Source organism: Lolium perenne, chromosome 3 (assembly GCF_019359855.2).
Source record: "Lolium perenne isolate Kyuss_39 chromosome 3, Kyuss_2.0, whole genome shotgun sequence".
NCBI classification, from domain to species: Eukaryota; Viridiplantae; Streptophyta; class Magnoliopsida; order Poales; family Poaceae; genus Lolium; species Lolium perenne.
In genome coordinates, this window is record NC_067246.2 from 81,315,701 (window position 1) to 81,387,789 (window position 72,089).

At 41.6% G+C, this 72,089-nt stretch overlaps 1 protein-coding gene across 1 annotated transcript; it reads right to left on the reverse strand.

Annotated features, from left to right (window-relative positions):
* Positions 1-17,203: 17,203 nt before the first annotated feature.
* LOC139838441 (metallothionein-like protein 3A) lies at positions 17,204-18,124 on the reverse strand. Its single transcript, XM_071828005.1, has 3 exons — positions 17,969-18,124; positions 17,748-17,795; positions 17,204-17,342 (listed from the first exon to the last, which is right to left on the reverse strand). Exons 1-3 carry the CDS (start codon positions 18,016-18,018, stop codon positions 17,252-17,254), a joined length of 189 nt encoding a protein of 62 aa, XP_071684106.1. The 5' UTR covers positions 18,019-18,124; the 3' UTR covers positions 17,204-17,251.
* Between the last annotated feature and the right edge of the window lie 53,965 nt (positions 18,125-72,089).

The window sequence follows — 72,089 nt, forward strand, 5'->3', positions numbered from 1 at the left end:
TTGATCATCCCCTCGATGCTACCGTCTTCTAGATTGCATCTTGGCTTGGATTGCGTTCTCGCGGTAGGAAAATTTTTGTTTTCTATGCAACGAATCCCTACAGTCCTGTCTCTTGAAGTAGTTGTTGACTCCTCGGTCTTCGAGTTGCACTGTAGATCCTCATTCGATGCCTCCATATCTAAGCAGGGGATTTAAGAGTGGGATGAGTACGAGCGTACTCAACAAGTTCATTATAGGAAAGAAGTGTTTAATGCACTAGCTACGGCATTAGACCAGAAAGTCTAATACCAATGCAGGTTTTCATAACCATTTCTTCAAAAGGTTGCTTTTATTCAGAAGAACTATGTCCGTCAGCCTTCACCGGTTTACTAGAACTTCATGGAGCTCCTTTCCGGCCGCGTTCGCAGTTCCATATCCCGGAACAGGGAGTGCCAGGTCACGGTTTATTACACTCTGCAGAGGTGTGTTGCTTTACCCATAAGAGATCTTAACCTTGGTGCCAACCGAGCCGCGTGCTCGTCCACACTTCCTTTGGTGTGAGGCCCGGTATAAGGTCATAGCCAACCATATTCCTCCGCTACCTCGCACACCCACCCTTTGCTGCATCCCCGACCCTGGGTCCTCGCCGGTCCCATTATTCCCGTATTTCAGGGTGGACCCCGACCACGACGACAGTCTGGGATCGAACCAAACTCCTTCGCCGGCAGATGCAACCCCTCATAGACCGCAATACCGTGGGGACTTCAATGGCTTCCCCAACCTACCGCTTGCACTTCGGCGACAAGTATGCTACGGACAAAGTCGTGGGGACTTCAATTGGCTTCCCCAGCCTACCGCTTGCCCCGACAGATGACAAGTGTCTACGGTAAAGCGCGTCCGTTGATGTACAAGAGGTGGAAATACGATTGACTATTCCGTCCCACTCCAGATCTTATGGTTAACACGGGTATTACGGCACAAGAATCACTGGACGACATTTGTTGTTTAATCCTAGATGGATATAAACCTTTGCAATGGAACCTCCACCATATCAACACAATCCATGGTTCCATTGCCCACCAAATAGTCATATTCATAGTTATGAAAATAGTGGTTTTGGTTTTTATGCAATAGTGATAAACATAGTACTTTGCAAGTAATTTGGTAAAAATACTCAAATGACATGACCAAGCGATGAACTTGCCTTTCTTGACTGCAAGATTATGCAGGCAAGGTCTTCGATACGCAATAACTCCAAATTCTGAAATAGCATCATCGTCCGGTAAGGACGATGTTTAAAAGATTGGCAAGGATGCAATAATGCATAAGTATGAGATGCAATCGTTCTAAGCGTGACCTAACCCCGAGGATTTAAGATCAGTGAGTGGTAATGATTAGTTCAGGGTGTGTTGCACTTTTAGAGTGATTCACAAACAAGGTTCTTATTCAGGGTTGTGTTGTTTTAGAATCACAAGCATATGGTAAAATGCATAGAAAAATCATATACACCCAGGAATAGTAGTTGTATAATAAGTAAAGAGCAGTTGTCAATTTTATGTCTTGTAGTGCATGGTTGATGATTACTTATTATAAAATTCTAAAGAATAACTTTTGAAGAACATGTTATTTAATAAAGAACAAGTATGATTATTAGATTTGTGGGGTTCTATGGTTTTCTATGGTTCTGATTGGTTTCTGGAGTAAGAATGGGATGGATCCCAACAATGTTGGATTCATCAGTTACTAGAGATTGTATGGTTGAATTAAGCCTAAACATCCTAAGCAATTATTCATACAAGGTTGCTATCAAGATTGGTTCATCTTGTTGGTGATAGCTAGCTAGGGTTTATAGGTCCTTATAAGCAGGGTTGATGATGATTCTTTATTTACTTCAAAAGAATAACTTTTGAAGAACATACTTCTTTAATAATAAGAAGTATATCAATTAGGGTTGAGGTGGTCTAGGTTTTACTGTTGGTTCTTATTATATGAGGAATAATTGGCTCCTAAATAGGATGGTTGATAAGTATCCAACACTAGTAGGGTTTAGCGGAATATGGTTAGGTAATGCTCAAGATTTGGTATAGTTGCTCCTGAGGTTCATCACATTTGTGTGATGCTAAGCATGGATAACTAAGTTTGGTGTCTCGGAAGATAGGAACTAGGGTTGGTCCTATTTGATCAGCTAGGTTTGATTAAGATGAACACATGGAATGCTAAACTGTTAGTGATAGGGTTCTACATTTGATGTGGTCATGGCAAATATTTAGTTGCTACTATGGTTATATGACTATTATTGAAGTAATATGATCACATGTTTTAACCTAGGGTTTAGGTTTGGAAACCATTTAGGGTTCATATGAAGTAATGGAGCTAGGTTCTAAATGGCATTAGGGTTTTAGGATTCCACATGAAATTATGAACTACTATTTTATGTATAATGGAGTTAGGGTTTCCTAATCTACCATATAGTTATTAGGTAATAACTTCATTATAAGGTTGAAGTTATTAATCACTTTGAATTAAACATAAAATTGAATTTGGCATTTTTTAATGAATTAATAATTAAGTTAATTATTAATCAGGGTTTAAATTCCAATATTAAGGATTAAATAAGTTACAAATAAAGAAAATTAGTGTTAATGTTTTCTTTATTTATTTACTGGTTTTTATTTAATTTGGAAAGTTTTCCTAATTATTGAATTTTAATTGAATTTAGAATTAATAAATAAGGCTTAAATAACAAGTATTAAATAACTGAATTTCTATTAAAAATAAAATTTTGATTTTATATTTTTATTGGATAGATTTTTCTTTTCTAAGAATTTTGTTATCGTATTTTTCTGAGTTATAATGAATTTCCTAAATATTTGCAAAGTTTCAGCAATTATTGAATTTGAAATAAAACTGAAACTGACTAAACGTACCCGGACAGATACCACCCACAGTCTATGACTGGTGGGGCCGTGTCCACCCCATCAGCCACGGGGCTTTGACCAAGTCAAAATTGCCACCGTGGCGTCGGGGCTGTTGACCGGCGGCAATTGGCGGGGGTCGCCGGCGCTCGGGTGCTCCCGCGGGGGCGTGCAGGGGCGCGTTGGAAAGAGCTCACGGAGGCGGACCATCTGGTGGTGGCGCCGCTCCGGTTTGGTCACCGGAGCGAGCTCACCGGCGGGGCCGAGTGGCGGCGCTCGCAGTCGGATGATGCTACGGCGATGCAGGGGGTGAGGGAGAGGGATAGGAGGCGCTGGGGACTCAGTAGCTCACCACGATCCTGATGGAAGCGACGGCAGGGTTGGAGGAGCTCTAGGTCGCCGGAATCGACTGCTCCGGCCGTCGGAGAGGACGAGCCCGACGTCGACTCTCCGGGGCTTCTCAGTACGATTCCCTCCGTAGGCTGGGCATGTCGAGGGTGGCGGTGATGATGGCATCAACGGCGGTTCCCGGGGATGCTCCGAACGGCGGCAATGATCGACGGCCGGGCTACTAGGTTTTTGGTTTGGGGCGGAATTGAAGCAGAGGGGGAAGAAATTGAGCTAGGGTTCGTCCTGGGGTTTAGGCGCTCGGACGATCCTCGTCACGTCGTCGTTCAAGGAGGAGGTGCCAGCGAGAGGGGAAAATGGAGCACGTTGTCGTGCTATCCTCCATGCCGAAGGAGAGGATGAGGACGATCCCCCTCTCGTTGATATTTCAACGAAGGGGTATGGGCTGTTGTTGGGCTGGTGCTTGGGCCGTGGTGCTGGGCTGCTCTGCAGGCTGCTGCTGGGCTGGGGTGGTCCGAGAGGTAAGCCTCCCCTTTTTCTTAATTTTCTTTTCTATTTTCTTTTTTTCTGTTTTGTAATTGCTTATTTAATTTCATTTTTGAATTCAATCTCCTTTGTAGGATTTGCTTGTTTGAATTACTGCTGAAATACATTCAAAACATTTAAAAGATTGTTGTGGTGTATTAACAAATTTTAATATGATTCCTAGAACATTTGTTAATTAAATACTATTTGGCTTTGACTTAAGTTCCCACATGACATGAATGTGAATATCATCTTGGAAGGATTCAAAGTAGTTTCCAAATGATATAGTTCTTATTTGATGAGATGTAGAGTTTTATTGGTTATTACTTTGCAAGAAACAATTTCATGGTAATATTTATTATTGAATTGCAAATAAGAAGGTGGCTTTAATGGCATGATTTCATGTACTAAAATGTGTCTAAGGATTTGACCTCTTATTTGGGAATGTTGTCACTTGCACATAATTTTATGTGAGCACTTTCTTGTTAAGGTTTTGTAGATTTGATTATAACCATATTGCAAAGGTGGTACTGGATTAGATTTAATAACACCTTTTGAATGGCCTGTAGTAGACATTCCTCTCATCATGGTTGGGTCTGGTTGATAATGATAAGTGGTTGGTCACCACCTATGGTTTTAATTATAAAGTTTGGCACTAGATTAATCTTAAGTTCCATATTTAAGCACAAGCTTTAACTAGTGAATAATTCTAGGATTCTCATCATATTTACCTAATGGCAATTAGTTTGAATCTCAATTGTGGCCTGGTTTTATATTATGATCATCATAGTGATACATAAACTAGGGTTGAGATATAACTCTGGTTTATGGAATTGGAATGACCTCATATTGCATTTGTTAGGGCTTAATCTCCCCTAACCATGGTAATATGGTTACTTGCTTCATAATTCATGTGCTCCTTTAGCTACTAAGGATATGAGAATTGGTGTTATCTTATACCAATAGACTTTTATTATTATCCTTAATCTATTGTTGAAGTAACTAAAGTAGTTATAGTTCTTTTTATAGTTAACTTTGGTCATATGGATGGATGGTTTCTCACCATATTGAGTATGGAGTTTTACTCTAAGGTTTTCTTAGGTTCTTTAATTTATGTAATATAGATATGGTAGGATTTTACTTATGATCACCAAGTGGTTCACAAGTAAAGGTTGAAATCTAAGCCTAGGGTTGCTTATTATTGATCTCCTTATAATTTCATGTGGCTAATGATATCTGCTTATCCTATTAGGGTTTAACTTATCCTCACATACTTCAAGAGCTTGATCATGGTTAAACATGATCCACTTGTTCTTGATATCTTTACCTCAAGTTCTTAGGGTTTATGATCATCACTCAATTTATAATGATCAAGGTTTGGCTTCCTAAATTATTTCTAATGGAATGGGTTCTCACTTCCATGATCAAGCATTGTCTTGATCAACTAGGATATGTCACTTCTATTTTACTTCCTAGGATGGTCATGGTCATGGTTGTCTCAATAGTTTTATATCCCAGGAAAATGCCTGAGATATTTACTTAAAGTTCTCTCAAGAACTGATGATTTAACCATTTGGATATTTGAATAGATAGAACTAGGATTAGTATGGATGGTCTCTCTCATTTGGGAAGGACTTCAATGCTAACCTAATATTAGGCTCCATAGAGGTTGATGTGATCATCAAGATCTATGTTTAACATCAATGGTTATCTCTCTCTAGGGTTGTCTTGAAGATGATGATTTGAATACTTGGATGTATATCCAAGGTTTAACTCAAGGTTTGTTATTGCTTCTTTAATAATTATGATAGAACTCTCACCTCTCTAGGTTTGATGTAAAACTATTTGGAATAGGAAAGAATATATATTTCTTAAGTTGAATCTCCTTGTCTTGTTTCCAAGGTTAAAGTAGAATGGATATCATAGGGTTTATGATAACTGCATGGATTAGTTTAAGACATGGAGAAGATAAGTGAAGAATGGTTACTCCAATTATTGTTACTTGATTTCCAATTAAATGGATGTTCATATGTTGTGGCAAGTATTACCATAGTATAATCTTTTATAAGATCAAGCAATTGATCATTGAGTAAAGTGTTGTTGTGTTGATTATTAGTTCCATTTGATCTAACCCCTTAGATCAAATCATCTCTACCCAAAACAATGTTTTAACCAAAGTCACATTGAGGTTTATAGCGCTTGACTTGATGAGCTACATCAATTCCACCAAGGTCAAGTGAAACTTCAGTTACTGTGACTGTTTTACTTTAAAGCGCGAAAATTCCCCAGATTTTCTATGCATGAATGCAATGCACACATCTATTTCCTCTATTTTTGTAACCCCAATACCTGGGATATTACACGTGGCGTCGCCATTAACCTGGTTGGCGGAGGTGGGCAGCCGCTCGGCAGGCGAGGCATCGTCGCCATTAGTGGCGCAGTGTGCCGAAGCGATGCAGCGACGCAGCTTTACAGTCGCTGGCGCGTTTGAGAAGACGCATCGACGCAGGGTCGCTGCCAGGCGGGCCAGCCGAAACGTCCGCCAGACACGAGCGGACGTTTCCGGACGTCCGCAGAGACGCATTGCTGGCGCATATTTGGGCCAGGTTTGCGTCTCCACGGACGGCCCGGTCACTTTGCGTCGCCCCGCTGGAACAGGCCCCAGACGCATTTCCGGTCACGGCGGACGAAAACGGTCGCTGAGCGTCCGTTTGCGTCGCGCCGCTGGAGATGCCCTGAGTGCAGATGTTCTATAGGCCTGCTTTTCCAAGATGTATTTTGAACGGTAAAATATACTTTTTGATCAGCAACCACTCCGTTAATATCATGGTGTTAATTTATACGACCGCAAGAAAAAAATTACTCATATAACACAAATGCTAGGAGAAAAGAACTTAATTATCTGTCCAAATATTAACCTGTCAAAATACATATACAAGAATAAAGGGGGTAATGGTACATTTCTTTTATGCCCAAGTTGGCCTTATCAACGTTGGTCTGGCCACTTTTTTTTTTTTTTTTTTTTTTTTTTTTTGGCACGGCCTCGTTTTTCCAATGCATCGTCCAAAAAATGCACCGCCGCCATGCACATTGGGTTGGGTTAGCCAATCATCGATTTTATGGCACCTAACCAAATAGCAATGGTGGTCGGCTGTCATGTCAACTTTTGGTATGGGTAACTACGCCTCCAAACCAAATGAGCCCTAAGGTTTAAGGCCAAAATAATTAGATTGTGTTTGGTAACAATAGATTAGGTAATTATAGCAAACAATGGAAAACAAGAGAAACATAGATGTTATGCAAACCTTACTAACTATGGCTACGGATATCAATCATCTACACTCTCTAGACACTAATAGCTCTAATCCAGCTTCATATCCTCTTGTGTGGGGCAGTTGTTATATTTTAAAAAAAATACCACGGCATAAATAAAATTTTAAAAATACTTGTTGCTTTGGTGCTTGTTACTAGTTTTGGGACGGTTACCTCTATGTGAAGACTAGGTGGATAGGATACAATTTTAGTCCCGCCTCAACTAGGTAAATAGGATACAATTGTAAATGAGAAAAGCAATTGAGAAGAAAAAAAATACTAACACACTTGAGATAGAAAAAAGACACTATTGAGAAGGATATAGGTGGTTGAAGTTGAGAAGAAAATGGGTTGAGAAGAAAATTTCCAATTGGAAAGACGCAACCGAAAAAATCCACATTTGAAAGGACACATTTGAGAAGAAAAAAATATAATTGATTAAACTGTTTACTAGATTTGCATGACTCAAACATATATTAGTTGGCAATCCGCAAAATAATGCAACCGCTTTTTTCCTTTATTGTGGATGCGCTCACCTAGTTATAAGGTGGAGGGAGTGATTATGGTTAGCCTAAGCCTACTTGGACGAGCAACTGGTAGTATATTCTATTACCCCCGGTCTGAATTATAATTTTTTTTTAGAATGCTAGTTTATTTTTTTATGGCTGCTTGTACTCCCTCCGTCTCATTAAACTTGTCTAAAAAATATCTAAATTTAGATGTATCTACATACTAGATATTGTATAGATACATCCAAATTTTAATAAATTTTAAAAAAAATCGTGAGACGGAGAGAGCATTTTGAAACAGAGATAATACTTTATAAAGTGTGGATTCTCCAGATTTTCTGCCTAGTAATAAGAGCTTTAGGTGTTTTAATTAGTAAGACCTGCTCTCTTCATCAAAACCATTCGTGAAAGCTCAACTTGCATACTAACTATTATCCTCCTTCGTGGACTACTTCAAACATTGACCAAGTCAGCGCACCCAATGATGATCAAGCCTGAGAGAGAAGAACAAGAAGAGAAGCATGATCAAATCATGCGTGGAGAGGACAAGTCATAGAAAACAAGACAACAGCCAACTTTGTCAAGGATGGGGGCAAATCATGTGTTGATGCATGCCCAATTAGTGTTAGGACTGTGCACACATAGCAACGGACATACTAGTACAAAACAGTTCGTGGGTTGGACAATCTCTTCATGCAATATACTACTAGTACTCATAGATTAAACTAGTAACTCCAACGACAAAGCGACAAGACGAAGTCTATAGTTTAAAATTTTGTGCTGACTTGTATAGGAGCTGTAATTAACATTTCCATGTTACAACCACGAAATGATGATTTACACCGAATTATCTCTATAACAAGCACATCAACAGCTCAACCATATACACTGTAGCGCGACATTTCCATGGACTGATCTGACCGGTACAAATAGTACGCACATGAATCGTAATCTACCATTTTAATTTGGTGCTAGCACTAACCGTTGCATGCTGGAATCAACACCATCATAAGCACACCAAATTAAGCTTAAACATATGTTACACACTTACACTGTCTCCACCAACGCCCCCAAAACTATTCGGCAACAACATTGAAATGGACGTTTTCGGAGCGGCAGCACACGTTGTGGCTCTATTGGGACCGGCTGCCCGGCATCGCTCCCAATATGATCTACCAAAAAAAAGGAAAAATTCCAAACAAACCGACGATAGTTCTTTTTTTTTTGCGAGTAAAAGAGTCTGATATTAATCCAACAAAGGTACAGGAAGGAACACAGAAGAAAAGAAATTACAACAAGGCCCTCCTGCACCTCGACCACGCCGGCGACGCGGAGCTATCGGTGGCGCGCCGCCGCATCTGCTTCCCTGGGAGCCTTGGATCAGAAGCAGTCCCCTAGCAGACGGGAAGTCGCCGAGCACCGGACACAGGGGACCTACCCCGGAGGTCGCCAACGTCGTCGCCCCGAATCGCATCATCCTCTTCCACGAGATCTTCGGAAACCGGATCCGCCGTCCCACGGAAGCCGGCAAGGGGAAATCGCCCACGGCCGCTCCGTAGAGCTGTGAGCGCGATGGAGATGGTAGATCGACTGCAGAACTCCGCGGAGCGCCGCCGACGAAGAGGAAGACCACCACCTGCAAAGGCAACACCGGCCGCGCCACCTCCTCCCCGACGCCACCGGCTGGATACCTAAGACATCCTACAATATGTACACGTCGCAAATCGGGGTTCCCCCGTCCTCCCGCCGCCGGAACGGCCAACGGAGGGCGAGGCTGATGAGGACATCCCTACCTCACTACTACCTCTGTCATTACCAACTGAAGATGAACCTGATGTGAAGCTCAAGTCCAATGAAGTTCGGATTGGACCTATTACAAGGGCTCGTGCGAAGCTACTTAAACAACAGGTGAACTTGTTCCTAAACGATACTTTGATTGATGAGAACTTTATACTACCTGAGTCTTGTTATTTATGTATCATCAGGTATGAAGAGAAGACAAGCATCGCACGAGGAGGAGAGGAGCAGCTGGACGTGAAGAAGGACGTCAAGATGGACGTGGAGCTGGACATGGAGCTGGACATGAAGATATCCCATGGACGCGCGAGGGAGGAGCGGGAGACATGCGCGAGAAGGGGAGACGCAGTCCAGGCCGGCCCAGTACCCGGTCAGACCGGCAGCCACGCCGGCGCGCCCGGTCCCTGGCCCGGTCCGACCGGGCGGCACGCCGGCCGCACCCCGGCGCCAACCGGACAATCTGCTGACGTAGACCAGACGGGGTACTGAGCCGAAATCAGCCCGTCCGGTCGGCACCCGGTCCCTGGCCCGGTTTCGACCGGCCAGCCCGGTCCCTGACCCAGTCAACCGGGCCCCAGATCGGTCGTGTCCGAGTCTGTCTCGAACAGATCTATTCTAGGTCGGTTATTTACGTACTTTTTCAACCTGAGGTCGCCCCGGACGCCTATATAAGTGCCCAGGACGCCCCCTAGTTGCTTTAGACCACGTTTAAGATAAACCCTAGTTCTTAGTTGTTTGCTCTGCAAAACTATTCACTACTCGGAAAAGCCTTATTGCCGGCGCACCAAAAATGGCTATTGCCGGCGCACCAGAGCCCGCCGGTGGGAACAGGCCGGTGGTAATGAGTTACCGCCGGCGCACCAGCAGGTGCGCCAGCAGTAACATGAATTATCCCTGGCGAACCAGGCCAGGTGCGCCGGCGGTATGATTTTTCATTTTTTTTAAAAGGACGATCTAGATCTAGATCTCGATCTAGATCTACCTCGGGTTCTTCCTCGAAAACCATGAAAGTGGGCATGTCGTTGTTGCGTCGAGGTAGGAGTAGGAGGAGGTGTAGGAGGCCGGAGGTGGAGGTGGAGGAGGTGACCGGAGGTGGAGGAGGATACCGGAGGTGGAGGAAGAGGTGACCGAAGGTGGAGGAGGAGGAGGATTTCACCGTAGGGTGGATGTCACCGGAGTAGGAGGAGGGGGTGGAGGAGGAGGAGGCCCGAGGTGTAGTATGAGGAGGAGGAGGAGTATGTCACCGGAGGGAGGATGTCATCGGAGTAGGAGGAGGATGTCACCGGCGGTGGAGGCTCGAGGTTGAAGTAGCCGGAGGAGGCCCGAGGTTGAGGCCGCCGGAGGAGGTCGTCGTCGTCATCATCGTCGGAGGAGAAGGAGTAGGAGGAGCCCGTCAGGGAGGAGAAGAGAAGGAGGAGGAGGAGAGGAGGAGGAGAAGTGGAAGAGGAGGAGGAGGAGGCTAGTCTGCGCCTATATAGTAGAGGTTACTGCCCGCGCACCTAGTATGGTGGTGCGCCGGGGGTAATTTTTAATTTTTTTCATCCAAATCTAAAACCTCAAAAAACTCTATTTTCCTTTTCGAATTTTGGGAATCAAAAAAATCGGTAAACGGCCATAGGCCGTTGAATTCGAATAGGAAATTTCGCGTAGATCGATTTTGATATAAAAATGTTTTTCATCGGAAGTCGTATGCAACCAGAAAACCGTTTTACCCACGCCATTTTGCATAATATATCGAAATTTATTTTTTCAAAATTTGATGAAAGATAGATTACATAATACCTAGGCAGTTCAAAGTATTATATTTTTTCAATTTTCTATCATTTTCTTTTATTTTTTCGAAAACTGAAAAGGCGATTCCCGGGGGGGAGGGGGGTGGAGAGAAAAATCTGGGCACCTTACCCCCGGCGCACCTCTATGGTGGTGCGCTGGTGGTAAATTGTCTACCACCGGCGCACCACCATAGAGGTGCGCCGGGGGTAAGGTGCCCAGATTTTTTGCTTCCGCCCAGACCTCTTCGAATTTTATTCCCGGCGCACTAAATTTTTTTGTGCGCCGGTAGTATAGGTTCTTCACCGGCGCGGCCTAATATGGCTCGCCGACGGTATTTGCCACCGGCGCGCGTCAATGATGGTGCGCCGGCACTATTCCGTGCAGCTATAGCCTTTTTCCTAGTAGTGATTGAATCCCTACACTATATTGCTTGATATTGTGTAGATCTGAAAGTCTTGTGTGATCTGCTGTTCCATTGGGAATTAGACGATTGCAACTTACCGCTTCGTGGTCGGCGGCTACGTGCGCAAGTGTGTGGAGTTGCGAATATCTTGCAGGGTTGAGAGCTGTTGCATTGGCAACACGGACCAATCGAGAGATCTCGTTGCGTCATATAAGTTATCATCCACTACTTCATTGTGTTTCTCCGCTGCTATCACCCCGTGATCATCATCACCACCGTTGCTTACTGAGAAGATCGGGCCACCCCTTATCAGAGGCAACCGCCTATTCAGCGACGGCGAGGTGGAAATCCTTTGGTCGCTCACAAATCGCCCTTCAGGTACTGTAGACGGGGAAGGGTTACAGTCCAAGGTCCGTTCTCTCTATTTTTGGCGATAGTTCATTCAAACAATTGGGACTTTACATAAGTTTGAACGATTTTTTTGAAAGTAGCTTAACCCTAGATCTAGTAGCGACCGAACACGCACTAGTCTATGCTTCCATCATCCGAACCATCGTCGTTATCGCTGCCATCACAAAAGGACGATGAGAGGTCGTTGCTGCTATATGTGCCGTCATGGCGCCATTGTCGCATGCCGTTGTTGCTGTCGTAGTCGGCGAGGTCGATGAGCGCACGGCACCATTGTCATGCGCCGAGCCGCTGACCACCATTTGTCGAACTCCTTAATTAGTCGCCAACGGAGAGCTTGGCTGGTCCTAGACGTGCTGGCAGGACAATCCGACGTGCCCCCAACCCCAAATTAGATCGATTAATAATCGATTAATCCAGAGTGAAGGCGTGTTTGGGCACATATGGGTACGTGTGTGTATGTGCACGTCGATTTCTTCTTTGGGTGCGCGCAGGGGACGTACGTACGGACAAGGTCGTAGGGTATGCATGTCCGGCGCCTTGCTTATCTAGCCCTAGCAGAGCACATGCGGCCGAGGGATCGGGATCTGGAACCCAACAAACCAACCACCGGGAGTACCTGGCCTCATGGCCTGGCCCCTCTCAGCTAAGGCCAGGTGATCAATGTCATGTGCTAAATTTATTGGAAGAAAAAGAAGAAGTGATCATATCGATGCCATTTCTCTACCACCTGCACTTGGTAATTTCTGAATGTTGGAGGCAGAAATTGCAGCGGGAGCCCCTGTGAGCTTGTGACCGGTAATGCGCCGGCCTGTGCATGATTGTAAGTTTGTTTCAAGGGAGCCTGCAAACTGTCCGCTTGCAGAGCGCGACTGTATCCTTCGGAGATCGATATGCAGCATGCTCACTTTGACTGAAGCACAATACAAATGCAACTGCCGCTGGTACGGACAAATCAAGCAGTGTGTGTCATGCAGCTTGATTAGAAAAGACGCTGTGCTAGCTAACTAGCTAGCTGCCCCTCGTGTATGCAGTGCTACCGTTGGATCTCACATGCATCCAGATTCTGCTGCAGTTCTTCCAAGTATTCTGAAGGAGGAAGAAGGGAAGTCAGAGAGAGAGAGAGAGAGAGAGAGAGAGAGAGAGAGAGAGAGAGGTGGTGGTGGTGAGATACTGAAACGAGAGAGATGCAGCACAGTGACTGGCAATGGCGATGGCTTGTTCTGACCTTTGTCTCGAAGCTGAGAAAAAGATGATACTGCTGCATAGCCTGCGTGCGTGCAGCCGAAACTGCCAAACACAGGCAGCGCTGCCTCTCGCAGCGTCACATGCCGCACAACAGTTGCTATAGTGCGCCGTCCCCTTCCATGAGACTGTGCTGTCCGAACAAAACAACCCACCTGTCCGATCCGGACGTTTGGAACATGGGGACGCGCGAGGATGACATCGAGACCAATGATTCACTCTTTGAGATCTGAATTTAATATAGCGCTCACTTAATACGAAAGAGTTACAAATTCTATACGTGCAAAATACAAACGGCAATTAATAGGAGATGTTTAATGCACTGACACCTTTGCCTGTGTTGCTGAACAACCTGATTGCTACATTAATTGGGGGCAGTGAGATTACATGTTAATGATGCATTAATTTCTCGTTGCATGCATCCACTTTCCCCCTGCTGCGGTTACATGAATCAGTATAAAACTCAAGGAATTTCAGATTTTTTTTCTTCGAGGAATTCTTAAGAAATAATATGCTAATTACTCTGCTGGGAACAAATTCGATTTGTACATTAAATTATATTTTCTGAAAATGAGCCATTTTTACACGTTCTTAAAAACTTATCGAGTTAATTTTATAATTAGAAAATGAGCCATTTTTTGGCATCGAACATAGGCGTACATAACTTTTACATGCCTAAACAAAAGTGGTTAGGGAAATTAAAGTGAGTGACTAGTAGTAGTACTCATTAGAGAGTACTCCCCCTCATGAAATTTAATGGCTGGGACAGATGACCAGAGGGTCAGGTGGCTAGTAGCACTGGAGTAGCTCGCTAGCCCCAGCAACCTGGGTTCGAGTCTCGAGCCCGCGGTTGTTTCTCGCAGCTCCCTCCTTCTATAAAAATATGCCTTGGGTGCTAGAGCCCATAGGTCTCGTTTTTTTTCGAAATTTAATGGCTGGGCATTAAATGGTGATATTTAGACCGGGTGTGATAGCTAGTACTACTACTCATGACTAGTGGGTTCCACCTGACACATCTTTATTGTTTGGAAAAACACTAAACACTGGTTCTAATCGATGTTAATTGAAGCTTGAAAATTGTATTGTTCTAATCATATGGTCTAAAAAAATAAACATCCTTAACAAGAAAATATTCTTACCATTCATGATCATCTTATTGTTTGATAAGTTTAAACTACAAGCATCAATAAGATGAAGCACATGCATAAAAAATGCATTATTATGTTCATACTTAAGAAAAAATATTTGCTTACCAAAAAATAGTCCTTACTGTTCATGACCAAATTATTTTCGATAAGATCTGAATTAGAGGCATCAATTTAATTAAGCATCAACTTTTGCTGGGCAGGTTGTCCTCTGAAGTTAATGGGGCATGTCGGGTGTCAGCTTGTCTGCCAGCATTAATTTCTGAACTTATGGAATACAGCAATACAAGGTTAGCTAATGTCTGATACTTAATTAAAATACATGTGATGTTAGACACGTGGTGGTCTTTAATTGGATGTGTTTTCATCCTCGGGAGGACCCGGGTTCCGTTTGGTGTTTCCGCCCACCTGTCCTACTACCCTTGCCATCTTCCTTTCATGTTCACATTTCCTGTTTTTACATGGTCGTACTACGTGATTTCTACTGTACACTACACACGGGCAAAAAATACTACTCCGTATACAGGTTTTTTTAGTTAGAGCTAAAAATAGTGTACAGGGGAGAGGTGACGAAGTGAAGTTGCCTGCACTCGTAATTCTGCACGCTTCTCCGTATACAGTTATATTTGGGCCATATCTGTGTTAAAACCGGGCTAAGAAGCCATGTAGTAAAGAGGCCCACTTCACGATTCTTCCGGCCTCAAAAGCCAGACCATTTTGTTAAATGGACTGATTTGAGTCCTACGGGAGGCTCGGACCAGCGCAAGCAAATGTACAGAACTATTGGGTCCGTAAAGGATTTAAAGGTTCAGCTCGAGTTTTTGCCAAGCTCCTCAACTTGACTGGTTTAATCTGAAAATATCGGTTTACTCCGGTTGATTGAAAGAATTAACTACTTCCTCTAGTCATTGAACAGAGGTAAGACCGTTTACATAATCCAGCGTGGACTAGATATGGATCCAAATGAGTGGAGAAAACACTACTTTAAAAGTTTTTTTTAAATGTTCATTGATTTGTTTATCAGACATCTTATTTCAGAGCAGTGGCGGAGCTAGGGGGACCAGCAGGGGCCTTGGCCTCCCTAATCCATGTTACAACAAGGTATTTTGTATACAAAATCCTGATTAAGAACCACATTTCAGGGGAAAACTACCATGATTGCCCCCGTAATGAAGGATTACCATGTTTGACCCCCCTTGAGCGTAATTACTGCCCCGCCACTGTTTCACATAGTGCGCTAGCTCGGTAAAATATGAAACTCCTAACAGTACTAATGCAAAAATATAAAGTAAAACATGATGCAATAGGGGTTCCGCTACCATGAGGGTATTTACTATCACGGCGATGTGAGCTGAGTGGGTCTTGGGCTTTCCCAGGCCGTCATGGATCCATGATGCTATCAGCAAACCGCCAGTCATGCCATCTATAACGCGAAATACACCACGAAATCCAAATATGTGAGAGACATGCATCTATGACATTTTTGTTTGGATTCACTATCGGTCTCGAACAGTCATTTTGGAAGACTTGTAGTGTAAAATGGAGTAAATCCACATCTGATGCTTACTCATTACAAATAACTTTCATTACTATTGATGGCCATCCCCCGACAGTCCCAAGTAACAATTGGTCGCTTATGTTGTCTCCTCAACGGGTCAAGCCCTCGCTCAGAACTAAATCATCTTGCGGCACTCACTGCATAAGCTCATAGGGCAAGATGAAGAGAAGGGTTTTCAACAAAATTGGTAACCTTGATCTCTATGCTATAGAATGGGAGATTGAAATAGGAAATCTTAAAATAGTTTCATTTAATTCTAGTTAAAATCAACCACTCTAGGCTATTTATACTGAATTATTTTACTTTATCCAAAATCAAAGTTGACCCACGTAAGTTATTTTATTAATACATATTTTCCTCGATAAACCATATTTCATGTATAGTATTGTTAGGTATAACTAATAAATTTAACAAAGTTATTATGCCCATGTGTAGTACGGTGCATATTTGTAATACCGTTTTATTGTTTATCATTACAGCTTTTAATGTGTCATTTGAAAATGCATTTCTTTTGAACGGGATCAATAACATTTTTGTTACAACTTGTTTCACTCCAAATCCGAGCAAACCAACAGTATGGTATCACTTATAAATGTATTTATGTCCATGAACATTTTGCATTTTTGTGTGTATATCTACTACACGACTTGGTAGAATGTTTTCGAGTGTATGAACCATAAATATCTGATAGTCGTTTCTGGAGTTTAAATCTTAGGTGTAACTAAACTAGTACAAATTTTAAGTTGATTGCAGTGTTGTTAATAATTCGGATTTTCATGGAATTGTGCTTGTTATCGTTACTAGTGTACATAAAGGAGGCCCATTCTTGACCAGACTTAAGAAAACATTTAGTTCAATGGGCTTCCCTGCTTGGTTCCGGTCCAGTTTTTGCGAAGCCCAAACTAATTGTCCCTCGACTGGTTTGATCTCGATATTTTGATATGCTTTACTTGCTTGAAGCAGTACTTATGATTTTGAATGGGGGCACACGAGCTAGTAAACACACACGATAAATTTCATTCCATGCAACAGGTACAGCTACACGAAATGAAATCACACGACACGACACGTAAGGACTCACAGACGACCCGAGGATCAGCCACTAGTTACAGGGGAAACAATGAGATCGAGACCGATGCAACGACCGATCTGTTCCAACTGTTTCCCCGTACACACACCGGCTTAACCATCAGGTTTTCATCAACCACATAGTAGCATACAGACACACACTGGTAAAAACTTTTATTGACAAACTACGCACCACTGGAGTGCGTAAGTTGGGTACTAGTACATGTAGACGGCTGTGGCGCGAGAGGCCCATCAGCAGGGCTTCTTCAGTGGCCGCAGGTGCAGTTGGTGCAGCTGCAGCTGGTGCCGCACTTGCACTTGCCGTCGTTCTCCGTGACCTCCTGAACCTCGAAGTGGCTGCATGGAAAGGTAATCGATCGTATTTAGGATGATGAACAGACATCCGTAAAATCAAATTTATATGTGGCACTACTTGAAAGGAAACTGAATTTAGTTACTGTTAGAACAAAAATGATGGAAGTTGGATAAAGATTCCGGGCAGGACTACTTGGCTGTTCGCTGGCTAGATCTGGGCTTTGGAATACACATGTCTGAACACAAGCTGGGCTGCAATCAGGTGTTGTTGGTGTGTTCATGTTCAGTTCTGGAGCAACATCTTTGATGAATTTACACCAAGCAGAATAGCAGATCTTTCAGCTCCAGTTAATGTGGTGAATATGAGAGGAAGCTAGCAAGCTTGTTCTGGTTAATTTTTTGTGCTGATGCTTTTAGTGGATCGAGAGAGTGAAGAGTTAGCAGTACCTCTTCTTGGTGTCAACCATGACGATGCCGTAGCTGTTTCCCTTCTTGCTGCACACACGACAAAACAACAGCGTGTTCAGGGACAGAGTAGAGAAGATACAAAGACAAAAGATTCAGATATTAACTTGAAGGCAGAGGAGACGAATCAGACGGATCATGGATGGATTAACACGATCGGTACACATAGGAAGCTTGATCAATATGGCTAGCCAGGTACTTACGGGCAGTCGTTCTTGTTAGAGCAGTCGCAGTTGCCGCAGGTGTTCGACATGGTGGATTGACTTGTGAGTGGAGAGAGTACTACGCAAATGGATCTGTGGTTTCTTGGTTATGCTCTTGCTTGGTGATGAGCAATGGCCGCTGCTTGTGGTGGTATATATAGCCGCCTGGCGGGAGAGGGTTCGTGAGAGCCGGCCGGGGAATCCGCCGGTCCGGCCCGGGCTGGGGACGGGAGGAACGATAGGTAGCGCCAAGCCGCCAATCTGCCATCCGCCGCACGAAAGGAACCTCTCGCTGCACGCGCACGCGCAGTGCACACGCAGTATTTGGCCTTCTTCCCCGGCCGTGTCCGTCTATCTCACCTTTCCCAGATGCCTCCATCTCCATCGATGCCGACGGCTAGCTTCCCCGGTCTCGTGTCCATAGGAGTATCTCTCTAGAGACTACTAGACTCTAGCTAGGCGATCTAGTTCTCTATGCTAAACTATTGATCGTATTTCGATGTTTAGGACTTCAGTAGGAGGTGACGTTTATGCAATGTGTTCACGAGATATCACGTGGAAATAGTTTAGCTGACAGTTGCTACCGTACGTCGATAAGAAAAATACAATGGCAGATAACCCCTTCACTCCATGGTCGAAAATCCGAATGTTTGCTCAACTTAATTTTCGTTTCTTTAAAGACGCCTACAGAGGAAGAAAGCCCTTAGAAGTTTTTATAGAACAATTAATGAGTATAACCTGGGTTGCGATTGCGGAGACTCGAACTCAGTTTATGGTATCCATATTTAGGAACAAGAAAGGTCTTAGTTCATACATGCGTACGGAGCATAAAATAAAGCAAAACTAAGTGTGGATCGATGCAACACTGGAACTTCTCTCTATACTTTAAAGTGTGTGATTAGTTTTCAATCACTAACAACTATCTTTATTTTTATTCAGATAATGTCATGAAATGTTAGTTGCAATTCATGACTAGCATGAATCACGTAGCAAATGATTTGGAAATCTTTTTTAGTTGCAAATCCACTTTGTAATTGAAATAATTCTAAGCTGCAACCTCACTTGCAACTAAAAAAACTTACTTGCAACTTAATATAAATGGCGTTGCAGTCAAACGGTGTAGTACTTAACATACCACAAACTTAATTTTTAGCTAGCTGAAGACTAGCAAATTCCTTCTTAAAATGCAACTAATTTATGTTGGGTTCCACTATCTCGCAATAAAGGAACAAAGCGGACAAACTAGTACTGGTACCAGGGTCTACACTGAATGGTCCCGTCCATGCATGTATCTACATCAGCTCATTGAAAAGCGGAAATTAGCCAGTCGAGACTATTTTGTAGGCAGAATATATATAGTGCGGTGTATATGTACATATGCTACAGAAATTCAATTCGGCACATGGGAGCATATGCTCCTGCCACCCGAAAAACAATTTTGAAATGTCGAAAAAATTCGTACAAAAAATTTCTCGCTTACGTATCGACATTTTACGTGCGCACATCAAGTTTTACGAAAAACCGACATTTTTTGTGACTTGTATGAAAAAGAGAAACAAAACGTCTCGTACACAACCTTTTCCTACATCAAAATTTGTCTTTTTTACAAATGACACTCAAAATGTCGGTTTTCTGTGAAACCACTTTGTGAACGTGTAGAATTTCGAAATGTACCCACTAAATTTTATGTTTGAATTTTTCAACATTTTGAAAGTGTATTTAAAATGAAGTTTAACAACCGGGAGCATATGCTCCCGGGTGCCAAAACACCATTCCCCATATGCTAATGCTACTAGGCTACTATGATGTATTGATGTAGCTAGACGTTCTGTTTCTTGTTATTATCTATATATCTATCTATCTATTCTATTATATACTAGGAGCATAATACAGAGGTCTAAAATAGAGATATCATGTTAACCCACATCATTAAAATTATTATGACCATACCCCTATGAGCACCTCCGAGAGACTGCGTCCAAGAAACTTCATCCGATGGGTCTTGAGATTGATGAAGTTACCACATGCGCATCGCTATCGACGGAAACACTGCTTCCTACTGAAGAATATTCCGCCTTTAATGAGACACCAAAGTGTCAAACCTGGAGTTTGAACTCTGGTGGGCTGGGGGTGCCACTACCCTCCTAACCACCCAACCACATATTGGTTCTCTATGGGGCATGGGCTCGGTTATTAAATGGGTCCACTAAAAAATTGTACCCTAGCTATTGTAAAAAAAAAAAAGCGTTAGCTGCCCTAGGCTGAACGTGGTAGATAAAGAAGATTTTTTTTTAGCAATGACTCAATGTTATCACGCGTACGGGGCAAAAAAAAAAGCTGATACTAGCGAACTTCCCTTGTGGCCGCCTGGCCTTTACTGATTTATCCGGCGGCTAGATCATCTTTGGATTGTTTTTACGACCAGAGTTATGATGAGGAGAATATGTGCAGCATGTGCTGTGCAACCTTATGTTGAGATACAATGCTACTTTTTTCCAAAATTGATGGATCAATTTCACTAGCTAGGTGTGTCCACTAGCTCTCACATTAGGTAGGATATATTCTCAGGTTAGATTTATTTACTAATACTATGTTTGTAATTGCTTCTATATATTTAGATGAGCTCACATCTAGGCTAGAGAAGCTATAGAAGTTGCTCAGAAATAAAATCTAGGCTACATAAATTATATGTAGTACACACTTTGTCCAACAAAAGATGTTTCAACTTTATTTAAACTAGATGATGCCCCGCGCGTTGTTGCGGAATTTTTGATTAAACAGCAGATTTTGATATGTCAAGAGAAAACAAGTGCATAGAAGCCATTTTAACTACATCTTTTATAAAAGAGAATGCAAGAATAATAAAAAAAACCACCCAACTCATTCACAAACACTCAACACTATATTTTCTTGACGAAAGAGACGGATGATTTCCTTTTGATTTTGTCAACGTTGGCGTTCTTGCATACTTGCAGGAGGATAGAAGCAAATTATCCCTGGTGGGATGCAAGATAGCTGATACATGATGATCATACATATATTTGAAAGTTCTGCACTTATTTTCACAAGGCACTTCTAGACCGAAGGATCTGCTATTACAGTTGCAGTGAGGCAATGCGACAACAATAGAATAGAATCTTGTACAAATAATAGTTGATCTCAATTCTTCTAGATCCATGAAATTAATATTGTGTACGATCACACATAGATTGTCGAGAAGTACATGCAAAAAAGTTTGTTCAATTTTTTTGATAATTAGAATTCAGAAATAATTTTTTTGGGTAGAGGTGGCATATGCACCCGGAAGTCAAATTGAATTTCCGATAAGTATACTCTTTGAATGTGGGAGTACATACTCATAGAGTATTTCTTATATTCATATATATACTTTGTAAAACTTAGAAATTATTGGATTTTGACTAAATTTATATGGCATATATGTCGAGACGGAGAGATCTTTATGGTATAGATTAGTCCGTGTTAATTTTTTGTTACGTACAGTGATGGTGTGATCACCAAATGTTGTTTTTTTCTTGTGCAACATACAAATAAACGTATTATTTTACAATTTTCTGCCAGGATTCCCAGCTTTCGTTATCTCAACGAATTCGTGTCGTCACATTTTGTTTTGTTTTTTAAACTTGTATAAATGCAAATTTGTAAAAAGTACAAGACCGCTGGACTCGGGATCCAAAAGCAGCAATCCAGAAGTTCACATAAAAACTTATTGTTGGTCTTTCAAGTCTTTCTACTTTGGTTGACAGAAAAAACACAGAGTACCAGTATTCGCAGTGTTAGAGCATGCAGAGGCCACGAAAAAACAAATTAGACTGCAATAATTTAGCCTTCGGGAGAAAGGAAGGGCAAAATCAGTTATTGGGCAGTGAGATTTTTCTTGTGTCTTCTATTCCTTGCTTGGCCAGAGTACATCCTCCTAATCTGCCACAATAAAAGCATTTTCATCCGCAGTCCCCCAAAGCGTCCCTAAACGACGTTGGATCGAGCGATTGGGGGACATGTTTTGTTTGTGACGTGTTTAGGGTACGTCGCTCCCTAGCCGCGTCTCACCAAACGCCGTCCCCAAACTTTTTTTAACATTAAAATACTCTTTTTTTGTTGCATTTTTATTTTAATAAAGAGAAGAAATATTCCACAAACTAATACATAATTGGGAACATGATTTACATAAACTAACACATAGTTAGGCCCACGATTTTACACAAACTAATACATAGTTTGAAACATGATCTACACAAACTAATACATAGTTTGAACCATGGTTGACACAAATTAAAACATTGGAAAATGAGAAAACCTAACTAGTGTTGGCATCGTAGATTTCATGTGTTCGCTGCCAAGAAAGAACACTCTCAGGCACCCAGTCACCCAAACTGGAAAATCCAGCTGGTGATGATAGCTCTGTTTGCCCTTTCGAGGAAGAACATCCAGAAACTTTCGTGCCTATTTTCGCTGCGAAGAAACAACACTCGGCGTGTTCAATCGCCCTCCTCATCGCAGTCTCCGTGGTAGTGCCGGCGGCAGCGCGTGTCATCGACCACCTTGACGCTCATATCCCCCTCGCCTAGGTATGAGAATGTGACCACGCAGTCGGCTTCGAGGCCGTGGTAGCGCGCGAACTTCTCCCAGCCGGTGTGGAACTACATCTTGCCCGCCCGTCGAAGAGCACGTCCACCGGCCACAGGCAGCAGTCGCAGCCAGCCTCCGCAGATGCAGCGCGGCCGGCTTGTTGCGTCGATGAAGTCGGCGAACTTGTCCGGCAGCCTCTGGATGCCGAGTTGGTCGCCCTTGAGGACGACGACGAACTCGAACAACACGTCTTGCTCTTCCCGCAGGTCCGACAATAAAGATGACGACGACATCGCAGGCGACGACGACCGTGCACCTCTGCCGCGGCCACGACCACGACCACGGCCGCGACCTCGGTCTCTGCCTCTACCTGTCATGGCGTCGATTCTTGAGATGGTGGCGGCTAGGGTTGGGGAGAGAGGCGCTAGAGTTTGTGTGTGAGGGACAATGAGAGAGCAACCCTTTATAGGCCGGTGGGAGGCGAGGGAGTGGTGACGCTCATTAACGCCGGCACGCAGAGCTAGGTGCGACGAGACGCTTCGTTGTGCCTCTGCGGAACTGCACCATCAATGCGCGCCAATAACTTCCGTCGCGAGGTAGGCGACGGTTAGGTTAAACTTGAATGTTCCGCTGACGTGTTGGTCATGCCACTCCCCGCCTCGCTTTTTCTTGTGTCCGGCGTGCCCGGAGCTCCCCCTGTGTAGCGGGGACGGGCTCGGGGCGCCGGACACTGTATTGGACCGCGCCAGATAGAGAGGGCCTTTTGGGCACGCGGCTAGGAACGATTTTTTGTCCGACACACTCCAAATCCTTTTGGGGGATGCGGCTGGAGATGCTTTAATTGGCTAGGAATAACATATCTTGGACCTTATCACCTTTGGTTGCTAGCTAGTTTCTCCAGATTTTACAGTGCTCGTCTCCTATCCGGTCCCCGTCGATCGCCCTCGGATCACGATCCTGCTACTAGAACAATGTAAAGCAGGAGATATGTATCTATAGTTTAAAGTGAGTACAAGAAAGAAGAAAGAACATCGCGCTAGCTTGCTGATGAGCAAGAATAGAAACTGTCACGGCAGCATCTCCTCGTGTCATCTGGAATCCCTTTTCCGAGAGAGTATTCGTGCGTGGCCAGAAGGCCCACAAGAAACCATGCACTATCGAGTACGAGAGTATCTATACCTTATCTCGCCCGAGCGCGGAATCAGTTCGATCGTGTACAGGTTATGACATTAACAAATCAAAGCCAGTAAATAGATCGCTTGACATCCAGTTTCATGACTGAAACTCACTTGGCAGTCGTGTGTGGTTGTCAATATACGGAACACAACCACAATCCTTATTTCATTTCAGTACTGCTAAAATTTGAACGACTATAATCTAATTTCCTCCATCCATTCAACAAAATAGACTGTTTCGAGACATCAAAATAGCTAGTGGAAGAATAAATGGAACCATGAGGAAGTGCATCCACACTACCCGGAGGAGGATTCACCGTAGAAGTTAGAAACCACGAGCACGAAACACTCCCACATAATGACGTCAGTGTTGCCGTTGCCGGCGCTGGAGATGTATCTTAAGCGCTGCCGGTGATAGAGACGAATCTCATGTGCCGGCTGGGCTGCTGCTTCTGTCCAGCCAGTATCCACATGCAGCGTTCAATGGACCGAAAGCTACACGTGGTAAGGGAAACCGAGCAAGTGCTAAAAGAACAAAAAACTGGTCTGAATTACACCCAATAAGAATTCAACTATTTTGAGAAGCAGAATCCCACGCACCAAAATGTGACCGTGCGTCAATTAGAACACAGTTAGCTGTTAATTAGAAAATGTGTCCGAATCACATAGTATTACTGTTGCCCAGGAAATAAAATCAGATGCATAATCGGTTCTATCACAAGTGATGGGAAACAAGAATGCAATATTCCTGCTGCCATCTAAATACAAGTTATCATGGCGCGTCGATTGAATCGCCAGGATCTAAACTCGTGCGCAATCTCTTCCTTCTGTGGAGAGAGTTCAGCGGACAAGGTCACCGAGAATTCCTGCAACACCGTGGCCTTCGAAAGCAGAAACCGTGCAAGTATCCTGTCGAAGGCATGTCCACCGTACTTTGCAATGTTGATCCGTTTCAGGCTACGACCCAAGCAGGCGACGTTCATCCGCCACAAGCTCTTGGTTAGCCTGCTATAGTCGACGCTGTCGTGAAAGCAATTCCCATCTGGTTCAGTTTCTGAGTCCGATTCATCGTCGTCCGAGTAGCGGTTTTTGTGCTTTGGTAGCGTGGGACCCTGAGGAAGAAGGGTCAACATTTCCAGGTTCTTGGTGCTGCCAACCAAGATGGCAACCGAGCGAACGGCGTGATTGGCACCAAGGAACCCCTTGAGGACCAGGTGCCTGAGAAGATGCAAGGAGCGGGCAACGGCTGCGAACTCGCTGCTAAAGTAGGCCATTGATGGGCGCAGGGCAAGGCTAAGGTATGTCAGCTTGGTGAACCGGCCGATGAGCTGAGTCAGTGGAGCAACTTCATGTTTGACTCTGCTAGCGAGGTCCTCGCAGATATCAATGGTTACTGCCTCCAGCGCGGCGTAGTCTGCGATCGAGAAGAAGGACGAATCTCGAGGAAGCCCTCCCCTGTACTGCAGCGACCGCAGGCGCCGGGTGTGCAGCACGACGCGCCTGGCGTTGTGGCAGCAGACCATGGCGAAGCTGCGCAGGTGGGCGCTGACCACCGTGACTCCGTGGCGGTGGGGCACTCCTCCAGCGTTAGGTCGACGAGGCGCGGGCAGCTCGAGAGCAGCTGCTGCAGCGCCCCGTCCGGCGCCATGATGCGCCTAAGGCAGAGCGTCTCCAGCAATGTGACGACGATTTCGCCGCTGGGAAGGTCGAGCGTCCAGCTCGTGAGGCACAGGCGGCGCAGCGTGGTGCACCGGAACAACTGGCGCGGCGTCTTGCTGTACGTGCCCCTGACATTGTCCCCGAAGTCGGCCGAGGCGGTCGTGGACCTGCCGAAGGGGCAGAGCCTGCGGTGGGAGTACGCCGGAAAACGAGTGTACCCCCACCACTCGGTCCAGTATCGCACGTAGACGTCAACCTCCTCGGCGCCGGAGTGGGCTCTTGTAGCTGGGCCATACACAGATCTGTGAGAAAATTGCACATACGAGCAAGTCTTGGGGTGAATGTTTCACAGACCAGCGACTTTAATATTTCGTTGCACAGACCAGCAACTTCAGAACTCATCGGTTGTAAAGAGATCAGGTACGTATTCATCTGGTAGCACGTTTTCATCTAAACTGCCGCGCTCCCTTCGCTGGACCACCACAAGAGCGGACCTTTCCTTTTCCCTGCATCCCGCTCTCTCCCCAGGCGGCGGCGGTCCGATGTGGCCGCCCGGAGGCGACGCCGGTGGGGACGTCTGGCCGGCGACGGGAGTGGATCAACGAGATCGAGCCGCTCTAGGACGGAATCGGCTCGAGCCCTGTCCACTTCCCTTCTTCGCAGGCGACGGGGACGCGAGCGGCAGCGGCCCGATGTGGCCAGCAGGAGGAGATGGCGGCGGCGACTCCCGGCCGGAGATAGGAGCAGCTCCAAGTGGTCGAGTTGATCTGGTGCACGACCGACTTGTTCCTGGTCTCCATCATTTCTTCCCAGTCAATGGTAGCTCGTTAGGAGGACCCGTCGGAGGCTGTAGCGGCTGGCCGGCGGCAGGGACGCGAACAATGGAATCCGACGACTTGGAGCCATTCACTCGGTAAGCTACAGAGACACTCATTCCCTTTGCTATTAGTCTCTGATGAGCTCGTTAGGGTTTAGTTGTGGCTGTGTAAAACTTGTGACATTTCCATTTACTCATTGGAACGGTAAATAATGCATAAACCAGGTAGTTTGAGGTATAGAAGTCTGCGCGCTAATTTGATGTCATATTTATTTATAGGCTGGATGATGAGGCTTGGATGGGGAGGTCAATGATGTCTCTGATTGCTGGTACAGAACAGAGTGTCAACTTTGAAGATTGTGTGCATGATCAAGTGAAAGGAGAACAATTTATGGAGGTGGAGGAAGGGTCGGATGCAACGCAGTTTTTCTACCCATACGTGGGTGTCCCTGGCTTATCCTAAGGTTACAATTACTTCAAGATTCGTGTCTGCAAGTTTACATTTTCATCCTGTACATTGTCCATCTTCTCACCCTTAAGGAAGCCAAAGTGTACATGTACACTTCCTTTTCTCGTCTGGTGAGCCGGTGACCTCTCTCCTTATCCACCTCCTCAAATTGGGCTAGACATGCAATGGATACTACATGCAAAACCGACCTCATAGTTAACAATATTAGTGAAGTTTTTAACAACTACATACTAGAACAAAGGGATAAGCTTATTGGCACTATGATAGAACAAATTCGGTTGAAACTCATGGCTAGATATGCAAGCCACCGAATTGGTGCCGCTGATGCACAATGGGAAATAGCTCCACACTATGTTGAGAAGCTTGAGATAGAGAAGAGAGCTTCCAGGTGGTACGAATCAGTAGCTTCTACAAATGTGTTGTGGCAGGTTTCAGGTAGTGACCACAAGAACTTTGCTGTTGATCAAGAGAAAAAAACTTGTGGCTGTTTCAAAAGGCAATTCACAGGAATGCCTTGCAAACATGCAATCGCTGCTATTTATGCGAGGCACCATGACCACCCGGAAGACCATGTTTCAGAGTTTTTCAAGAAGACGTGCTATCAAAAGGCATATCAAGATGTAATATTCCTAGTGTCAGGGTAGCATGACTGGACAAAAACTGATACTCCAGACATAGATCCTCCAGTTTTCACTATGCAGCCCGGAAGGAAAAAAAAGAAAAGGAGATTGGGTCCAGCTTCAGGACACGCACCATGGATTCCCCACCAAGACAAGCTGTTCCAACATATGCACCTCCACAGGGACAACAAACGGGAGGGGGTATCTAAACTCCAGATTGTATAGTTACTTCACTGCAGGTCTTGATGCCGAGAATCGGCAAGAAGAAGAATGATGTGTAATGCTAGGCTTAGTGGCCAAGCATAGTCCTTTTTTGGATGCATGTGCGAAGAGACGCAAATTTTGTAAATATTTCTATGAGCCATGATGGTGATCCAAATGATGATCATATTATTGTTGTCAGCTTTGATGCTACAATGCTCCATTGTTCATGTTGTTTTTCTTACAAATGCTCCTACTGTTATAATGCTTTTACCTATCATCGATGGTTAATTCTATAATGCTCCTACTATTGTTGTCATTATTTTGCATCTATTTTTATCATCAAAACTGATGCATGTGGTTGATCAGTGTTACAGCTAGCTGTGGCAATTTTGGAGGGAAGAGAGTGGCTTAGAGCTCCTTGCAACAAACAAAATGAAGTCATTACAGCTCCTTGCAACAAACTACCACTAGAGTGACTGGTTTGTGCAAACTAAAGTTCAAGTCACTGGTTTGTGCAACACTCTCCCTGAGAGTTGTTGTTTTGTGCAATTTCCTCCAGATCTGTTGACATCCACAAAGGAACGCGGACCAAAAAAACGTTCTCCAATCACGTTTTTTAAAGCCAAATACATCTATACCTACTAATAAAGGAAGGAAGGTTTCTCCCTAAAAATTTCGTCCGTTTTAGACGTGTCCCTAATTTTCATTGGAAATTACGGCCCGTGCCACCGCAGGTTCGTTAAAACGATTCTCTTCGTCCATGCGTCCGACCATCTCTGATTCTCTGATGACCCAAATATGTACGGCTCCTGGCCCGACTCCCGAGCGGGCGGCGGAGTGCACTCGCCGCAAATTCTCAAAAAAAAAAAAAAGAGTGCACTCGCCGCACACGAGGAAGCGAGGTTGGGCTTTGATTTGGCTATCGTAGCTGGGCTTTAAGAATAGTTTTCTAGCCTAAGAACGCAGTAACACAGATGGTGTACTGTTGTTCTCGGTTGAATAGTCCCACATCGATCCTTCATAGCAAGATCATCCGGTTTATATACGGCCAGAAATTCCAACCATCAGCAAGAAATTACATGAGCTGATAGCACAGCGCAAATCGAGAGGAGGCAGATATGGGAGACGGAAATATGCTCAGATAAAGACACCAAATCGAGAGGAGGCAGAGATGGGAGACGGAAATATGCTCAGATATGCAGCAGCGAATCGGTGGTGGCGGCCGAGGTTGAGACAGAGAGGGATCTTAAAGAGAGACGGGAAGGCTGGGAATTGGTGGTGGCGGACGGAGGATGCGCGGCGCTGGAAGAAAAATCCCCATGTGCGTAGGTTGAGCATGGATGGCTCCTGCCTCGAGCACGAGTTTCCTCCTCCATGTGCGTTTCAAGGAAGCCTTATCCTTTCCTCCATGCTCGACCATTGGCGCTGGCGCTTATGTTTTTATCCTGATGGCCTTGTAGGTTAACAGCACAACACCACACGAGTTTCTTTTCATTTTCCCTAGCATCTTTCAATGACACGTTTCTTTTCATTTTCCCTAGCATCTTCCATTGACACGTGGGATATTCTTTATGTTGTTTACACTTTGCATCAAAAGAGACATCGCACAAAAAAATGAGTATTTTCCATCAATTATTTTTAAACATTACAATTTAGAAGTGTTTTTTAGTTTTTTCTCGAATACGTTTATAATCTGTAGATATATTTGTATTTAGAAAAAATAGAGTCAGTACTTTACCGCCTAAAGTTTCCTCCAACTATGATACTGGTTCGACTTATGTGAGGCACCACAATGTCAATCCGCCGACTAGGCCTGGTGGTATTGCATGCTACTTAATATCTTGAGAAATTGGTGTCGCGATTTCAAGTAGGAGAACATGTGATGGATTGGATAATTTTGCTTCCTACATTTCTACGTTGTGATTTTTGTCAACATAGTTGTTCGGTGAATTTGTGGTGTTGTTTGGTGCGGGATTTGTGTCAGTTCACATTGCAGAATTTGTGGCATTGCTCGATTCCACTGGCCAGCTATGTGTTTGCAGGATTTGTCAGCCAAAATTTTGTATGAAATTTATGCAGCTCAATATTTTAATGTGACTTTCTACATAGTTTTATTTACTTGTTCAAATTAAATTTTCAAGATGCAAATTTCAGCAGCCACATCCATCGTGTTTTTTATGATGGTAATCGCATCCATAGGTGGCGCCTTCCAAATTAAATGTGAAGTGAGAGCTAACATATTCGAATGATCTAATGATCTAAAACAAAATAAAATAAATAGCATGCATGTATTGTTTATTGTAAACCCGGTGCAACGCACGGACACTTTTGCTATCTTATTTTATGTTCGGTTATCCCGATAGACTTTATATACGGAGAAGAGCTGGAAACAGCTGATACAATCTAACGTCAGATCAAAGGCATGCATGCAGCTCCATAGTTTCCACACCCTGCAAGGGCCCATTTTTCATTCAATTTTTTTTGTCAAACGCTCTAAACCGTTGTGCCGAATGCTTTTAAAAAAACACAAGTAGAGATGCTCTAGATCCTGGATTTTTTTTTGCGAAACACAGTACAATCAAAGACGCTCATACATACGCGCACATGCTCACCCCTATGAACGAACACACGCACACCCAACCCTATGAGCACCTCTAAGAGACTGTGTTGAAGAACTGATCCGGCGGGTCTTGAGATTGATGAAGTCACCACAAACGCCTCGCTGTCGATGGGAACACGCCTCCCATCGAAGAATATTTCAACTTTATGAGACAACAAAGTGTCAAATCTGAGATTTGAATCTGGTCTTCGTCGTGACCCGGCTCTTGCTAATCCGTGTACGTGATATGTGTTCGACCGGTCCAAGCCTGACCCAGAGCCAAGCGGGCGGCAACTAGGATTGCTATCTTGATTGGCTGTCCGCGGTACTACACACGCACGTACTGTAGTCTTGTCTCTTTTGCGGATAGCTGACATGATGCGTATCTTTGCCCCAAACCGCAGATCATTTTCCAAATCCCAACCACCGGCCAGGTTACACGAACAGATGGATGCATACACAGCTACTCCCTCCATTCCAATAAATAAAACGTCCTTGTTTTCTATGTTTTTTTCTTGGACCAAAAATGCGGTAAATATATAAAGATTGATGATATAAAATTACCATTATTAGAAAGTATGTTTTAATACGAATCCAACGACACTAATTACATATAATATAATTAAATTTTTTTTTTGAAACAACACCAGTAGGAGAGGCTCCTACTGTGGTACTCTATTAAAATCCAGAATAATTACATCATCTCGGGTGCATACACCCACTTTTACAACCAGTAAAAAAAAAGTCTATGATAGTCTATCTATAAAAAGAGAAATAGTATTTTCCAGGTTTTGGTTTACCCTGAACCTTAGTAGTTGTAAGTCAGCAATTACTCTTGCCTTCCAGGATTCTCTTGAGGTTGCAATCCCTTTGAAAATAAAGTTGTTTCTTTCTTTCTAGATTCCCCAAGCTCCTATAACAAAAATCTCAAAGAAGAGGCTTTCCTGGAAGTTTGCTTTTGCTTGGCATATCATATCAAATCTGTCCCGATGAACACTCCAAGAGATATTTAGTTTCATCCAGCAGTATGTACTAAAGGGACATTGGAAGAAAAGATGTTCCAACGTTTCTTCATCTCCAGAGTTGCATAGGACACATGAAAAAATATTTCCAATATTGAAATGTCTTCTCTTCAGCATATTTCGAGTATTTAATCTATCCGAAAGAAGAAGCCAAGCAAAAACTTTTAACTTTGGCCATAATTTAGATTTCCAAATCCAAGGGAAGGGAGCTGGTGGATCAATCAACCTATGAATAAACTTGTAGCAGTTTCTTGAAGAGTACCTGTCTCCCCATTTATACTTCCAGATATCATTTTCCTGTTGTATGTTCAGATTTTGAACGATTGTTTGTATCTCTTGATATTGAGCAAAAGCTTCTGGAGACAAAGGTAGAAAAAATATTTCTGAAATATTACTGGAGGAGTAAAAATCTGCCACTGAGATATCTTCATCTTTAGCATAAGAAAATAAGCAAGAGTAAGAATCTTGCAAAATTGTATTATTCCATTCATCTTTCCAGAAGAGAACCATTCGGCCATTATTGATCTGACAAGATGTAATTCCTCTGAAAATAGGAGATAGTCTCATAATAGATTTCCACCAGAAAGAACCACATAAGTTTGATGCATGCGGTATAGAATTCTGATAGTAAGTTTGCCATATTAAATGTACCCACTGTATATCCCTCTTATTATAGAATTTATCCAAAAATTTAAGAAGTAAGGCCTGATTCTGAATTTTCAAATTTAATACGCCCAAACCTCCTTTGTCTTTAGGCTTGCACACCATATCCCATGCTGCTAGAGATAGACATTTTTCTCCATCATCAGTTTTCTTACTCCACAGAACTCTTCTTTGTATCTTCTCAATATGCTGTATAATCTTTGGACTGATCTCAATAGTACACATTGTAAAATTAGCAATAGAGGTAATTATTGCGTTTACATAAGCCAATTTGCCAGCATGAGACATTAGAAGTGTTGAGCTAGTGACCCTTCTCTCAATTCTACATACTAGGGGCAAAAGATCTGTGATATTTGGTTTTGTGGTTCCCATTGGGAGGCCAAGATATGTAAAAGGCATAGAGGCAACAGCACAACCAAAAATATCTGCTAATTCTTGAGCTCTATGACTGGTGATGTTTATGGGAATAAGATTAGATTTTTGGAAATTAATTTTCAGACCTGTCGAAGTTGCATAGTCAAGCAAAATTTGTTTCAGATGCATCAATTCATTTGTGTCAGCTCGCATTACCAGGATTGTATCATCAGCATACTGTATGACTGGGAATTTTCCTCCACAGGGTATTGGTAAAGATAATCTCCCATCATCAAGTTCTTTGTTAATAACCACTTGCAATAGTTCAGCAGCTGCCACAAATAAGAGAGGCGAAAGAGGATCGCCTTGTCTCACGCCTCTTTTGCAATGAAATGAGCTGCCTGGCACTCCGTTTAGAAGTACTGAGGAGTGACCCGAGTCAAGCAAACATTTTATCCATTTTATCCAAACTCCATCAAAACCCATATGCTCCAGAATACTTAGAATAGTGTCATGCTCGATCATATCGAAAGCTTTTTCGAAATCCAATTTTAGAACAATAATTTCTCTAGTAGACTTTTCACACTGATAAATGAATTCAAAGGCCCATGCTAGGCAATCTTGGATTGTTCTTCCTCTAATAAATCCATATTGATTAGTGCTCACCTACTTTAGAATCCATTGCTGAAGTCTATCTGCCAATAATTTAGTGAGCAGTTTGAGACAAGAATTGAGTAATGAAATAGGTCTGAAATCATTGACTGTAATAGGAGATTGTTTCTTTGGTATCAGTGTGATAAGAGAATTGTTGATGTTATCCAAAAAGGCTCTTCCTTCAGCAAATTCTTGACATAAATTATAGAATTCCGGAGCAATAATATCCCAACAAGTTTTGATAAAACATCCATTAAATCCATCTGGTCCAGGTGCTTTGTCAATTGGAATTTTCTGAATAACTTTATCAATCTCTTCTTTGGTGAAAGGAGCTGATATGCTTTGAAGTCCTTCCAGAGGAGTAAAAAGATCATTTAGATTAAACATCATTGTATGGTCAGCAGATACTCCCAATCTACTCTTGTATGACTGAAGTAAAGCATGAGCCTTGTCATTATGTTCTGTGAGTACTATGCCATCAGCATTTGTTAGAGTGGGAATAGAGTTTTTTCTGTGTCTTTCTGTTGCTATTCTATGAAAAAAAATTGTACTCTCATCCCCATACTTAATCCATCTTTCTGTACACCTTTTTTTCCAGTACTGTTGCTTGTAAGATAATAACCTAGTGATATGCTGCCTTAGAATTATTCTAAAATTTCTCTCTGGAATGGTTAGAGGCCTTAGTTGCTCAATATCATCTACCTGCTTGAGGACCATTTCACACTTAATGATTAGGAGATTCAAATTAGAGATAGATTTACTCCACTTTAAAAGTGCCCTTCTGACATTATTCAATTTCTCTTCTATAATATCGGCTGCATTTGCTTTAGTCACATTCATGTGCCATGCAGTGTTCACTATATCTTTAAACCCTGGGTGATGTATCCAGTAGTTCTCAAAACGGAATATGCTGCTTTTAGGAATTGCAGATTGAATTGAGACCAAGCATGGTACATGATCAGAGACTGGTCTTGGTAAAGCCTTGACTGTAGTATTTGGGAATGAGGTAGTCCAGTTATTGGATGTCAGAAACCAATCTAACCTTTCTAGTAGAGGATCAGACTGCATATTACTCCATGTGAATGTAGCACCATGTAGTGGTAAGTCTACTAAATTCTGTGCTCTGATTATATCATTAAACAGTAACATATCATCCACATTTCCTCCATCTTTGTTTCTGTCACTTGGTGCTCTATAGAAATTATAATCTCCTAACAGAATCCAATTTTCAGAATCATTAATTTGTAAATCATACAACCACTGAGTGAATTCCTGCCTGTGTTCACCAGCACAAGGTCCATATATATTTGCCAAGTACCATGTACATGTCGACTGAGTAGAAGAAAACTTAACTGTTGTTGCCCATGCCAAATTCTCTATTAATTCCCCTTTAAATATAGCACTATTCCATATGATCACAAGACCTCCAGAATTTCCATCAGAAGGAAAATAGATGAACTTATCAAACCATTTAGGACAGAATTTCCTGATATAAGAGTGCTCAAAAGTTGCCCTTTTTGTTTCTTGTAAGCATATAATGGCACACCCCGAAGAATCAATATGAGTGCGTAATGCATTATGCTTATCCTCGGAATTAATACCCCTTATGTTCCAACATAAAATATGCCACAGCCTAAGAGTTGAGTTCATGATATAAAAGTCCTAACGAGGAAGTCCACTTAAGGTAATAGAAAGGACAGGCAGAACAACCTGTATTAAAATCCTAAGAAGGATCCGAATGAATAAAATAAATAGGTTCATCACGACAAAAAAGAGATTTATTTGAAGCAACTTGAAATTCAGCATCAGGCTTCATCTTCAGAGTCTTGCTTCTGCAGCTTGTCCTCTGTCAGATCTTCAGGAGGTATTGCACAGATCTTAACGCCAATCTTCTGCAGAATTGGGATAGGTGTTGGAGGAGGCACTGGTGGAACATCATCCTTCATGGCAGCAGCTCCTGGAGAAGCTGTGAATGGGGTAGAGCTAACACATGGAGTCACACGGCACAGAACCTTAGACTTCCTTTTCCTTACATCAGATGGCGTGTCTACCTTGAAACCATTATAAATATTGTTTCTTGGACTTCTACGCACTGCCGTTGTGATTTGCACTTCATTCTTACGTGCAGAACGAGCAGGTTTCACCACCCCTGTGGGTTTCTTCCTCCTTTCTTCAGTATTTAACTGTTCTGGCATAGAAACATCTGCTAGCAGTAGATCATCAGATGAAGGAGAGTCGTCAAAGCATAATTTTCTTGCAACTCGTCGTCCCTTAATAGAATCCTCATCTGCATGAGTACTTGCCTTGCTAGAGAAAACAGTTTTGATCAGACTAAAAGGTGGGAAAATAGCTGAACTCAGAGATTTTGCACCAATGTACATGCTGGGTAACTGGAGATTCAGAAAAATTGTCCTGGCCATCATGAAAGTTGGTGGAATCTGATCATCATTGTCTGTGAAAGTATTAGCTGTATGCATGGCTCTAGCTGCTCCTTGAGCACTTGATTCAGCAACATCTGCATCTCCTAATATAATTTGCAAAGTTTTAGCCGTATTAGAGCTACTATCTAACACCATCTCATGCCATGCAGTCATAGGGCTATCAAGAATATTGTTCCTTGGAAGAACTCCATCTGAAAAGCGAACTCCTTGTTCCCTAAGAATGCTCTGATAGTTCACCTGGCCCCTGGTTGGAAGGTAAAAAATTGGTTCAACAGTAGTGGCCTCCGAGTCATGATTAGCATGATTTCCTCCTTGTGCAGCACCACCAACCATACCATTCTGTTGCAACCAAATCTGCAGCCTCTGTTGGAAACGCTATTCAGCAGTAATGTGAGGCCCATGGAAAGGATGAGGGTTACCATCTGCCGGTGGTTCTTCCTCAACATCAGCAGGTATAGCATGAATATGGGCATTCCACTGATCAGACCTTAGCAAATAAACTGGGACAGTCCAAGACCTCCTCCTACCACCCATCTGACGAAAAACAATGCTTCTAGGGACTAGATTATCACTCATAAGCCAGACTTTAACCAGGACCCGAGCATGACTATTCTGATTATCATTGATAGTGTGCCAGACAACCAATCTGCCAAACAATTCTACTGCTCTCTCTATCCAATACTCAGTCTGATAATCCAGAGGAAAATTAAGAAACATAACCCACTTCTCTTGACCTAGATTTGCTGGCCTCATGTTTAGTGCCTCATCATGCTTAACAAAAGTAACTTCTAGCCAGTCATCAATGAGATATGTTCTGCCTACTACCACATCTCTAACAAATTGATTTGCAAAGCTAAACAGACCAAGACCAATAGCATAATCCTCCATATATCTAACCTGGAAACCATCATGGTTGAGCATCCTGCGCAGCTCCCTGCGAGCCTCAAAACGTTGCTGGATCGGGACGTCCAGATTGGTTTCAGCAATGGCGTAGTTGTCGTGGTTGAGCGGAGGAGTTGCACTGATCGCCAAGTCACATCTCACCCTACGCCTCTGTGGACCATGATCAATCGCGAGACCATCAGGCACAAACGCGAAGGGGTTGCACGGGTAATTGGCCATTGATGAAGGAGCAAGGTGGAGATCTCTATCGCCGCCAGAGTTTTGGGTATGGCTAATATGTGTTGTTTGCGAGCTAGGAACCAAACATAACTCACGATATCCCTTAATCCGCCAGGACTGTTTGAGATACTGTTTTTCTGTTTTACAACCCGTAACTGAATGACCATATATCCAACAATATTGGCACCGTGGTGTAGAAAAACAAACTAGGGATAAGTGCCCCACCCTTAGACATCTAACGCAGACCAAATGAGATGCTTTTTTAACCCAAATCTGTTGGGAACGAAGAGATATCTTTGGTGGAATAACAGCCGTAAGAGATAAACTTGAAATCGGTTCCACATCTGTAGTTGTATTCTCTATCTGCTTTGAAACCTTGGGCTTCCAAACTTTATGACGTACTGTAGGGCAATCTTTTTTCATATGTCCCAATTGCAAGCAGCCCAAACATCTGAATTGGTTTACGCATTTGCTACTTTTGTGGCCCATAGATAAACATCTAATACATGCAAATTTGAACAGCTGAACGTATGAGACAATACCTGACGGTGTGTATCCAGCAGTGATGAGGTCATTAATACTGTCCAAAGAATAATCAGTGTGGAAACTTAAAGGCTTTCTAACTGCCCCACAGCCAAACTGCAACGGTACTGACGTAGAATTTGAATCTCTGAATGCACTTTCCGAAAAAGAGAAACCCCCAATTTTAATATTATTCAGCACACCGTGATCTACTGCATGATCTGAATGAAAAGAAACTTCTTTCGCATTTGTATGAAGAATATTGAGATCTGGTTTAATAGCATAGGATCTAGAAGCCTCTCCATCCAATTTCCCCTTTAGATGAATAGGAAAATTTCGAAGATAGGATGGAGGATGATGTGATTTGAATTTACCAGGAACCTTCCATGAGCCATCCGAAATAGCGATCTCAGCCAACAAAGAATTCCGAGTGACCTTTCCATGAAACAGATTAAAAGAGCATGTGAAATCCGCACACTTGAAGAACTCCAGGGCGTGGATAAATTGTCCCACCCTATTTGATGCCACACGAAATCTGAAATTACGATCATATAGCCAAACCACCTGGAGCCGATCTGCATATCCTCCAATACAAGATTCCAGGGCTAGGGACACATTTTCTTCATTGAGAGGAAAGTTGAAATCCGAGAACGTGGCAACCATGTAGAAACCAGACGAGGGAATACCATCTTGTAGATGAACCGAAGATTCAAAACGCCTACGTACCTGACTTGCCACTATAGATCCATGGGAGAAATCCCACGTGATCAAAGAATCCATGATGGCAGATGAATCCTACCTTGAGGAGAGGCTGGTTGAAGGGATCAGATGGAGGAGAATCCATGATCGCCGGCTAGGTGGATGAGGGTGGTGGACGGGAGAGGGTGGAGGGGGAGAGCCATGCTGCACACCGTTGTATTCCAATTAAAATTTTGTTGCTCAATTTTTACGGTCAAAGTTCATCATAAAATGTGCGTGCACCTTATCCATTAAAATGGAGGTAGTAGCTAGGAGCAAATGGCAAAGCCAGGTGGGTGGAAGGGTGGGTCTCGCCCCACCCTAAGATTTGACACAACCTATATATCAGCTATAAAAAGTACTAGTAGAAAAAAGAAGAGAAGGCCTGGCCCAGTTTAGGCATGTGTCCCACCCTAACAAATTAGGCTTGGTCCACCACTACTAGCAGCTCTGACCTCATTTTCCAAATTCTATTGGTGATTGATGTGCCCAATCATTATGCTTCAGGTGATGAAGTGGCTAGTGGCGATTGAGGTGCTCGGAATGTAGAATTTCTCCTCCTCGAAACACTTTTCCTCAAATGTAGAATTGGGGAATGGGTAGATATAGGCCTAGGCCGGTACGGAAATTACAAATGTAAGTAGTCCTCTATAGTCATGTGATATCAACATTTATAAAATTATGAAGACATCACATGACCACATATTTCATGGTATATCATTGATGCATATTTCAGCAAATGATACATGTGAATCATGACTTAGCCTTTCTGGAAGCTCCTTTTACTCACAAGGAAATAGATGAGGCTGTCAAGGAATTTCCCAACAACAAATCCTCTGGGCCTGATGGTTTTAATGCTGAGTTTTGAAAAAGTTTTGGCCCATAATTATACATGACTTCTATGACCTTTGTGCTCAATTCCATAATGGATCACTATGTCTTCAAAGCGTCAATAGCTTCTTTATCACCCTGGTGCCCAAAACAAGTGATGCATCTTCAGTCAATGATTTAGGCCAATTTCACATCTCAACTGTACTTTGAAGTTTTTTAACAAAGCTTCTGGAAAATAGGTTGCAGATAGTTATTTAGAAGCTTATTCATAAAAACCAATATGGGTTTATGAAGTCAAGAATAATTCAGGACTGTCTGGCCTGGGCTTATGAGTATTTTCACCACTGTCACAAGTCTAGAAAGAAGGTGGTTGCCCTCAAGCTTGATTTCGAAAAGAATTTTGATAAAGTGGACCACTCTTTCATAATGGCAGTTCTGCAAGCTAAAGGCTTTGGTACACAATGGTGCCTATGGATCCAACAGATTCTTGACTCTACCACATCTGCTATTCTGCTAAATGGACAGGGTCATCCTTTTTCTCCTCTTCTCTTTGTCCTGGCAGCAAATGTGTTGCAATATTTGGTGAATCCTTCAATGCAGAATGAATCATTGCACCATCCCTTAAACCTTCAGTGTTCAACCACTTTTCCCATCATACAATATGATGATGATGATACCCTTATTATCATGCAAGCTGATACTCAACAAGTACATCACCTCACTGAAGTGTTACAAATATTTGGAGCTGCCTCTAATTAAAGGTGAATTACTCCAAGTCCAACCTGATTCCCATTAATATTGTTTCCAGACAGAGTGCACTTATGCTTTGCAATGTCAATTGAGAGCAATGCCTTCCACTTACTTGGGATTGCCTTTGTGTACTACCAATTCCAAGAAATAATCATTCATGCCCTTGATACGTCCAAAATGTATCTACTTTCCCGAACACTTTTGCTATTGTTTTGCCTCTAATTTGTGTGTTTTGGATACAACTAACGCGGACTAACGCTGTTTTCAGCAGAACTGTTCTGGTGTCTCGTTTTTGTGCAGAAATCCAACTTTCAGGAAAATCCTCGGAATTTATGCAAAAGGTCCTATTTTTCCAGAAGACTCACGGAGCCAGAAGGGCAAGCCAGGTGGAGGCCCGAGGGCCCCACACCATAGGGCGGCGCGGCCCAGGAGGGGGGCGCGCGGCCCTAGCGTGTGGCCCCCTCGGCCGGCCTCCGACGCCCTCCTCTGGACTACTTAACGGGTTTCGATCTAAAAATCGCGATCAAGAAGTCGAAGTCGCCAGAAACCCTCCAGAACGCCGCCACATCGCGAAACTCCGTCTCGGGAGCCAGAAGTCTCCGTTCTGGCACTCCGCCGGGATGGGGAATTGGAGGAGGTCATCGCCATCATCATCACCGACGCCTCTCCATCAACCAGCCATGCTTCCCCCATCCATGTGTGAGTAATTCCCCCGCTGTAGGCTGAAGGGGATGGTAGGGATTGGATGAGATTGGTCATGTAATAGTATAAGATTGTTAGGGCATAGTGCCTAGTGTCCGTAATTGGTACTTTGATGATATTGTTGCAACTTGTTATGCTTAATGCTTGTCACTAGGGCCCGAGTGCCATGATCTCAGATCTGAACATGTTATTGTTTCATCATGATATTCATTGTTTTATGATCTTACCTGCAAGTTGTATACACATGTCACTGTCCGGAACCAAAGGCCCCGAAGTGATAGAAATCGGGACAACCGGAGGGGATGGTAGTGATGTGAGGATCACATGTGTTCACGGAGTGTTAATGCTTTGCTCCGGTACTCTATTAAAAGGAGTACCTTAATATCCAGTAGATTCCCTTGAGGCCCGGCTGCCACCGGCTGGTAGGACAAAAGATGTTGTGCAAGTTTCTCATTGCGAGCACGTACGACTATATTTGGAACACATGCCTATTGATTGCTTTGTACTTGGACACCGTTTTATTATTATCTGCAAATGCCCTGCTTGATTGTTACATGAGTTTCTCTCATCCATGCAACGCCCGTCATCCGTCCCCGTGCCTACAGTATTTTAATCCTGCTGTTTACTATAATCACTACTGCTGTCTTTGTTACTCTGCTGCTGTTATTTCACCATCTATCGCTATAAAACTGTTACTACTGATAAACTCTTGCGAGCAAGTCTGTTTCCAGGTGCAGCTGAATTGACAACTCCGCTGTTAAGGCTTTCAAGTATTCTTTGTCTCCCCTTGTGTAGAATCAATAAATTGGGTTTTACTACCCGCGAAGACTATTGCGATCCCCTATACTTGTGGGTTATCAAGACTGTTTTCTGGCGCCGTTGCCGGGGAGCATAGCTTTATTTGGAAGTTCACTTGGATTGATATTGTTCGCTGCAAATTCTCCATCATGGGTAAAACTCGCGATCCTAAAGTCGCCATATTACCATCCACTACAAGAAAAGGTACAACTCTGAGTACCTCTGCTACTCTTGATTCACCATCTGTGATAAGTCAACTTGTTTCACCGCCGCAAGCTTCGCTTGGTGGTACTTCTGCTGAATCTGAAAATTCTCATAATATTGATAATGTTTCTGCTGTGCTAGATGATAGTGGTTCATTGGGATCCTTTCTAGATGCTACAATTGTTAGGTCTAGACAAATTGAAAATACTGAAACTCCTAATGCTGCTACACCTGTTAATTCACCTGAACTTGATTATTCTAGTGATGATCCTGATGAGGATTATGTGGAGCTTAATGATGATTTTATTAATAGATGCAATGCTACTGCTGATGCAAGAAAAATTAAAAACTTTCTCACACAATATACTGTTAGGCATAAGCTATCTCCTGATCCTAAATTTGTCACATCTCCTATATGCATTAAGGATAAAGATTATGATTTTTTCTCTTGATCTATCTCATATAGCTATTGTAGAGAAAGCACCCTTTTGTGGTACTGAAAAAGAAAGTGCTGTAGAACACATGATTGAACTTTCTTCTATGAGTAGCTTGTTTTCTGATGATGTCAAGATGCGTACTTATTTTGTCGCTAAATTTTTTCATTTCTCATTAAAGGATGATGCTAAAACTTGGTATAATAATTTGCCTCCTGGTTCTATTAAAAGTCCAACCGATTTGCGTGATGTTTTCTTTCGAAAATACTTTCCTGCTAGTGCTCAACATATTGCTTTACAGAAAATTTATAGATTTGACCAGGGAGATGAAGAGAAATTGCCTGAGGCTTGGGCAAGATTTTGTTCTCTTATCAGAGCTCGACCTGGACATGATTTAGAAAAGAATGATCTACTTGATATATTTTATAGTGGACTAATCATTGAGTCTAGAGCATATTTGGATAGTTGTGCTGGTTGTGTTTTCAGGAAAAGAACTCCAGACGAAGCTGAAGAATTATTGGCTAAAATAGGCCGGAATCATGATGATTGGAATATGCCTGAACAAACTTCAACGCCAATATTGAATAAGAGGGTGTAATATCCCAGGTTTAGAGGCTATAAAATAAGAGAACACCAAAGTGTGCATTGCATTCATGCATAGAAAATCCGGGGAATTTTCGCGCTTCAAATAAAACTTACCACAGTAACTGAAGTTTCACTTGACTTGCTGGAATTGAAGTAGATCATCAAGTCAAGCGCTATAAACTTCACTGTGATCTTTGCTAAAACCCTGTTTTGGGTAGAGATGATTTGATCTATGGGCTAGATCAAATAGAAGTAGTTTTACAACAACACATTCTTTAAGAATCAAATCCTAACTTAATAATACTTAAAAGTTAGCAACTACCTTTGTGTGTAATTTAATTCACTTCTAAATAAGGTAAACCACAGGGTTTAAAGTGCATAAAAGCCACACATTCTCATTTAAATCATTACTTATTAAATATATGGAATATCATAAAACTAAATCCATTTACATTACGAATTATAGTTCAAACTATTTGAATAAAACTAACTATGAGTATTTTGAAACTCATATGATCATGCCTTGGTGAAATCCAACACCAACTATCCAAATTTGAGGAATAACCTTCAACCTTGATCTTTTGACCAATATTATAATATAAATAAAATATGATATAGTAACTCATCCACAATAATAAAACCATCCACAAGATATTTAGTAACAAATGCCACTTGGCTATCCAAAAATAAATCATATGAGAGGATAATGATCTTGCCACATAGGATGAAAATATCTACATGACTTGCTTTCCAAGCTATGCCACCTCATGCTCAAAGGATTGCTATGGATGAGGGCATGACAACCAAGCACCTTACTCATCTAACCAACACAAGAGTCACCACCTAGGTGTCATGATATTAGAGCTTTCCCAAGCCTATAAATAGAGCCACACCCTTCATCCATTTGCTCATCAAGTACCATGATACATGGGAACAAACACATAGAGCCACTCCATGTGAATTAGCTAGGATCAAGATGAAGAAGCTAGGAGGTGGAGGCATACCACAAGATGCAGGTTTATCAGATTTCATGAAGAACAAGCTACAGAAGATACCAAGGTAGAATCCCTAGGCAAACCATATATTTAGAGGATCATATCATCATATCTTGAGTAGGACCTTAGGCTATTACAAGACATTTAGAAGTGAGAGAGATTATAGGTTCTAACCATAGCCATGTCTATCCTAGAGAATACTAGAGTAGTATTACATCTTACTTGTTTAAACAAACCTTTAATCTTGTAGATGAGAGCCATGTTCCATTAGTGAAACATAACCAAAGCTTATGCTCATATTCTAATCCTAGTTGTGTATCACATTGGTGATCACTAATTAAACCCTAAACTACATGTGAATTCCAACCCATGGATTACTTTGGATTATAATTATAACCCTGCCATGCCTCATGCCTATTTTATACTTCAATTAGTAAAGCATCACTAAAGCTCTAAACCTTTTCACATATGATCCAATCCACATAAAATAATATGTTCTAACTTGTGCATCATGGATCACAAGTATAAACTAAGCCATATGTACTTAGGACTAAATATCATTTGGTGAGTTGAGTGAAACCAATATCCAAATCACCTTCTTAAATCTTAAGAACTATCATTCACATAAAATCATGAACCAATTCCATTTCCTTTACCATTTGTTAAACCCTAGCCATAATTAAATTATATGTGAATGATCACTATGGTTAAGCACTAGAAAAATAGAATGTGTTCACCATGCACATGTTCTAAATTTCAAATCAATTAAAACATGTTTAATTCCTTAATTAACAAAGCAATTGAGATAAACCCTAAAATCATATCTATTTGAAAATTTGAATTGTGTCTCATAAGAACACAAAATAAATCAATTATATAATGGTTGTTTGAAAACAAAACAATACAGTAGGTGGCATTATCAAATTGTTTTGATATTCAAATATATTAGAACCTGCAAAGTAAAACCATGATCAAAATTTGAAATTCAAATTCAAAACAGAAAATAAAAACAGAAAATAGAAAAGGGGAAAAAGAAAAGAAGGCTCACTTACCTTACCTGGACCGCAGCAGCCCGAAGCCTACCCCAACAGCAGCCATCAAAGCCCAGGAGCAGTCCAGTGCAAGGCCAGATACCGTTTCGATGTCTTTAAAAATCGTGCGAGGAGAAAGCACGTCGTCGTCGTCGTCTCCGAGCACGACAGCGCTGCAAGCCAGTAGGCCACGATCTCGCCGTCGATAAGCTTGCCCCGGACGTCGCCAGACACTCAGAACCACACCCAACCTCTCTCGCGTCCGAGCTTATCCGCGGACGAGGAGATCCTTGCCAGCTAGAAGCTTCCAGAGACCGCCACCTCTTCGACCATGGCCATCCCCGTGTCGAGGCCACAGGGCTTCCCTTGGCCTATAAATAGGTGGAGAGCATCGCCGTGCACGTCTTGTTCATCTCCTCCACTCCATTGCTGCTCAGACACCTTCCATCTCTCACACACATCCACTCTCTGTCGCCGGAGTCGAAGACGAAGCCGAAGGAGGAGGCCACCCCAGCCTCCGGCGCGTGGTCCAGGAGGAGCGCCTGGACTCATGGAGCATCTGGGAGGAGCCCAGCATCCAGGGGAGCCGTGTGGAGAATCAATTTCATCGTTCCCTTCTGCAGCACATCGCCGGGAAATCTCCAATCGCCGTCGTCTCCGTCAACCATCGCCGGAGCCGACCACACCTTGAGCTTCAGGGTGAGCATACGCATCTATAGCACCTACTCTCGCTTCCTAGCATCGCCTGTAGCCTCTGATTTGAATCTCGCCGGAGTGTACCGCCGCGGGACATGGTTTCCAACGAAGCTCCGGTGAGTCCCCGCACAAACCATCACCACCAGTAGCTTTGTCTCGCCGTTCTCGTTCGATTGATACCAACCACGCATCCGGGGGTGCCTTGTAGCGGCGACGCCGTCTTCGTCTGACCGCCGGCGTCAAGCCGCCGGTAGAGATGACGTGGCCGTGGGCTCCCCGCACATGTTTGACTTGGTCGTTGCCCTCGTGGCAGGTGACCTGGACTAGGTCCCACCTGTCTGTGACTAGAACTAGGTTTTGAACCGGTACACTTAGTATTTCTGTTTAATTTAAAAACCAGTAAATTGCTGCAACTTTGCAAAATCATATAAAATTCATATTAACTCAGAAAATTATGAATAATATATAAAAATGCTCACAAAAATAAACTCTATTCAAATAAAATATAAAACAAAAATGTGTGTCAAAATAAAAATTCACTTATTTTTAACTTTGTCAATTATGCCATTTCATTTATTTAAAACACAATTTGAATTCAATAATTAGTGAAGTTTCAAATTTAATTTTTAACTATTCAGTAACTAAGTAAAATGTTAAGATTAATTTTTTTATCATAGTTGCATTAACTTAATTATTAGTGGTAATTCATAAACCCTAATTTACAATTACTATTTTCTATTTTCTTTAAATAAGTAATAACTCAAGAAAATATTATAAGCCAATATTATTTTGGTAAATCAAAACTTATTTACTTAAACATTCTTAAGTTAACAAATTAAATACTTTAAACCTAGTAACAATTATTAAACCCTAATTCTTAATTAAAACTAAATAAGAATTACTCTAATTATTAAATCTTGTAAAAATTAATAAAATGTTAAACCATTACTAATTTTGATTCAAAGTAATTAGTAACCACAACTCTATTTATCAATTATCATTTTGGGAGTTGTACCATAATTTAGAAACCATAGTTTCAATTTGAGTAAGACCTGGATCCCATTATTCTATGTGATCATGTCAAAATGTTAAACCCTAAAACCCTAGTTGCTTATCACATGTGATCATGTGAATGTCACCTCACATAGAGAACCATATTATGTGACCAACAAATACAAGTCATGATCCACTAGCATAAAACCAAGTCACATGAGATTATCATTTCATGTCTCTATTTCAATTTAAAACCATAAGATTCACTAGTATCACCTAAGTATAAACCCTAACTTGTTAACTGAATTAGTATCATTGACCACTATTCTATATACCATACCATTATGATCAACCTCAATCATCAAACCCTAGTAGCACCATAATGATAAACCCTAATACCAATCTTGCGTAGTAATGCACATCACATGCTCCTATTCTACTAAACCCTACTTAGGAAATGATAAGCCACTTAGCTTAGAAACCATTAGAAGTTACTTAGTGAAGCAATTGTGAAACCATAGTAAACCCTAATAGCTAATTTATAGAACCATCTTGATAATCATCCTTTGATATGATGCTTAGAAGAAACCATAGCAATAAACCTACCAATACTTGCTACATATAGACCAATTCCAAGTTAAGAACCAACTAATTCCTATTAGTGAAACTAAATGAACCCAATAGTAAAACCCTAGAAAGCCATAGCTCCTATGTATAGTAATTCATATTCTTATTTAACCTGTTCTTCAAAAGTTATTCTTTTGAAGTACAAATGTCAATCAAACCTTAGAATCCTTAATCCTTCTTGGAAATACTCATTATTTCTTAAACAACATGTTCTTCAAAAGTTATTCTTTTGAAGTATAATATAAATAATCATCAACCATGTCCTGTAGAACTTAAAATTGACCACTGTTCTTTACATATTATTCCACCACTATTCTTTATGTGTGTAGTTGTTATGATGTCTTATATCACTTGATTATAATTCTAATATAACCAAACCTTAATAAGAACCTTGTTTGAGAACCATTCTAAAAGTGCAACCAACCCTAAAGAAATCTTTACAACTCATACATCCTAAATCATCGAGGTTTGGTTACGCTCGGGACGATTGCATCTCATACTATGCATTATAGCATCTTTGCCAGTTCTTTAAACATTGTCCTTACCGGACGATGATGGTATTTCAGAATTTGGAGTTATCACGTATCGAAGCTTTTGCCTGCATAATCTTGCAGTCAAGAAAGGCAAGTTCATCGCTTGCTCATGTCATTTGATTATTTGTATCAAACTATATGCAAAGTACTATAATTATCACTCATGCATTGAAAAGCAAAGTATTAGTTTACAATTATGAATATGACTATGTGGTGGGCAATGGAACCATGGTATGTGTTGATATGGTGGAGGTTCCATTGCATGGGTACTACTCATCTAGGACTAAGTACCAATGCCGTCCAGTGATTCTAGCGCCGTACATATCGCGTTATCCATAAGATCTATGATGGCTCTGGGGAAGTCAGCTGTATCTTTTCCCTTCTGCACGCCAACAGATTGGTAGAGCTGGTGGGGTGTTGGAGGCACTGCCGCAATAGGTTGGGATAGCCTTTTAAATCCCCATCCATTAGTGATGATAAGCTCTACGATCTATGATGGATTGTCCGGAGTACACCGTGAGTAAAGCCGTATTCTCGGGAGAAGTCTACTGGGGGTGTACGGTTGGACAAAAGGGTGGGTTTGCAGGGTCGCGGAGAAGGCAGTGATTGGCTTGGATCTTCTACTGGGCCTCACACCAAAGGAAGTGTGGACGGGGACATACTCTCGGCCGGCAACAAAGTTAAGATCTCTTGTGGGGTAAAGTAACGCACCTCTGCAGAGGGTATCAAGAATTGTGACTGTCACTCCCTGTTCCGGGAAGGGAACTGCGAACGCGGTAGGAAAGGAACTCCACGAAGTTCTAGTCAACCTGTGAAGACTGACGGGCATAGTTTTCAGAATAAAATAAACCTTTTGAAGAAATGATTACAAAAACTTGCATTGGCCTATGACTTTCTGGTCTATGGCTGTAGCTAGTGCATGATACACATATTTCCTAATATGAACTTGCTGAGTACGCTCGTACTCATTCTATCCCATTTGAACCCCCTTCTTAGATCAAGGCACCGAAGGAGAAACTACCGTGGAACTCGAAGACAAAGGAGTCAACTACAACAAAATGAAGAATCCAATTAAAGAAGTCAATGGAGTCAACTTATGCATCAGCTATAATGGAAACCTAGACTAGTAATAGGAGGGAACCTTTCCCTAATCCTAGCACCTAAGTAGCTAGATTTCTATAGCAAGCCAAGTAGCTCTTAAACTTGAGTTAGCAATAAGATAGACTACGAGTCGTTCTTCTGGAGCTTTATTTGAAGTTTTACCTCACTGTAAAGTAGCTGTGTGGATCTTATGTAAACAGCTCGTGTGTACTTCTATAGACATACCTTGGACTCGCATATGTTTCTGTTGTACCACTCTGAGAGATGTAATATGAGTGGAACGGTGTTTCACTTGTGTTATGTCAACGACTTGAGTACTACACCATGCAGTGGTACGCTGGGTCACCACAGCTGGTATCAGAGCAAATGCTTTGACCCTAGGATTAAAACCCTTTAAAGGAGACCTATAGGTTTGGTAGTGTCTATAGGAAGTGTTTTGGCTAAGCCAACTATGCCAAACCAACTATTCTTTTGACTTGAGATGGGTATTCACTTGAGAATAATCCTGACACACTTGAGTCAATCTTTCTTATCTATCTTTCTTAAGTGAAGTTAGTTAGTTATCTTGCTTCATTCCAAATAATTAGAACACCATTGAAGCTTAAGATAATGGGTGGTAGTAGACCACAGTTGGTATACAATACATGGTAGTCCAAGGAGAGGATACAACCATAAGGAAGATATCCTATTGGAAGAAGTATACCAATGCAAGTTATAGTTAAGTAAGAGTCATTAAAAATGTCAAATGGCTGATGTTAAGTAAGGGAGATAAGTTATATAAGGTAGTATATGTCTATGATGAGTCAATCATAGGAGGTAAGGAAGAGTGATAGGAGTTACATGAGTCTACTTTCAATAATAAACTAGGTACTCATATATGATTCACTTGAGAATTATGGTATGATGGAGTAGAATATCATAAGTAAGATAACAAAAGGATGATAAGGAGTAGGATTTAGGGAATAGTTCGAAAGTTAGGCCTTAAAATCCTGGAAACTGTGTCAAGAATGTTAGAACCATAGTCCTTAATTTAAAGAATGCTTATTTAGAGCATATCACATAGAGAAATCCTAGAGTTATAGGTGGTATATTCTAAACAATCATGTGTTTAGAGTAGACATGTTAGAACTAATTGTATTATAGGAAGTAGTCCTCAATAGCACATATATATGGTATACTATTTTGTTAGTACTTCCAAAGAAAACTAGGTTAACTCCAACTATCCCAGGCCATTTTGTTTCAAGTTTGTCTCATTGCAAATGTGCAATTAAGATAAATGTTGAGACCACTAGTAGAAATTCACGTATTGTGTTAAGTATCACAACCTAAACCTATCTTATGTGGTGTTATATACTACACATCTGATCCTGATGATTAGGGATGTCTTACCCAATTATTATATTCAGGCATATAAGGATGTGTATTATAAGCACAAAGCTGGATCTTCTTGGATTTTCTTGAATCTTCATTGATTGACTAGATCCATACATGAAGTTTGACTTTGATATGCAAATGCATGTTGCAATATCAAGCTCTTACTTGATGTTATAGGTCTAGAGGGTAAAGGTATTCGTGTGAGGAAGTGACGAATTCTGAAGATTTTGAAGACAAGATGAAGGTTCATTAGAAGAAGGAAGTAAATTGTGAGAAACAACCACAACAATCTGAAGGTAGGATTGATGAAACCTCACTTTTATCCTTAATTAAGGAGTACTTCAACCTGGAAGTACCATGAAAGTGAGAAAAATAGTGAATATGGAGCAGTAGAAGTAGAGCCATATTCATTCTGGAAGAAGGGATTGCAAGTAGAGTCACTTACAATACTATTTTCATAGTGTCAACAAGTGGTTTTCTTGCAAAACAAACCCTGGAAGAAGGAAAATAGACAAGTGAAGTCGCAGTTGGTATAATAAGACCGCAACTGATATAGGATAATCATGAAGAGAAAGTATGTGAAATGAGGTATATCTTAACGAAAACTATAAAAGTAGCCACAGCTGGTAGGTAGATGTTGACTAGAACCATAATATAGCCACAGCTGGTATCCAATAAGCCACATTTGGTACTAGGCAGTCTGCAGCTGGTACCAGATAGCCCACAGCCTGAACATTTCTTTACTCTAAAAGAAAGGGGGCTTCCGCAGCTAGTATTTCATAGCTGGTATTCCCTAGCTAATAAATATTTAGTCGGAGGATTCGCATCGGATACTCACAACTGTGTGGATACACCGCAAAGAATTCTTCATGAGACTCTAGAAAAGTACAAACTATAAGCTAGACCAAGACTAATCTTCTAACCTTGGAGTTTAATGATTAGAAGAAAGGAAGTTTGAAGATTATTAGTAAACTCCAAGGGGGAGAGGAAGGCTGAAGGAGAAGTATTAAGATACTATTTGTAGTGTGATAGATGGAGAAAAAGGTCTGAACTGAAAGGAAGTCTGATCTTATTTTTATAAGGTTGTTGGGAAGTACCCATATAAAAGTACTCTCAGGAGGTTGTCAGACTAGAAGCCGAGGTTCATATCTCGAGGAAGTAAGGGTTAGACCTTAGCTTGAGTGGGTAATTGTAATTACTCAAAACCAAGAGAACTTAAGTAAGCTTAAGATAATGAAGTTGGATGAAGAAGATGTCGGAGAACAATCAAAGCTTAAGAAAGTTTAAGATCGAAGGGATTGACCATACCAAAACTAATGATTATTAGGAAGATTACTTTCATGGAACCTAAAGAAACCAAAGGGAAGATAATTAGTATAAACTAGAGCCATGATTGGATGGACTAAATGAGTCTAATTCATTCGTAGGACTCAACCACCAGGACCATGCCTACTGTAAATACCTTACCAAGTACCATTACTTTCGTTATGGTAGTAAGGGAAAACAATACCCTACCTTAAATGAATCTTTTAGAATTAAGGTTTGGACATCGCAGCTGGTACACCATAGTGCCATATTACATCGCAGCTGGATTATCGCAGCTGATAGAACCAAGTTTTGAGTACCCAAATAGGAAGCTATCACCACAACCATTAGTAAAGTCCATTAGCATAAGAAGATGTCCTAATCCAAGAATCTTTGGAAAGTAAGCCTATAAGCTTAGAGTGTTGGAAGAAATCATAGAATTGAAGAAAGTATCAGTGCCAGATATCAGAAGATTTCATGAAGGATCGAGACAAGGAATATATTCAATTATATCTAATGAGATCACTAGGGAGTTTGAAAGGATTGTGATCTGTTCAAGTCCGTTCCACATTCTGAAACGTGAGAGCGTTCAAACTTCGAGACGAAGTTCAGTTTAAGGGGGAGAGGCTGTAATATCCCAGGTTTAGAGGCTATAAAATAAGAGAACACCAAAGTGTGCATTGCATTCATGCATAGAAAATCCGGGGAATTTTCGCGCTTCAAATAAAACTTACCACAGTAACTGAAGTTTCACTTGACTTGCTGGAACTGAAGTAGATCATCAAGTCAAGCGCTATAAACTTCACTGTGATCTTTGCTAAAACCCTGTTTTGGGTAGAGATGATTTGATCTATGGGCTAGATCAAATAGAAGTAGTTTTACAACAACACATTCTTTAAGAATCAAATCCTAACTTAATAATACTTAAAAGTTAGCAACTACCTTTGTGTGTAATTTAATTCACTTCTAAATAAGGTAAACCACAGGGTTTAAAGTGCATAAAAGCCACACATTCTCATTTAAATCATTACTTATTAAATATATGGAATATCATAAAACTAAATCCATTTACATTACGAATTATAGTTCAAACTATTTGAATAAAACTAACTATGAGTATTTTGAAACTCATATGATCATGCCTTGGTGAAATCCAACACCAACTATCCAAATTTGAGGAATAACCTTCAACCTTGATCTTTTGACCAATATTATAATATAAATAAAATATGATATAGTAACTCATCCACAATAATAAAACCATCCACAAGATATTTAGTAACAAATGCCACTTGGCTATCCAAAAATAAATCATATGAGAGGATAATGATCTTGCCACATAGGATGAAAATATCTACATGACTTGCTTTCCAAGCTATGCCACCTCATGCTCAAAGGATTGCTATGAATGAAGGCATGACAACCAAGCACCTTACTCATCTAACCAACACAAGAGTCACCACCTAGGTGTCATGATATTAGAGCTTTCCCAAGCCTATAAATAGAGCCACACCCTTCATCCATTTGCTCATCAAGTACCATGATACATGGGAACAAACACATAGAGCCACTCCATGTGAATTAGCTAGGATCAAGATGAAGAAGCTAGGAGGTGGAGGCATACCACAAGATGCAGGTTTATCAGATTTCATGAAGAACAAGCTACAGAAGATACCAAGGTAGAATCCCTAGGCAAACCATATATTTAGAGGATCATATCATCATATCTTGAGTAGGACCTTAGGCTATTACAAGACATTTAGAAGTGAGAGAGATTATAGGTTCTAACCATAGCCATGTCTATCCTAGAGAATACTAGAGTAGTATTACATCTTACTTGTTTAAACAAACCTTTAATCTTGTAGATGAGAGCCATGTTCCATTAGTGAAACATAACCAAAGCTTATGCTCATATTCTAATCCTAGTTGTGTATCACATTGGTGATCACTAATTAAACCCTAAACTACATGTGAATTCCAACCCATGGATTACTTTGGATTATAATTATAACCCTGCCATGCCTCATGCCTATTTTATACTTCAATTAGTAAAGCATCACTAAAGCTCTAAACCTTTTCACATATGATCCAATCCACATAAAATAATATGTTCTAACTTGTGCATCATGGATCACAAGTATAAACTAAGCCATATGTACTTAGGACTAAATATCATTTGGTGAGTTGAGTGAAACTAATATCCAAATCACCTTCTTAAATCTTAAGAACTATCATTCACATAAAATCATGAACCAATTCCATTTCCTTTACCATTTGTTAAACCCTAGCCATAATTAAATTATATGTGAATGATCACTATGGTTAAGCACTAGAAAAATAGAATGTGTTCACCATGCACATGTTCTAAATTTCAAATCAATTAAAACATGTTTAATTCCTTAATTAACAAAGCAATTGAGATAAACCCTAAAATCATATCTATTTGAAAATTTGAATTGTGTCTCATAAGAACACAAAATAAATCAATTATATAATGGTTGTTTGAAAACAAAACAATACAGTAGGTGGCATTATCAAATTGTTTTGATATTCAAATATATTAGAACCTGCAAAGTAAAACCAGGATCAAAATTTGAAATTCAAATTCAAAACAGAAAATAAAAACAGAAAATAGAAAAGGGGAAAAAGAAAAGAAGGCTCACTTACCTTACCTGGACCGCAGCAGCCCGAAGCCTACCCCAACAGCAGCCATCAAAGCCCAGGAGCAGTCCAGCCCAAGGCTAGATACCGTTTCGATGTCTTTAAAAATTGTGCGAGGAGAAAGCACGTCGTCGTCGTCGTCTCCGAGCACGACAGCGCTGCAAGCCAGTAGGCCACGATCTCGTCGTCGATAAGCTTGCCCCGGACGTCGCCAGACACTCAGAACCACACCCAACCTCTCTCGCGTCCGAGCTTATCCGCGGACGAGGAGATCCTTGCCAGCTAGAAGCTTCCAGAGACCGCCACCTCTTCGACCATGGCCGTCCCCGTGTCGAGGCCACATGGCTTCCCTTGGCCTATAAATAGGTGGAGAGCATCGCCGTGCACGTCTTGTTCATCTCCTCCACTCCATTGCTGCTCAGACACCTTCCATCTCTCACACACATCCACTCTCTGTCGCCGGAGTCGAAGACGAAGCCGACGGAGGAGGCCACCCCAGCCTCCGGCGCGTGGTCCAGGAGGAGCGCCTGGACTCAAGGAGCATCTGGGAGGAGCCCAGCATCCAGGGGAGCCGTGTGGAGAATCAATTTCATCGTTCCCTTCTGCAGCACATCGCCGGGAAATCTCCAATCGCCGTCGTCTCCGTCAACCATCGCCGGAGCCGACCACACCTTGAGCTTCAGGGTGAGCATACGCGTCTATAGCACCTACTCTCGCTTCCTAGCATCGCCTGTAGCCTCTGATTTGAATCTCGCCGGAGTGTACCGCCGCGGGACATGGTTTCCGACGAAGCTCCGGTGAGTCCCCGCACAAACCATCACCACCAGTAGCTTTGTCTCGCCGTTCTCGTTCGATTGATACCAACCACGCATCCGGGGGTGCCTTGTAGCGGCGGTGCCGTCTTCGTCTGACCGCCGGCGTCAAGCCGCCGGTAGAGATGACGTGGCCGTGGGCTCCCCGCACATGTTTGACTTGGTCGTTGCCCTCGTGGCAGGTGACCTGGACTAGGTCCCACCTGTCTGTGACTAGAACTAGGTTTTGAACCGGTACACTTAGTATTTCTGTTTAATTTAAAAACCCGTAAATTGCTGCAACTTTGCAAAATCATATAAACTTCATATTAACTCAGAAAATTATGAATAATATATAAAAATGCTCACAAAAATAAACTCTATTCAAATAAAATATAAAACAAAAATGTGTGTCAAAATAAAAATTCACTTATTTTTAACTTTGTCAATTATGCCATTTCATTTATTTAAAACACAATTTGAATTCAATAATTAGTGAAGTTTCAAATTTAATTTTTAACTATTCAGTAACTAAGTAAAATGTTAAGATTAATTTTTTTATCATAGTTGCATTAACTTAATTATTAGTGGTAATTCATAAACCCTAATTTACAATTACTATTTTCTATTTTCTTTAAATAAGTAATAACTCAAGAAAATATTATAAGCCAATATTATTTTGGTAAATCAAAACTTATTTACTTAAACATTCTTAAGTTAACAAATTAAATACTTTAAACCTAATAACAATTATTAAACCCTAATTCTTAATTAAAACTAAATAAGAATTACTCTAATTATTAAATCTTGTAAAAATTAATAAAATGTTAAACCATTACTAATTTTGATTCAAAGTAATTAGTAACCACAACTCTATTTATCAATTATCATTTTGGGAGTTGTACCATAATTTAGAAACCCTAGTTTCAATTTGAGTAAGACCTGGATCCCATTATTCTATGTGATCATGTCAAAATGTTAAACCCTAAAACCCTAGTTGCTTATCACATGTGATCATGTGAATGTCACCTCACATAGAGAACCATATTATGTGACCAACAAATACAAGTCATGATCCACTAGCATAAAACCAAGTCACATGAGATTATCATTTCATGTCTCTATTTCAATTTAAAACCATAAGATTCACTAGTATCACCTAAGTATAAACCCTAACTTGTTAACTGAATTAGTATCATTGACCACTATTCTATATACCATACCATTATGATCAACCTCAATCATCAAACCCTAGTAGCACCATAATGATAAACCATAATACCAATCCTGTGTAGTAATGCACATCACATGCTCCTACTCTACTAAACCCTACTTAGGAAATGATAAGCCACTTAGCTTAGAAACCATTAGAAGTTACTTAGTGAAGCAATTGTGAAACCATAGTAAACCCTAATAGCTAATTTATAGAACCATCTTGATAATCATCCTTTGATATGATGCTTAGAAGAAACCATAGCAATAAACCTACCAATACTTGCTACATATAGACCAATTCCAAGTTAAGAACCAACTAATTCCTATTAGTGAAACTAAATGAACCCAATAGTAAAACCCTAGAAAGCCATAGCTCCTATGTATAGTAATTCATATTCTTATTTAACCTGTTCTTCAAAAGTTATTCTTTTGAAGTACAAATGTAAATCAAACCTTAGAAGCCTTAATCCTTCTTGGAAATACTCATTATTTCTTAAACAACATGTTCTTCAAAAGTTATTCTTTTGAAGTATAATATAAATAATCATCAACCATGTCCTGTAGAACTTAAAATTGACCACTGTTCTTTACATATTGTTCCACCACTATTCTTTATGTGTGTAGTTGTTATGATGTCTTATATCACTTGATTATAATGCTAATATAACCAAACCTTAATAAGAACCTTGTTTGAGAACCATTCTAAAAGTGCAACCAACCCTAAAGAAATCTTTACAACTCATACATCCTAAATCATCGAGGTTTGGTTACGCTCGGGACGATTGCATCTCATACTATGCATTATAGCATCTTTGCCAGTTCTTTAAACATTGTCCTTATCGGACGATGATGGTATTTCAGAATTTGGAGTTATCACGTATCGAAGCTTTTGCCTGCATAATCTTGCAGTCAAGAAAGGCAAGTTCATCGCTTGCTCATGTCATTTGATTATTTGTATCAAACTATATGCAAAGTACTATACTTATCACTCATGCATTGAAAAGCAAATTATTATTTTACAATTATGAATATGACTATGTGGTGGGCAATGGAACCATGGTATGTGTTGATATGGTGGAGGTTCCATTGCATGCGTACTACTCATCTAGGACTAAGTACCAATGCCGTCCAGTGATTCTAGCGCCGTACATATCGCGTTATCCATAAGATCTATAATGGCTCTGGGGAAGTCAGCTGTATCTTTTCCCTTCTGCACGCCAACGGATTGGTAGAGCTGGTGGGGTGTTGGAGGCACTGCCGCAATAGGTTGGGATAGCCTTTTAAATCCCCATCCATTAGTGATGATAAGCTCTACGATCTATGATGGATTGTCCGAAGTACACCGTGAGTAAAGCCGTATTATCGGGAGAAGTCTACTGGGGGTGTACGGTTGTCCAAAAGGGTGGGTTTGCAGGGTCGCGGAGAAGGCAGTGATTGGCTTGGATCTTCTACTGGGCCTCACACCAAAGGAAGTGTGGACGGGGACATACTCTCGGCCGGAAACAAAGTTAAGATCTCTTGTGGGGTAAAGTAACGCACCTCTGCAGAGGGTATCAAGAATTGTGACTGTCACTCCCTGTTCCGGGAAGGGAACTGCGAACGCGGCAGGAAAGGAACTCCACGAAGTTCTAGTCAACCTGTGAAGACTGACGGGCATAGTTTTCAGAATAAAATAAACCTTTTGAAGAAATGATTACAAAAACTTGCATTGGCCTATGACTTTCTGGTCTATGGCTGTAGCTAGTGCATGATACACATATTTCCTAATATGAACTTGTTGAGTACGTTCGTACTCATTCTATCCCATTTGAACCCCCTTCTTAGATCAAGGCACCGAAGGAGAAACTACCGTGGAACTCGAAGACAAAGGAGTCAACTGCAACAAAATAAAGAATCCAATTAAAGAAGTCAATGGAGTCAACTTATGCATCAGCTATAATGGAAACCTAGACTAGTAATAGGAGGGAACCTTTCCCTAATCCTAGCACCTAAGTAGCTAGATTTCTATAGCAAGCCAAGTAGCTCTTAAACTTGAGTTAGCAATAAGATAGACTACGAGTCGTTCTTCTGGAGCTTTATTTGAAGTTTTACCTCACTGTAAAGTAGCTGTGTGGATCTTATGTAAACAGCTCGTGTGTACTTCTATAGACATACCTTGGACTCGCATATGTTTCTGTTGTACCACTCTGAGAGATGTAATATGAGTGGAACGGTGTTTCACTTGTGTTATGTCAACGACTTGTGTACTACACCATGCAATGGTACGCTGGGTCACCACAGAGGGGTTTAATTAAATTGAATGATGAAGATATGAGGGAAGCCAAGAAGTCTCTCAAGGAGAAAGGTATTAAATCCGAAGATGTGAAGAATCTACCTCCCATAGAAGATATATGTGAGATAATTCCCCCTTCATCCATGATTGAGGTAAACTCCCTTCAACGCTTTACTAGGGTTCAAAACTTCCTGCGCTGAGATGAGTTTGATAATTATATTGTTAAGCAAGAAAATTTTAATATGAGAGTAGAGAATCATCTAATGGAAAATTCTCAAGCTATTAGCAATTTGCATGATATTGTGGAGAGAACCTCCAATGATGTTAAGATGCTTGTTAAACATTTTCAAATGATTCAAACTCAAATTGATCAACTCACTAAAGTGCAAAATGACTTGTTAAAAAATAATTCTAAAGAGAAACATGCTCATAAAGTAACAACTAGAGGTGGTGTCTCTACCCAGGATCCTCTATATCCTGAAGGGCATCCTAAAATAATCGAACAAGATTCTCAACGCATTGAACCTAGTGCTCCTTCTAAGAAAAAGAAGAAGAAACATAAAAATGTTGTAGAATCCTCTGAACCTGTTAATGATCCTAATAGTATTTCTATTTCTGATGCTGAAACTGAAAGTGGTAATGGACATGATAATGATAATAATAAGAATGATGCTTCTGATAAAGAAGAGGTTGAAGATGAACCTGAAAAGCATGATAAAAATAAAAAGTATACTAAAGAAGATTTTATTGCTAAGAAACATGGTAATGAAAGGGAACCTTGGGTACAAAAGCAAATGCCTTTTCCTGCTAAGAAACTAAAATCAAAGGAAGAAGAACACTATAATAAATTTTGTGATTGGATGAAACCTTTATTCTTGCAAATCCCTTTGACTGATGCTATTAAACTGCCTCCTTATTCAAAGTATATGAAAGATATTGTTACTAACAAAAGGAAAATCCCCAATGAGGAAATTTCCACTATGCTTGCTAATTACTCTTTCAATGGTAAAGTTCCAAAGAAGTTGGGCGACCCAGGTATACCTACTATTCCTTGTTCTATTAAGAATAATTATGTTAAAACTGCTCTATGTGACTTGGGAGCCGGTGTTAGTGTTATGCCTTTTTCTCTTTATAAGAGACTTTATTTAGATAAGTTGATACCTACTGATATATCTTTGCAAATGGCTGATAAATCTACTGCTATTCCTGTTGGTATATGTGAGGATGTTCCTGTTCAAGTTACTAATAACTGCTTGATATTAACTGATTTTGTTGTGTTGGAAATGCCTGAAGATGATAATATGTCTATTATTCTTGGGAGACCTTTTCTTAACACCTCAGGGGCTGTTATTGATTGCAATAAAGGAAAGGTTACTTTCAATGTTGATGATAAGGAGCACACCGTCTATTTCCCCAAGAGGATTGATAAAGTATGTGGAGTTAATACTATTTCTAATAAAATGGAGTGGAATAGACATCAACTAAACCAACAAGAATTGGAGGTGCAACAAGTCATGAGAGTGAACCGCGAAGAGGGAGTATACCCCTCTTACTACCCGTGCACAGATTTCATGAGAAGTGCAGGAATCTTGGAAGATGTTCAGAATCTAATTTCTCGTGCAGGGTTGAATGATTTTGTTGACGGAGAACCATGCCAATATGCAAAATTGACTATGTCTGTTGTGCAGGATTTTAAGTTCAATTGGTCTCAATCTAACCCCATGGTTCAGTACAAGATTTATAATAAGACTTTCAACTTGCCATTCAATGATTTTTGTACAGCAATTAGAGTACCGCAATGGGGATCATGCGAGAAGATAAGGGGATCACCGCGAGAGCTCTTGAACCTCTTCGAGATGATTTGTCATGGAAGGAGTTTCTCAGAGGATGGTGGTAAAATCAGTAGCATTCAACTCCCAGCTATCCGCTACTTTGCTTATTTCATTACTAAATGCGTTCTTGCTAGAAAAAATGGTAGTAAATTATCTGTCCAGGATTTAGCTTTTCTAGCTGCTGCACTGCAAAGCAATAGGGCTTATAATTTGGGTGCATTGATAGCCTACAGACTTGCTACTAACCGTGAGAAGGGCGGAATTTGTGGAGGTCTCATCGCCTCTCGTTTACTAGCTTTGCATGGTGTAGAACCTCATCATCTTGATATTCAACTTTCCATAGAAAAACTTGACATAGTCTCTATGATTAAACATGAATTTGTTTCTGATTCATCTGTAGGATAATGTTGCATAGAAAACAAAAATTTTCCTACCGCGAACAAGCAATCCAAGCCAAGATGCAATCTAGAAGACGGTAGCAACGAGGGGATTATCGAGTCTCACCCTTGAAGAGATTCCAAAGCCTACAAGATGAGGCTCTTGTTGCTGCGGTAGACGTTCACTTGCCGCTTGCAAAAGCGCGTAGAAGATCTTGATCACGGCACCACGAACGGGCAGCACCTCCGTACTCGGTCACACGTTCGGTTGTTGATGAAGACGACGTCCACCTCCCGTTCTAGCGGGCAGAGGAAGTAGTAGCTCCTCTTGAATCCGACAGCACGACGGCGTGGTGTCGGTGGTGGTGGAGAAATCCGGCGGAGCTTCGCTAAGCGTGCGGGATGTGGTGGAGGAGAGAGGCCGCTAGGGTTTGGGAGAGGGGGGCGCCGGCCACTAAGGGGTGCGGCCACCTTGGTGGTTCTTGAGGTGGTGATACGTCTCCGACGTATCGATAATTTCTTGTGTTCCATGCCACATTATTGATGTTATCTACATGTTTTATGCACACTTTATGTCATATTCGTGCATTTTCTGGAACTAACCTATTAACAAGATGCCGAAGTGCGATTCTTTGTTTTCTGCTATTTTTGGTTTCAGAAATCCTAGTAACGAAATATTCTCGGAATTGGACGAAATCAACGCCCAGGGTCCTATTTTGCCACGAAGCTTCCAGAAGACCGAAGAGGAGATGAAGTGGGGCCACGAGGCAGCAAGAGCATAGGGCAGCGCGGCCCCTGCCCTGGCCGCGCGGCCCTATGGTGTGGGCCCCTCATGACGCCCCTTGACCTATCTCTTCCGCCTACTTAAAGCCTCCGTCGCGAAACCCCCAGTACCGAGAGCCACGATACGGAAAACCTTCTAGAGACGCCGCCGCCGCCAATCCCATCTCGGGGGATTCAGGAGATCGCCTCCGGCACCCTGCCGGAGAGGGGAATCATCTCCCGGAGGACTCTACGCCGCCATGGTCGCCTCCGGAGTGATGAGTGAGTAGTCTACCCCTGGACTATGGGTCCATAGCAGTAGCTAGATGGTTGTCTTCTCCCCATTGTGCTTAATTGTCGGGTCTTGTGAGCTGCCGAACATGATCAAGATCATCTATCTGTAATTCTATATGTTGCGTTTGTTGGGATCCGACGAATAGAGAATACTTGTTATGTTGATTATCAAAGTTATGTCTATGTGTTGTTTATGATCTTGCATGCTCTCCGTTACTAGTAGATGCTCTGGCCAAGTAGATGCTTGTAACTCCAAGAGGGAGTATTTATGCTCGATAGTGGGTTCATGTCTCCGTGAATCTGGGGAAGTGACAGAAATCTCTAAGATTATGGATGTGCTGTTGCCACTAGGGATAAAACATTGGTGCTATGTTCGAGGATGTAGTTACTGATTACATTACGCGCAATACTTAATGCAATTGTCTGTTGTTAGCAACTTAATACTGGAGGGGGTTCGGATGATAACCTGAAGGTGGACTTTTTAGGCATAGATGCATGCTGGATAGCGGTCTATGTACTTTGTCGTAATGCCCAATTAAATCTCACAATACTCATCATAATATGTATGTGCATGGTCATGCCCTCTTTATTTGTCAATTGCCCAACTGTAATTTGTTCACCCAACATGTTGTTTATCTTATGGGAGAGACACCTCTAGTGAACTGTGGACCCCGGTCCAATTCTCTATACTGAAATACAATCTACTGCAATACTGTTTTACTAATTTCTGCAAACAATCATCATCCACACTATACATCTAATCCTTTGTTACAGCAAGCCGGTGAGATTGACAACCTCGCTGTTTCGTTGGGGCAAAGTACTTGGTTTGTGTTGTGCAGGTTCCACGTTGGCGCCGGAATCCCTGGTGTTGCGCCGCACTACATCTCGCCGCCATCAACCTTCAACGTGCTTCTTGGCTCCTACTGGTTCGATAAACCTTGGTTTCATACTGAGGGAAAACTTGCCGCTGTACGCATCACACCTTCCTCTTGGGGTTCCCAACGGACGCGTGCTGTACGCGTATCAGGTGGCCGGCCCCCTCCCCTTGGCCCTCATTATATAGGTGGAACACCCAAGAGTTGGTCTACAAGTCTTCGAATAAGACCCCAAACCAAAACCTTCCATAACACATGAAACCTACCCAAGCTAGGACTCCCACTAGTGGTGGGAATCCCACCTTCCTTGGGAGGGGGTGGCCGGCCCCCCTTGGGAAGTCCACTTGGGACTCCTCCCCCTTAGGGTTGGCCGGCCATGGGAGGTGGAGTCCCACCTGGACTCCGCCTTCCATGGTGGTTTCTTCCGGACTTTTCTAGAACCTTCTAGAACCTTTCATAGAACCTTCCGGATCATTTTAAATCACATAAAATGACTTCCTATATATGAATCTTATTCTCTGGACCATTCCGAAACTCCTCGTGATGTCCGGGATCTCATCCGGGACTCCGAACAAATATTCGAACTCCATTCCATATTCAAGTTCTACCATTTCAACATCCAACTTTAAGTGTGTCACCCTACGGTTCGCGAACTATGCGGACATGGTTGAGTACTCACTCCGACCAATAACCAATAGCGGGATCTGGAGATCCATAATGGCTCCCACATATTCAACGATGACTTTAGTGATCGAATGAACCATTCACATACGATACCAATTCCCTTTGTCACGCGATATTTTACTTGTCCGAGGTTTGATCATCGGTATCACTCTATACCTTGTTCAACCTCGTCTCCTGACAAGTACTCTTTACTCGTACCGTGGTATGTGGTCTCTTATGAACTTATTCATATGCTTGCAAGACATTAGACGACATTCCACCGAGAGGGCCCATAGTATATCTATCCGTCATCGGGATGGACAAATCCCACTGTTGATCCATATGCCTCAACTCATACTTTCCGGATACTTAATCCCACCTTTATAACCACCCATTTACGCAGTGGCGTTTGGTGTAATCAAAGTACCTTTCCGGTATAAGTGATTTATATGATCTCATGGTCATAAGGACTAGGTAACTATGTATCGAAAGCTTATAGCAAATAACTTAATGACGTGATCTTATGCTACGCTTAATTGGGTGTGTCCATTACATCATTCATATAATGATATAACCTTGTTATTAATAACATCCAATGTTCATGATTATGAAACTAATCATCCATTAATCAACAAGCTAGTTAAGAGGCATACTAGGGACTCTTTGTTGTTTATATATCACACATGTACTAATGTTTCGGTTAATACAATTATAGCATGACATATAAACATTTATCATAAACATAAAGATATATAATAATAACCACTTTATTATTGCCTCTAGGGCATATCTCCTTCAGTCTCCCACTTGCACTAGAGTCAATAATCTAGATTACATTGTAATATACCTAACACCCATGGCATTCTGGTGTTGGTCATGCTTTGCCCTAGGGAGAGCTTTGGTCAACGGATCTGCTACATTCAGATCAGTGTGTACTTTGCTAATCTTTACTTCTCCATCTTCGATGTACTCGCGAATCGAGTGGTAACGCAGCTTGATATGCTTCAGCTTCTTGTGTGACCTTGGCTCTTGTGCATTGGCGATGGCACCCATGTTATCACAGTAGATGATTAATGGGTCCAATGCACTAGGAACCACACCGAGCTCTACAATGAACCTCTTCATCCATACCGCTTCTGATGAGGCCTCTGAAGCCGCTATGTACTCTGATTCTGTTGAAGACTTCGCCACTGTGCACTGCTTCGAGCTTGCCCAGCTAACTGCAGCACCATTCAATATAAACACGTACCCAGACTGTGACTTAGAGTCATCAGGATCAGTGTTCCAACTTGCATCGGTGTAACCGTTTACAACGAGCTCTTGGTCACCTCCATAACAAAGAAACATATCCTTAGTTCTTTTCAAGTACTTCAGGATATTCTTGACCGCTGTCCAGTGTTCCATTCCTGGATCACTTTGATATCTGCTAGTCAAACTAACAGCATGTGCTATATCCGGTCTAGTACATAGCATGGCATACATGATAGATCCTACTGCCAAGGCATAGGGGATATTACTCATCCTTTCTCTTTCTTCTGCCGTAGCCGGTCCTTGAGTCTTACTCAAGACCTTGCCTGGTAACATAGGTAAGAACCCTTTCTTACTTTCGTCCATTCTAAACTTCTTTAGAATCTTGTCCAGGTATGTACTCTGTGATAGCCCTATTAGGCGTCTTGATCTATCTCTATAAATCTTGATGCCTAATATATACGATGCTTCACCAAGGTCTTTCATTGAAAAACTATTATTCAAATAACCTTTTACATTGCTTAATAGTTCTATATCATTCCCAATCAATAATATGTCATCTACATATAATATCAGGAATGCTACAGAGCTCCCACTCACTTTCTTGTAAATACAGGCCTCTCCATGACACTGTATAAACCCGAAGTCTTTGATCACCTTATCAAAGCGTCGGTTCCAACTTCTTGATGCTTGCTTCAGTCCATAGATTGAACGCTGAAGTTTGCATACTTTGTCAACATTTTTAGGATCGACAAAACCTTTGGGTTGTACCATATACAACTCTTCCTCAATGTCTCCATTAAGGAACGCCGTTTTGACATCCATCTGCCAAATCTCATAATCGAAAAATGCAGCTATTGCTAACAAAATCCTCACAGATTTTAGCTTCGCTACAGGTGAGAAAGTCTCATCGTAGTCAACTCCTTGAATTTGTCGGAAACCCTTTGCGACAAGTCGAGCTTTATAGACAGTAATATTACCATCAGCATCTGTTTTTCTCTTGAAGATCCATTTATTCTTTACAGCCTTTCGGCTATCAGGTAAGTCTACCAAAGTCCATACTTTGTTATCATACATGGATCCCATTTCGGATTTCATGGCTTCTTGCCATTTGTTGGAATCTGGGCTCATCATCGCTTCTTCATACGTCGCAGGGTCCTCATCATTGTTATCCACAATCATGACATTTAGACAAGGATCATACCAATCAGGAGTGGCACGTTCCCTTGCCGATCTGCGAGGTTCAGTAGTTTCCTCGTTCGAAGTTTCGTGATCATTATCATTAGCTTCCTCTGTTGCCGGTGTAGGCGGTACAGGTACAACTTCGATACTGCGCTACTCGATCAACGAGTATAGATTCATCAATCTCATCGAGTTCTACTTTTCTTCCAGTCACTTCTTTAGTGAGAAATTCTTTCTCAAGAAAGGTTCCGTTCTTAGCAACAAAGATTTTGCCTTCGGATTTGTGATAGAAAGTGTACCCTATAGTTTCCTTAGGGTATCCTATGAAGATGCATTTCTCCGCTTTGGGTTCTAGCTTGTCCGGTTGTAACTTCTTTACATAGGCTTCGCAACCCCAAACTTTCAGGAATGACAGCTTAGGTTTCTTATTAAACCATAATTCATACGGTGTCGTTTCTACGGATTTTGATGGTGCTCTATTTAAAGTGAATGCAGCTATCTCTAATGCATAACTCCAAAATGATAACGGCAAATCAGTAAGAGACATCATAGAACGAACCATATCTAAGAGAGTTCGATTACGACGTTTGGACACACCGTTTCGTTGTGGTGTTCCCGGCGGTGTCAATTGTGAAAGTATTCCGCATTTCTTTAAATGCATGCCAAACTCATAACTCATATATTCACCTCCACGATCAGATCGTAGAAATTAATCTTCTTGTTACGTTGATTTTCTACTTCACTTTGAAATTCCTTAAACTTCTCGAAAGTTTCGGATTTATGTTTCATGAAATAGATATATCCATATCTACTCAGATCATCTGTGAAGGTTAGAACATAACGATAACCACCGCGCGATGCTACACTCATTGGTCCGCATACATCGGTATGTATGATTTCCAATAAGTCAGTAGCTCGCTCCATCATACCAGAAAATGGAGTCTTAGTCATTTTTCCCATTAGACATGCTTCGCATCTATCAAGTGACTCAAAGTCAAGTGATTCAAGTAATCCATCGGTATGGAGTTTCTTCATGCGTTTCACTCCAATATGACCAAGACGACGGTGCCACATATAAGTAGAATTATCATTCAATTTAATTCGCTTAGCATCAATGTTATGTATATGCGTATCACTACTATCGAGATCTAACGGAAATAAGCCATTCTTTTCTGGTGCTCGACCATAAAAGATATTATTCATAAAAATAGAACAACCATTATTCTCAGACTTGAATGAATAACCGTCTTGCATTAAACAAGATCCAGATATAATGTTCATGCTCAACGCGGGTACAAAATAACAATTATTTAGGCTTAAAACTAATCCCGAAGGTAGATGTAGAGGAAGTGTGCCGACAACGATCACATCGACTTTGGATCCGTTTCCAATGCGCATCGTCACTTCATCTTTCAGTAGTCTTCGTTTATTCTTTAGTTCCTGTTTCGAGTTACAAATATGAGCAACCGAACCAGTATCAAATACCCAGGTACTAGAACGAGAACTAGTGAGATAAACATCTATAACATGTATATCAGATATACCTTCTTTCTTCTTCTTGATAAGGCCGCTCTTCAGATCAGCCAGATACTTGGAGCAATTACGCTTCCAGTGTCCCTTCTCCTTGCAGTAATAGCACTCAGCATCAGGTTTAGGGCCGTTCTTAGGTTTCATAGGAGGCGTGGCAGCTTTCTTGCCACCCTTCTTGAATTTTCCCTTAGACTTGCCCTGTTTCTTGAAACTGGTGGTCTTATTGACCATCAACACTTGGTGCTCTTTCTTGATCTCAATCTCAGCAGCTTTTAGCATGCCAAAGAGTTCAGGTAACTCCTTGTTCATGTTCTGCATATTGTAGTTCATCACAAAGTTCTTGTAACTTGGTGGCAGTGATTGAAGGATACGATTAATCCCCAGTCTGTTAGGAATCACTATTCCCAAGTCACTGAGTTTCTTCGCATGCCCGGTCATGGCGAGCATGTGCTCACTAACGGAGCTGCCTTCTTCCATCATACAGCTGAAGAAATGTTTCGATGCTTCATAGCATTCCACGGCCGCATGAGTCTCAAAAATAGCTTTCAGCTCTTTCATCAACTCATGAGGATCGTGGTGCTCAAAACGTTTTTGAAGATCGGATTCCAGACTGCACAGGATGGCACACTGAACTTGAGAGTACCGAGTTTTCCGAGTCTCGTAAACAGCTTTTACTTCATCGGTTTCAGTTTACAGGAGGGTCACCTAGCGGTGCATCAAGCACATATTGCAGATTTCCGCGAGAGAGGAAGATCCTCACATGACGGAACCTGTCGGTGAAGTTGCTACCGTTGCTCTTAAGTTTTTCTTTCTCTAGGAACTGGTTAAAATTGATTGGGGACGCCATCTCTACAACATATATTTGCAAAAGTTTAGACTAAGTTTATGACAAATTGAGTTCAAATTTTAATTCAACATAATTAAAAAATCTAGGTGAACTCCCACTCAAAACAATATCCCCCGCATTGTCTCAATGATCACACGAACCAAATCCACCGCACCTAAGTCCGATCATCACGAGACAAGGTGTGATTTCAATGGCGAACACTCAAAGTGTTCATCATATCAACCATATGATTCATGCTCTACCTTTCGGTATCACGTGTTCCGAGACCATGTCTGTACATGCTAGGCTCGTCAAGGCCACCTTAGTATCCGCATGTGCAAAACTGTCTTGCACCCGTTGTATGCACTTGTTGATTCTATCACACCCGATCATCACGAGATGCTTCGAAACGACAAGTCTTGGCAACGGTGCTACTAAGGATGAACACTTTATTATCTTGAGATTTTAGTGAGGGATCATCTTATAATGCTACCGTCGCGATCTAAGCAAAATAAGATGCATAAAAGGATTAACATCACATGCAGTTCATATGTGATATGATATGGCCCTTTTGTCTTTGCGCCTTTGATCTTCATCTCCAAAGCACGGACATGATCTCCATCATCTTCGGGCATGATCTCCATCATCGTCGGCGTAGCGTCAAGGTCAATGGCGCCGTCTTCATGATTGTCCTCCATGTAGCAACTATTACAACTACTTTGAAATACTACTCAACATGAAATTTAAAGACAACCATAAGGCTCCTGCCGGTTGCCACAATACAATAATGATCATCTCATACATATTCATCATCACATTATGGCCATATCACATCACCAAACCCTGCAAAAACAAGTTAGACGTCTCTAATTTGGTTTGCATATTTTACGTGGTTTAGGGTTTTCGAGAGAGATCTAATCTACCTACGAACATGAACCACAACGTTGATACTAATGTTTTCAATAGAAGAGTAAATTGAATCTTCACTATAGTAGGAGAGACAGACACCCGCAAAGCCTCTTATGCAATACAAGTTGCATGTCGAACGAGGAACAAGTCTCATGAACGCGGTCATGTAAAGTTAGTCCGAGCCGCTTCATCCCACTATGCCACAAAGATGCAAAGTACTCACACTAAAGATAACAAGAGCATCAACGCCCACAAAACCATTGTGTTCTACTCGTGCAACCATCTATGCATAGACACGGCTCTGATACCACTGTAGGATAACGTTGCATAGAAAACAAAAAATTTCCTACCGCGAACACGCAATCCAAGCCAAGATGCAATCTAGAAGACGGTAGCAACGAGGGGATTATCGAGTCTCACCCTTGAAGAGATTCCAAAGCCTACAAGATGAGGCTCTTGTTGCTGCGGTAGACGTTCACTTGCCGCTTGCAAAAGCGCGTAGAAGATCTTGATCACGGCACCACGAACGGGCAGCACCTCCGTACTCGGTCACACGTTCGGTTGTTGATGAAGACGACGTCCACCTCCCGTTCCAGCGGGCAGAGGAAGTAGTAGCTCCTCTTGAATCCGACAGCACGACGGCGTGGTGTCGGTGGTGGTGGAGAAATCTGGCGGAGCTTCGCTAAGCGTGCGGGATGTGGTGGAGGAGAGAGGCCGCTAGGGTTTGGGAGAGGGGGGCACCGGCCACTAAGGGGTGCGGCCACCTTGGTGGTTCTTGAGGTGGCCGGCCCCCTCCCCTTGGCCCTCATTATATAGGTGGAACACCCAAGAGTTGGTCTACAAGTCTTCGAATAAGACCCCAAACCAAAACCTTCCATAACACATGAAACCTACCCAAGCTAGGACTCCCACTAGAGGTGGGAATCCCACCTTCCTTGGGAGGGGGTGGCCGGCCCCCCTTGGGGAGTCCACTTGGGACTCCTCCCCCTTAGGGTTGGTCGGCCATGGGAGGTGGAGTCCCACCGGGACTCCGCCTTCCTTGGTGGTTTCTTCCGGACTTTTCTAGAACCTTCCATAGAACCTTCCGGATCATTTTAAATCACATAAAATGACTTCCTATATATGAATCTTATTCTCCGGACCATTCCGGAACTCCTCGTGATGTCCGGGATCTCATCCGGGACTCCGAACAAATATTCGAACTCCATTCCATATTCAAGTTCTACCATTTCAACATCCAACTTTAAGTGTGTCACCCTACGGTTCGCGAACTATGCGGACATGGTTGAGTACTCACTCCGACCAATAACCAATAGCGGGATCTGGAGATCCATAATGGCTCCCACATATTCAACGATGACTTTAGTGATCGAATGAACCATTCACATACGATACCAATTCCCTTTGTCACGCGATATTTTACTTTTCCGAGGTTTGATCATCGGTATCACTCTATACCTTGTTCAACCTCGTCTCCTGACAAGTACTCTTTACTCGTACCGTGGTATGTGGTCTCTTATGAACTTATTCATATGCTTGCAAGACATTAGATGACATTCCACTGAGAGGGCCCAGAGTATATCTATCCGTCATCGGGATGGACAAATCCCACTGTTGATCCATATGCCTCAACTCATACTTTCCGGATACTTAATCCCACCTTTATAACCACCCATTTACGCAGTGGCGTTTGGTGTAATCAAAGTACCTTTCCGGTATAAGTGATTTATATGATCTCATGTTCATAAGGACTAGGTAACTATGTATCGAAAGATTATAGCAAATAACTTAATGACGTGATCTTATGCTACGCTTAATTGGGTGTGTCCATTACATCATTCATATAATGATATAACCTTGTTATTAATAACATCCAATGTTCATGATTATGAAACTAATCATCCATTAATCAACAAGCTAGTTAAGAGGCATACTAGGGACTCTTTGTTGTTTATATATCACACATGTACTAATGTTTCGGTTAATACAATTATAGCATGACATATAAACATTTATCATAAACATAAAGATATATAATAATAACCACTTTATTATTGCCTCTAGGGCATATCTCCTTCATCATCTAATTTGGGTAACCTGTTCTATAAGATGACATTTTATAAGAAAGCTTGGAGAATAACTAAGAAAACTGAAAATCTAGTAAGATTACCTGCGCCTGTTCTATTTAACCTTGATTCCAGGGAGGATTGGTCAGTCACGGAAGGTGCGCTGAATGCGTACATAGAGGGAGAAGGCCATCATGCAAGAGACAACACGGAGGCCAAGGAACACGTCGACTCGTCATCCGATGCAGCAAGTTCCTCACATCAACATTTTGGACATGTGGAGCCTCCACGCATCTCTTCTGCACGGGGACCTCACTATGACTACGCCATGCGTGATCCACCGGCGCGGAACAGCGACCCTCGATGGGGTTGAACTCCTCTTAGGCCAAAAGCCTAAGCTTGGGGGGAGGTATACCGGCATCACTCATTCTTTGCATATTATGGTTGCTGGATACTTGTACATACTTGTTTAGTTTCTTTGAGTGGTTTTCTAATGAGAGGGAGATGATATTTGGGGAAGTGCTGCCTGAAAACAGATTCTGGACTGTTACCGAAAAAGTTCTCAAAAATAGCCAAAACGATATTTTGCGAATCCAATTTTTGTGCACGTTCCCCAGGTTATTATCTAACTTTCATTAGTTGAACACTTTTCGATTGGAGCAATGGAAGAATTTCTTAAAAATCGAGTACTGTACTGCTGTCAAGTTTGACGAATTTCTGCTGCTTTGTGTTTATGTGACTTTTCTAGTTTGCCATTTCTTGTTTTTGCTTTGTTTCTTTCCCAAAACACAAAAAGACCAAAAATATTTCTGTTGTTTCTCTTCATCATTTGTTTGCTTTGGTTTCTTGCATTTATTTCGCTTTATTTGCTATTGCTAGTTTGCTATAAGAAAATCCAAAAAGATTTTGCTTTGTTTGCTTGTTTTCCTTTGTTCTTGTCTCCAATTCGAAAACACGAAAAATATTTGCTGTTCTTCTTTGGTTTGTAAAGTTCATTATGAGTTCAATGGTCTTCGGTGGCTGGAGCGTGGTTTTCATTTCATATTATCCAAGCTACACAAGTGAAAGGCAATAATGACGATCTACGACAATTGGATTGTGGTGAGAGGCTGGTATGAACTCTATTTGTTTTCATTTTTGTACATATACTCATCCATGTGAGCATGCTTAGTCGGTTCATGTGAGGTATATGTCATTTAAGAAAGTCTTGTAGTTCATGATCTGTCATGTTTAGCTCCAATTTATTAATATGAGTAGCATGTCATGGATGTTTGCTTGCATTGTTTTATTCATAAATAGGTGTGACATTGTGGTATCCTCCTCTGAATAATTCATTTGAATTAACTTGGCACATGCTCACGCATGCATATGACTAAACAAAAGTCAATTAAGCCTCTATGATTTACATTGCTTCAGAGTTCTTGTATCACTTTTATGCCTCAGTTAATTTATTTTGCCGCAAGCATGATTATGACAGTTACTGCTCTCTTGATTTGTCGCTCCCTAGTCTTTTGCTAGCCTTCACTTGTACTGAGCGGGAACACTGCTCGTGCTTCCAAACTCCTGAAAACCAAGTTGTTCCAAAGTGTCCACCATAAATACATATGCATGGCATTTCAAACCATTCCAAGTAAATTCTCATGCGCTACCTTTAAAACCTTCAAAACCTTCAAAATGCTTCTCAATTTGTGTTAATGTTTCATAGTGAAGGAGATATGCCCAAGAGGCAATAATAAAAGTGGTTATTATATATCTTTATGTTTATGATAAATGTTTATATGTCATGCTATAATTGTATTAACCGAAACATTAGTACATGTGTGATATGTAAACAACAAAGAGTCCCTAGTATGCCTCTTAACTAGCTTGTTGATTAATGGATGATTAGTTTCATAATCATGAACATTGGATGTTATTAATAACAAGGTTATATCATTGTATGAATGATGTAATGGACACACCCAATTAAGCGTAGCATAAGATCATGTCATTAAGTTATTTGCTATAAGCTTT

What these genes read in the sequence shown, in the direction of transcription:
- LOC139838441 (XM_071828005.1), bottom strand. Translation starts at nt 18,018, where the DNA reads ATGTCGAACACCTGCGGCAACTGCGACTGCTCTAACAAGAACGACTGC. An exon ending in TCTAACAAGAACGACTGCCC is followed by an intron (nt 17,796 to 17,968) that starts GTAAGTACCTGG and finishes TCGTGTGTGCAG; the next exon opens with CAAGAAGGGAAACAGCTACG. An exon ending in ATGGTTGACACCAAGAAGAG is followed by an intron (nt 17,343 to 17,747) that starts GTACTGCTAACT and finishes CTTTCCATGCAG; the next exon opens with CCACTTCGAGGTTCAGGAGG.